General features: G+C 39.2%; 2 protein-coding genes and 1 long non-coding RNA gene across 8 annotated transcripts in view; 2 read left to right on the top strand and 1 right to left on the bottom strand.

The window, feature by feature from the left end:
- The window catches only part of ALDH7A1 (aldehyde dehydrogenase 7 family member A1), a 16,585-nt gene extending 13,206 nt beyond the window's left edge, over positions 1 to 3,379 (top strand). The window contains exons 14-18 of the mRNA XM_064642231.1: positions 253 to 369; positions 752 to 849; positions 1,027 to 1,100; positions 2,065 to 2,140; positions 2,885 to 3,379. Of these exons, the coding sequence (XP_064498301.1) occupies positions 253 to 369; positions 752 to 849; positions 1,027 to 1,100; positions 2,065 to 2,140; positions 2,885 to 2,939 (420 nt within the window). The 3' untranslated portion in view covers positions 2,940 to 3,379. The remainder of the gene's footprint in view (positions 1 to 252; positions 370 to 751; positions 850 to 1,026; positions 1,101 to 2,064; positions 2,141 to 2,884) is intronic.
- A 15,555-nt stretch (positions 3,380 to 18,934) lies between these two features.
- GRAMD2B (GRAM domain containing 2B) lies at positions 18,935 to 62,680 on the bottom strand. 6 transcript variants are annotated; one of them, XM_064642232.1, is made up of 14 exons: positions 62,454 to 62,680; positions 37,488 to 37,610; positions 34,015 to 34,102; positions 33,631 to 33,697; positions 32,567 to 32,670; positions 29,281 to 29,376; positions 28,228 to 28,299; positions 28,018 to 28,098; positions 27,216 to 27,327; positions 26,385 to 26,507; positions 26,083 to 26,170; positions 25,518 to 25,619; positions 23,662 to 23,755; positions 18,935 to 22,785 (listed from the first exon to the last, which is right to left on the bottom strand). In XM_064642232.1, the coding sequence occupies exons 1-14, from the start codon at positions 62,576 to 62,578 to the stop codon at positions 22,696 to 22,698; spliced, it is 1,365 nt and encodes a 454-aa protein (XP_064498302.1). In that variant the 5' UTR covers positions 62,579 to 62,680; the 3' UTR covers positions 18,935 to 22,695. The 6 variants fall into 6 exon arrangements, with proteins under 6 accessions (XP_064498302.1, XP_064498303.1, XP_064498304.1 ...); XM_064642233.1 differs by having other exon boundaries at positions 18,935 to 20,213; positions 62,454 to 62,679; XM_064642234.1 differs by having other exon boundaries at positions 18,935 to 20,207; positions 62,454 to 62,679.
- On the top strand, positions 51,631 to 61,347 carry LOC135407310 (uncharacterized). The gene is made up of 2 exons (XR_010426806.1): positions 51,631 to 54,146; positions 54,194 to 61,347. It is a non-coding gene; the product is annotated as an uncharacterized LOC135407310 (long non-coding RNA).
- Positions 62,681 to 72,089: the final 9,409 nt, after the last annotated feature.

Below are 72,089 nucleotides of genomic sequence, written 5' to 3'. Positions count from 1 at the left end.
GAGAAAAGAAGTGTTTTTAGTCTCAGCTGCTAGAGTTTGCAATTTGGTTACCTCCTTAGTCGACATAAGCTATGCTTCTATATTTTAAATACTTAAGTAAAATTTAAGTTACCTACTCAGATTACCTGAGCTTCTGTTTCTGATTGCTAGACACAACTGTAGTAGTCAGACCATGACGGATTCCTTTCCTACACTAGTGCTAAGCTAGATGCTAATTTAAACTTACTCAGTTGCTTTTTATGTGTTTTGAAGGTTATAAATCGCCCTGGAAACTATGTCGAGCCGACCATTGTGACTGGCCTTCCTCATAATGCGCCCATTGTCCACACTGAGACATTTGCCCCCATACTGTATGTGCTGAAATTTAAGGTAAAATAACAGTAGGGAACTAGTCAGGTGTCAAGGATGCTAACAGAAGAGTCAGGAGAGAGATGTCAGATCCACTATAATAGCTCACCTCACTGCGTAGCTACATTTATGTGAAGAGCACTGGAGTTAAGAGTCTGTACAGGAATAGATTTCTATTGTTTATGTTGTATTGTTGATATTGTTCCTATCTGTTGAAAAGCAGAGAGTGTGTTTTGTGCAGTGGTGGGGGTATTGCTGCCATGGTACGTGTGTGTTTGCCCAGTGGCATTCAGTACATTTTTGTTATGGCTGTGATATGTTGGGTTTTTTTCTCACAGTGCTTCTTTGTAACTGCTTTGCCTTGAATAATCATGGCTTAAATACTTGTACATGTTCCTTCTAGGAGGAAGAGGATGTTTTTGCCTGGAATAATGAAGTAAAACAAGGTCTTTCCAGCAGTATCTTTACCAAGGATTTGGGAAGGATTTTCCGCTGGCTTGGGTATAACTTAAATTATTTTTCTACCTTCCTGAGGCATAAGTTCACAGTCTTCCATGTATTTTGTAAACCTATGCACAATTCTAGCTGAGCATTTTATAGCCCTCATTTTAGGAAAGGAGGGCTTTAGGAAAGGAGTCTTTCCTGATCCTAAGGAGGAATTGTGTCTTATCCTTGTAGGCCAAAGGGTTCTGACTGTGGCATTGTGAATGTTAACATCCCAACCAGTGGAGCTGAGATTGGAGGTGCTTTTGGTATGTTATTTATGCTTTTTTTTTCCTTTTCCTTCAAATGGGAAAGTCCTCTAACATTTGATCTAGAGGCTTGGTATTATTCCTCAGACTTCACTTTTTTTTTAAAAGTGAGAATTTTTTTTTTTTATTTTTGTAACAACTCTGGAAGAGAATAAAACATTACCCCTGTAAAACAGTTATAATTTAGGTCTCCCCTTTTTATTTTTCAAGGTTTTAATCAGTCTATTTAAATGACTAAATGTGAAGAAATCGGTGAAGTTAATTTTGAGTTATACTGCTTTAGCAGTAAAGAGATACTGGCCAGAGGTAGTTGGATTTAAACCCTCAAATACGGATATTTTAAAAATATCTCTATTTAGTTTTTAAAAATTCCATGGGTTATTTCTTCCTTCCCATCAAAGGAATGTAAGTCAGAGGTATGTTCTGAAGGTGTTTAGAGGTATGGCCAGGTGGAAAACTGTTTAAAACAGTTTTTAAACAATCTTGAGCATTTTTGTTGTGAATATTTGAATGTTTATATAAGATCCATAACCTACAGTATTTTCATGAAAAAGTCTTTAAAAAAGCATTTTTGCCTTTATTTCTCTTTTTTTTTTACATATTTAAGGAATTGAGGGAGTAGAAGAAGAAATATTCACCTTATTATTTAAACAGTACAAGAACCAGCACATTCTGGTACTCTCATGTTAAGACAAAATATCTTTAAAACAAGGTTGTTTGGTGCCACGATGATGAGATTTCAACTCCAGGCAGATATTTTTTTGCATCAAGCATGAGGGAGATAGCTAGCTGTGGGTATTTTGTGGGGTGGTGTTCTAGTAATTCAGTTCAGATAGGGAATAAGGGCAAAGGAATAGTTTTTCCCCATGTATTTTTGTAAAATGTCTCACTTCTTGGAGTTAGTCCAGATTCCCATGCTCAAAAAAAAAAAAATCAAATTTAATTTATAACCTTTTTTCCACAGGTGGTGAAAAGCACACTGGTGGGGGAAGGGAATCTGGAAGTGATTCATGGAAACTTTATATGAGACGGTCTACTTGGTAAGACAGACCTTTTAAATTCCAAATAAATGTAAACTGCAGATAAACTTTCAAAACATATAAATCTTTAACTACAAGGAGACTATCTTTACTGAATGTGAGATAACTATATATGAGTGTAATTGCCTTTTCTTCACATTCCTTAGAAGATTATTTGAAGGGGTTTTATGAAGACCTTTTTTTCCTTTCAAAAGGAAAAAAAACTCCTGGTTTTTTTTCCCCTCTTGCTTGATTTTAAACTCATCTAAAAATTAAATTACTGGAACCTGTCAGGAAATACATAAAGTGACAACCACAGTGAGGAAACCACTATTGCCACTGGTGGGTGATTTAGCTATGTTTTGGTTATCTAACCCCAAATCTCCTGTCAGCCCATAGTGGTTGACCGTTCACATTCCCTGCTGGCCTTCACAGCCTTTACCTGTGCTAACTTTGGTTTTATGAGCGTGAGAAATCCCACTTTGCTTTTTCGATCTGGATGTTGTCACAGTAAAAGATTAAATAGATAAAGAGAAATAGATCCTCTATCAAGGAAGAAATAATGGGGAATGTGGTCTTTCCCTGAATATAGTTACTAGGTTGAAAACTGGAGTAAAGTCAATTCATAACTTTAAATAGGCAAACTGCTTACAGAAGCCTTTTGTTTACATGTGACAGAAATCAGAAGCCTTGTACATAAGAAGTGGACTGCATAATCTGTCTCAGTGATTAAGTCTGGTCTCTAAATACTTGTTTCTCTTCCAGTACAATCAACTACAGCAAGGATTTGCCTCTGGCTCAAGGAATCAAGTTTCAGTAACAGCCTTATGAATGGTGGTGCTATGAAGTCTCCTACCATTTCAGAATCAAGCACCTTCTAAGCATTATGGGGATAAAAATTTATTATCTGAAACCAATTCTATCAGAAAATCATCTACTCTAAAATTGCTTCACTTTCTATGTATGAATTTACTACTTCAGTCTTCAAATGAGAGAAGTATATGGTCTTTGGGGAGAAGGGAGAGGGACTGATACTAACAATCTTGTATTCAGGTGGCCTGGATAACCTGTTGCCTTACCGCTGTGTTTCAGTACCAGCACTGTATCCCTTCCCTCCCCACCATTCCCTGATATTTCCAGCTCGAACACAGCTTGTGCTTCAAGCTGTGTGCCGAGTTTCCTGCAGATAACTGGTGTTGTGGGGGTGGGCAGTACAGGGCTATTTTTCAATGCACAAATAAAGGTACATTTTGTGAGATAGCTTGGGCTTGTTGTTTGTTTTGTTCATTGTTTCGGAGCAGGAACATTTGTTTTCACACACTGGGCTGCAAGCTGAGGGAATAGCATTGGGCTAAAAGGACTGCTTTTGCTTTCCTGCTTCTCTTTCAGAAAGGAGACATTCATTGAATGTGTTGGGAGATATAGAGTAAGGCCAAGGACTACTGTAGTCTTTTGGAACCTTCTCTTAATGCTAGGAAGGGTTACAGCCAATTCAGGTTGTCACAGCTCTTGTGACACCCTACAGCCAAACCAGCTGAAGCACTGAAGATGCAGTCAGAAGGGAATACTCCTCCTGAGGGAATTTGCTAGGAAAAGGCAAATTGTTTTTATATGTTTCACCTCAGATGGGAATTTCTCGTGGCCACTGGAGATTACAGCCAACAACAGCTCATTTAGGAGCCTTGCTCAAGACTCAGGATTAGAAAAGGGACAGTGCTACTAGACTGATTTTTAGCTTTCCACAGAGTAACTTCTGAGGTTTTTAATGTACTGGTTTTGGAGATTTCTTTTCCTTATGTACCAAATTTCCACAATCTCTAGATGTGGCAGAACTGTTCATTTTGTCTCAGATTCTAGGAGTCTGATTTGACTTTTGATGTTGTAATAGCAATGCCATGCAAAGTGTATTGCAAGTCCACCATACCACAAGGCTAGTTGGTCTTCTTTCACCTTAGTATCTTTCACCTTAGTTTCAAAATCAGTAGTGTTTAGAATTTTACATCTGTATTATAGAAGGTATTTGGGGTGTTGCTTTCTGTAGATCAACCATTAGGCAGGCAGTGTTTCATCCTACTGAGTCTCTTACATTCAGATGAACTCTCCTCTATTACTTTGTGCTTGGCCATTTAACTAGGAAATGGATTTCATTAAAGAATGTTGTATGTTAGCACAGAGAAGGAACTGTGTGCATACCCTAAGCAGAGAGATAAATCACTAGCAGATAGAGCAAAGAAACAATTCAGTTCCAAAATTTAATCATTCTGAAAATAGCACAGATTTATACAAACTGTATTCTTCAATTCTCTTCTATGGCACTGAATGTTATATGAAACTCTCAGCAATGAAAAATAAGAATTCTTTGCTGCTTATTAATAGTTTTTTGATAGCCTCAGGTCACTTCTGTTGTTCTTGAAAATAAAGACTCTTTTTTACTCTTTTTGGGTAAAATAATTTCACAAGTCCAGTGATTTAATTTACAATAATAAGGTTGATTCTGCCATCTGGCTTTAGATATGTGCACTCAGACCATGAATGAGGCAAAAATGGGATGGCAAGTCTGATGTTTGACTGGTCTTCAAATCATTATCTGAAAATGAATATGAATGGGAAAAGTGTGAGAATGTGGTCAAGAGGGTGATTATAGCAAACCATGCTAAACTGCTTTTGAAGGTAAGCTTGACGTTTCGATACATAACAGTCCCTTCTTTAATACAAAATTTGAGTAGTCCAACAGAGGATTTGGCTTGAAATACTTGTGTAACTACCTTTGTATGTTATGAGTAAGCGCGTTAGATCGAGTTTATGTGCTCTCTACCTAAGTAGATTACAAATTCATCCTGACTTTTGCAAAGATCCTGTTTTCTGCATTGACATTGGACTACTAGTATGGCCTCAGAGCATGTAATCATAATGCTTCATCTGCTTTCCAGACAGCTTTGAATTCCTTACATTATTTTTGCAATTTGCTTCTCCCCACCCTTTTATATATATATAGGTATGTGGTGTTGAATGTTCCTACCTGAATTGACTAGCTGAGTGACTTCCAGTGAAGTAGCTCTGGGAAGAGTGACTTTTAAAGACAGCTGCACATTGCACTATGTTTTGGCAAGAATTTAGGTGCCTGTGAGCAGTTATGATTATGATGAAGTATTAATCTAAGGAGGTTTAAAGACATGATAAGCTCCCAGTTTCTCAGTTTCTGCTTTAATCTGGAAAGTCCACTAAGGAGATTGTAAACTGCATTAGCTGTCAGCGGGTTATCTCACCCAAGCAAAGCAATTTTGAGAATTCATAAAGTGTGTCTTGGAGCTACTGGTATATGCAACATAATGGAACTTGCAGTTTTAATACAAATTCTGTCAGCATCTTCCACAGTTGCATAAACTTAATTACCACTGAGTGTGTAACACCAGTGAATAACAAGTGTTAAATGACACGTGATCAATAATTCATTTGTTAGCACAGTATTGCTTACTGTGAAATGACCTTGATGGAACAGTCTTGCAAGTAGCTTCCTTTCTTTTTGTGATATTATTACCTGAAGAAAAATGAAAATTCTACTGATTTAATTTTTGCTGATAAACAAAGCAGTTGCTTTTTTAATGAATGATGAAAATGTGAGCTGCAGGCTGCTTCTCTTCTATTGTATCCTATCACAGTTTCTAATTGCAAAGCTGGTATGGGGACTGTTTTTGGGAACCAAGAATACTACTTGCCAGTAATAGGTCTCAGCTTGGGATTTGGCAAAAAGTGATCCTGCAGTGCTGAATTTAAAAGAACCAGGAAAGTGCTCACTTATCTTTCAGTACTAACATACCAGCCCATTCATGTTGTTTTCTTGCGGTGTTTCTGTCGTTCTGTTTATGTGTTGTTGCTGAACAAGTTGAAAACCACATGGCTGCCAGATCTCTTAATTTGTGGCAGCTGTCTGTGTTCCTGTACAAGAAACCATATGTATAGCTGCTGCATTCAAGACTCATTAGCCAGTACTAGTCCATTTATATCTCAGCATTAATCTCAGCAGGAACTGTGTGATAAAGTGTAAACTACAGGAGACATCTTTGCCTGGATTTTCGTCTGAATCACTGGCCATGTTGGTGCTGCATTAAGGTGCTGGCCATGTACTGGAGAAGTGTATACTCTTATTTTCCTGACTTAATCACATAAAATCAAATTCTTGAGTAAAAACACTGGCTTAGCAAAGACTTATTTTAGTGTCTTCTGTGTAGTATTCCTTGATCAGTAAAACCTGCTGTCATTTGCACATGCCAGGTGTTAGAAAACGGATGGATTAATTGCATTCTGTCTGCAAACTTCTGCTGCAACTGACGTGTTCCTTGCAGAGAGAAGTGTCTTGCCTTACTTTGCATTTTCAGCATGCTTGCCTGTGGATAGGTGGTACAAAAGTAGATAATTTGTTATCAGTCTTTCATTTCTGCTTAATTATTAGCACTGATTTTCCATACAGCTCACTACTTAACAGGGAAATGCACCTGTATTTTGGGACAGGGACTTACACAGAAGAGTGTAGTGGAGCCTTTTTTAAAATCGTTGTGTTCCTCCTGGTGTCGCTGTTGGTCAGGCTAAAGCCTTTGCATTTGCTAGCCAGCTGTGTAAAACACAGACTTCTTTGTCTGAATGTCTTTTATGTTCCAGTACATCTGGGAATGCTGCTCCTGAGCTAGTAATTAAATACATTGCATTCTGCAAAAGCCTCAGTTGATTAGTGCAATGGCTATATAAAACATTAACTTCAAAACCCAGAGGATATAAATAATAATGTTTCAGCCAGGTACTCCTTTCCAGGGAAGAATAAATGGTTTAATACATACTTTACCCAGTATGTTACTGTTCTCCAGCATTACAGCTCTTTTCCTGAAGCCTGATTTCAAGGTGGGCTGATAGGGAACAAATAGTGCAAGCTAGATCTTTGAACTTCAGGGAAAGGTATATCTTTGCACTACATTAAAGTCTGGAAAGCTGGCAATAGGTGGCAATTGTGTTTTGCACTTCCCTGGCACTATCCTTACAGGTGTTCCAAACCTCCACAGATGTGATAGTGAAGTTAATATCACCTGTTTGCACATTCAGGACTGTTATAGAGGTAATGAAATTACAGCATGAGAGTTTAAAAAGGGGAGATAGAGGAGGAACAGAGGATAAATATAATATCTTTTGCTCCTAAGGATTTTATTTAATTCCTGAACTAAGTGCTTATTGTTTCCTGTCTTTTATGAATTTTAAGAGGCTACTCACTCACTGGCCTGTGACTTAGACTGACCTATAATGACAGAAACATCTCAGTCCAGGGTGACAGCTGCACTTGAAAAGTATCTAAAAAGTGTAGCACTCAACTTTTCTTTGAGCTGTATTTCTTCTCACTACAGTTTGGACCACAATTGCTGGTATTTTTATATGAATACATTTATCTGAAGAAGTTTGCAGAATTCTCATAGAACCCTGGAATACAAACCTCCTTCTAGCTCATATGTGACTGTATTCACTTACACCTGTAGGTGCTCCTGATTATATGTTTGAGAAATAGGGGATATCTGTTTGCCACGTAAAGAGTAAAGACATTCCTCCTCCTCTCTATTTAACTCAGACAGCACTTGATTTATGGTCTTGGTTTAAAGCAGAACAAATAGCAGAATAAGGTTATGGTGATGTTTCATGATACAGTACAAGTCGAACTATTCTCCAAAGATTTGCTACTATATTAAGTCCTTGTAGGTTAAAAAAACAGTGTGAGGACTTGAGTTGAAAGAGAGGGTATTTAGGATCATGGAGTGAAGGCAAAAGAGACAGAAACTCAAGGGCATAGGAAAAGGAATGGAGCACAAGGTAGGAAATCTAAAAATGGTAGGTCAAGCATTGCTGTTCCACAACCAGCTTAACCAACACTGGCTGCTGGCCCCCTGTTTTGCCTGTTCGTTGCCTTCCCATATTTTTTGGTTAGCTGTGTTGCTGGTTTATTTATTTTCCCCCTGCCAATTCAATGTGGAAGTGACTCCCTGCAAAATCTGAAGAAAGACACAGGCAGCATTGTAGAGAGACAGGACCTAGTACCATATTTTTAGATGCTGGATATTACATGGGGGATGCTGGGGGAGGTCTGACTGTTGCAAATGGGAGGTGGAGCAGAGTGTGCAAAATAGGATAAATTGAAAGAGCATGTTTTCAAATATATAAAAGGATAAGAGAATTACTGTGTGAGGAGAGCGGGGAAAGGAGTCAGATGTAGTTTAAGCTAACACATAAGTTTACATTTATGGCATATTTAAGCATAAACAGACATACTCACTACGGTATAATATCATCCCAAACCTCCAAACCTGTTCAGAATTCATTGATTATGGCATGAATCTAATAGCTGTCAAAACTATCTATTGTGATTAACAAAAATACCCACTATCAACACAGGCACCTCAGAACAGAAGAAACATTCTTGTTTTGATGGTTGTGTTTCTCTTAATGTTTTCTTTGCTGTAAAAATTGTCCCAATGTCATTAAACATGTTTTGTGAAAAAAATAAACCAAACCAAACCACCACACCAGTCCCTTTGATCTGTGTTTTTAAAAATCATCTCTGATGTTGCAAACCACGCATTTCAAATCTCTGTGAGATTTATGTCAGCCATTGTTTGTCTAAGTACTCTAGCTTGCATGCTGATCATATCATTTTCTCTTCCGGGTGTTCACTGCCTTCTTCTTTCTGAACAACAAATACTGAAAGTTCACAGAAAGGCTAACCCTTCCTGGTACTGAGCCTGTGTTATTCCGTGTTATGTTGTTCCTACGGGAAATAGTAAATATGAAGAATAGTTCACTCAATTTTTATGAATTCTTCAAATCACAAATTTCCTAATTACTGTAAGTGAGAAGTTTGTCATTCCTCGGAGTGTAAGTTTGTTTCTTTGGGGCTTTTTTGAAACTGGGATAAGACATTAATATTTCGGGGTCCACTGGATTGCAAAAAATAAGTGATTTGCTTGGCTTACAATGGCCTTCAGCTACTCAGAAACTATATTTTGAATTATGTATTTAAGCTGCTAAGAAAACTTCTGCAATGTGGGTTAAAACATGGAAATCATGGTCTTTCATTATTTCTCTACCAGAGATCAAACCAAGTTCTGTAACAGAATTACAGCAGATATAACCCAACTCAAAACAATAATTTTCCCCTTAAATACCTATAGACTAACATAATATGCTCTCTAGCATCTCCATAACTTTGCATTTATTTTAATTATCTGTTTCATCATTCTATAGCTTTTCATTTCTCAGCACTGAGGGATTAGTCAACTTTTGTTATAGTTCAGTAAATGATCAGAGCAGAGCAGAAAATATTTCTGCTCTTTCCTCATTATTGTGACTTAGCATTGTTTCTGTTTGTATAATCCTATGTAATTACTCTAGATTGATATTTGCTGGGGATAGAGAATCTGGATCTACCAGACGCTTAATTAAGACTCAAGGTGTTAATTTTTTCTTTCTTCCATGAAGGCAAGATGAATACAGTGAGTACAACCAATGCACAAAAATCAAGTTCTTCCTGATCTCTGCTCTGATCATTTCCTTCACAGTTCTTCCCCAGGACAGGGCATGTGAGAAGCTGAATTTTTCTGCAATATGCTGTTCTGTAGTTCTACTTGTCCAAGAGATGAGAAAAGCTGTCTGCCCTTTTCTGCTGCCCTTCCTGGCCCACAGTGGAAGCCTGCACCCACGAGATGCCCTCCCAATTTCTCATCAGCAGGGCAGATTGCCAGGGGTCAGAGGTACCAAATAAAGGCCTCCTGCCGTGTCAGCCACAAACGTGACAGCCTGACTGCAAGGTGAGAGCAATGCATGAGCATCTTGGACTGAAACAGGTCTGGTCCTGTCTACAAGATGTCCAGAGGAACTGTTTTTGCTCCACAGTCACATGGTGCAGTGACTGCAAGGTAAAAACAGAGATTTCAATACAAAGACATCTTCCTTCATATAGCTGTGGCCAGAGCACTGTAAAGCAGGATTTTACCTTGTGCACTGAATTAGAGGCTGAACAGGTTCTTGGTTAATCTGTTGCCTCATCCTGTTCTTTCCCACACAGGACATGCTGACAGGACACGTGCTGCTCTCTGAGACAATGCTGTTCCCTCTGTGGCCCACTGCAAAGTCTCTATCAGTAGATGTCAAAAAGCATTTGCCTGCCTAATTCAGTAAGTTTTCTCTGAACAAGGACAGGGCACCTTACAAAACCTAGTTGTAAATGTTTTCTTTTATGTCCAGGGGTGTATATCCAACCTCAGTCTTAAACATAGGCAAGTGCTGCCAAAAGGGAATTAGAAACATAAAGCAGCATCTTCCACATCTACCCATAGGAGATGAATGTGTTATTACCCCAGACACTCATCATTTCCAGTTCCTCATTCCTCTGCCAAACTGATTACTCAGATGCTCTAATCTATTTAGTAAAGCTGATGCAGCAGAGCTGATGCAACATACCTTTGCACTCTGGACTTTTGCACAAAATAATCCCAGCTGATTTTCCTGGAAGCATATTAGGGCTACTGCACTACAGGCCCACTGGTGGGGAGGGGAAGCAGCAGCACATGACCAGGAAGGTGGTGAAGGTAGGGTGACAGCAATGCTGGTCTTTAAGGAGAGCAATGGATGGCAGTTTGGACAACAGCCACAGCTGGCTTCATTTAAGTGCTTAATGGCAGAGGAGATGGAAATATGCAAGGATCTGAAGTGAGTTGGGCAGATGAATGACTAAATCCTTAAGGATCAGGCAATGCTGATTTCTTTACAATAACTTTTAATCTCAGGAAAGATACTAGCCACTCAACCTTATGAGTGGTGAGATAAATAAACATATAATTATTGTTAGTAATGATAATAATGATAATGATGAAGATTATGTAGTTGGTCACAAGTGTTTTGTGAGGGATTGCTCATTGCAAGTGCTAGAGAGGTGGTGGAAACACAGGTAGTGTAGGTTACCAAAGCACTCTGCTCTCCTGTGGCCCATGACACGTGCTTTTGCTAGTAAAATCCCAGGTGAGCAACTCACTCAATCAACCAGCCCTAGGAGAGAAACTGATCAATTGCTCATAACTTAAGAGGAGTAAGAAGAACCACTGAGCCTCAACAGAGTTGTGAGTGGATATTTTTGTTTGTTTGACTAATTCACACTTCCTGAACTGTGCCTCACTATGCCAACTACATACTGGTAAGAAAATTACTGACTTTCCCTTCCTTCATAAACCTATACTGAAAGTAGAAGATTGGCAGACACTTGCACAGTGCAGATTCTCTGTTGTCAATCATTACCATTGCTGCCAAAAGCCTGTCAGTGCCCTCAACCACTGTTTGCTCACACCTCTGAGCCAGTATAGACTCACGCACTGCAGCAATTCACACTGTATAACAAGGCTTAGTATAACACAATTGCATTATCATATGTGTTATGCAATTGTATGGGATGCAGAGCAGTGGGGAAATGCCCTGGAATTCCAAAAAAGACCAACATACAGAGACTTTTGTTCTTTGAGCAACTTCTTATTCATAACATAATTTAGGCTGTTCATACTCTCTCTTTGGTGGAGCAGATTTTCTACTGACTTCCTTAACAAGATTGGCAAAAATTTTTCTAGACTCATGAGATATATGAGGACAAATATATCGGAGGAAACATCAAGACTTCATTCCAGTGCACAGACCATCTATCAGTGTTTCATTTGCTTGCATGGCACATCCCCATTACTCTGCAATGATGACAAACTTTTGCAGCCTTCAAAGTTACAATGTTCATCCCTCCGAGACTGGTAACAGCGCTGCAGTTTCCTGTCATGAGGTTGCAGTTGTTAGCCTGTGTGCAACCTTATTTGCTTATGAAATCCTTGTGTCAAGACCAACATAGGAAGGAATAGTTCTCTCCTCCAGGAGATGAGAGTTGGATGCTGGATGAGAATCCACAGTGTTGGATGAGAATCCACTAGAAGGGCATCCCCTTGTCCAACAGCAGTGACACATACCTCTGAGTGGTGGGTATCACCAGGAGAAGTAACAGCTACCAAAGTGGTGAAATGGCTGGAGATTTAAAATTTTGCCAGTACATTATCGAAGGTCTTTGCCTGGTGGTGACAGAAACAGAACTGCTCTGCACAGGGCACTTCCTCAGGCAGAGCAAGGAATAGATGATTGGGGAAATCCTGTACTGCTTCGAGCTTTCCAAGTCCAAGCTCCCAAGTACCCTTCTAGGATGGCCTGGGACACCATGTTATAATAATTTAGTGGCTCAAATAGCACAGTTGTTACACACTCACTCAACTATGGGGTCAACAACTTGGGGTGATTGTAATAACTTTTTAGTTGATGGAAAAACTGTCAGAGAAAAAAAAAAATCACCTTTTATGATTTAGGCATTAACTTCTCTGTTTTTCCAATGGGATTTGAGTACATCTGTTTTTGCAGTACACTCTTGCACATTGTAAAAGAAAGAATGGATCGATTCAGACCAGAATAAATATTCAAACTCCAGAAATCAAACTAGCTTAAACATCTCTTACTCTGAGAGCTGGAAAAAACCAAAAAAAACCCAACAAAAAATGTAGGTTTCAGAAAGGTAGAAAAGAAAACCCAAAACCTTGAAAAGAACACTATATAATACAATGTACAGTTGTTATTGTATATTTCCAAAACAAAAAGAATGACATTTTTTCAAAAAATGCAGAACTATAAATAGAATTTCTAGTACTTAAGGGCTTATTATAAGCATTAAAACAGACACAGGATATAACAGCTCTGCTTCTTACAGCAGACCAGAACTAATTCATCAAAGAGAGATGAATTGGAAAACTGGTAAGGAGAGAAAGTAAGAGATGCAGGAGATGATTATTTCTGTTTGGTGTTGGTGCCTGGAGACTAATTTCACTATTTAAAAAGAAGAAAAATTCCAACAAAGTATGCCAGCATATAACCTTGCTTTTGCAGGAGAGTAAAGAATATTGCGCATGGCATGAAGTCCATCTTATCCCAAGGCATACTTGCTGTGACAGATGTGCTTCCAACTTTACCACTAAAAGTGTCACAGCTTTAAAAGAAGGTCTGATTTCCTCTAGTTGCAAGTAGTAGTACAGGTTTGATTGCATTAGGTAACTATAACTGCTCCTGGAGGGAATACAAACAAACAAAAAAGAGAGGAGTTTTCTCTGATGCTCACAGTTTGAATAAAACCAGAGCTGTGCAGAAGCCTAACTTACTGCTGCTGACACATTTGGTCCATCTCACTTGTCTGTGCCCATGGCTCCTTGGGGAAGCACAGAGGTAGGTGTACAGGGCAGTTGTACACAGAAATTGCCCCAGAATATTCTTGCAGCTTCCAGTGTTGGAATACAATTACACGGAAAACAACAGAGGGAAAAAAAGTAGTAATGTCAGCAAAACTCCTAAAACATTATTGCAGGCATTGCTCAACAGGCCTGCATTTGATACTGGGCTGTCTTACAGACTCTTATCAACATCTCTGGTGGAAAACTATTTTTGGATGGGTTACTATTTACCAGATCAGCTTCTGGATCCAGCACACATCTGGTAGAACAAGATGGGAAGTAGAAGCAGACTATGGTCTGTAAGCAGAAGAAGGGAGTAACTAAGTACTGGAGCTCTCAATAACCAACTCTAAGCACTCTCATTTCTTTAGTCCTAAACCTAATCCAAATCCTGTACTTTCATTAGTTTGAGTTTTTGTGGTAGGAGTTACTGTGATGGTCAAAGAGTGATTTCAGAACCAGAAATGTATGAAGGGACTTGGAAGAGAAGTGTGTCAGATGTGTTCTTAAAATCAAGAAGTTTGTCTTTCACTCAGCAACATTCTTCCTTACAGCCATTACTGTTGATCAGAGTCTTTAGAAGCATGACCATTTCCAAATCAGCTCAGGTAGATTATATTGGTTTTTTCATGTGTGCTGTTAGTGGCATTGCTTAGAACAGTTTCTGGGAAAAGCACCAAAGGACATCTCTTCACGCTACTATCGTAAGTCAGGGTCAAGGCATTTATTTTTCATGATTCATTTGTGAAAGAAAGTTCATAGTTCACTACATACATCATGGAAACACCTGTTAGTACAAGCTGACTTTCTTCTCACCTTGCCTCTGCTCCAGAAGGTGCCCATGTGTGCACATTGCCATGACAGCAAGCCCTAAGTGTGGGAAGGATTCAGAGCTATATTTGCCCTTTGTGCCAGGTTCAGCATGTAAGGTTTTAATTAAGTTACTCATTACCTTTTCTTCTTGGAGGGAACCCTTATCCATCTATTTGAAGACAGTATGAAGAGCTGGTTTTTAATTTTGTACTTGGCAGCACATTGGAATGATTTTCCTTTAATCTCCTGCTAAGCACAGCTAAAATGCCTAGTCAGTAGAAAATTACCTTATCAATACCATTATGTGAGAACAGCAGTTGAAGAGGCCTTTATTGTACAGTCCAAACTACCTGCATTGCCAAAGATTAATAAATCCTTGTTATGAAGCCTAATGTAGAATGTCACACCTCCATAAAAGGATGCAGCTACTACATCATCATGACATGAGCTTGCTGTTGGTTATGTAAAGCCTGAAAGACACCTTTTCAACTCTAAGAACATAATGAACTTCTAAGCAGTTTCCAAATGAACTCAGTACAGAAATTGGCAAGGTAAGAAGGTCACATAGACAATACAGTACATTGGCACAGGCTCTACACACAACAAATAAAAGGAAAAAAACAGTGGGAGGAAGAGTTATCTAGATTGAATTCACAGAGGCTGGCAGCTAGGGAGCCTAGTCCATATGAAATGCATATGGGCAATAATTTTTCGGACAATTATCTTCAAGAGCTAATTTCCATGCTTTTTGGTACAGTTTATTTAGTGAACAGACATCCAACTCAGGGTGGTTACTCCTTACACCTACAGTTACACTCTTGGCCTTGCAGGAGAGGGAAGATTTTTTTGGCACAAATGCTGCCCATAGTGGTGAAAATAGGTAAAGTGATTCATGCAAAGCATTTGTAACTTAATAGGGGGTATCTGGAATATTCTTATAGTTCTGTATATATACTTCCACAATCTTGGCGAAGGCTTTTCTGGCATACCTTGAATTCGTGCTCAAAGTCTGCTTGGTAAAATGCTGCAGCCTGCCCCCTTGTTTGTAAATTATGATATGAAACCAGGTGTAGAAGAAAGAAAAAAACTCCTGATTATCATACTAACCCTGCTTGTATTCTCTCAGAGCATATTTCTCATCAGTTATTTCTGGGGATCACCCCCTTTGAGGGTCCTACCAATAGAAGGTGTAGTCAAGATTTCCTAAGCACAGGATATAGGCCTCGTCATCAAATAATCTTAGATTTAATCTGAGCAGGCACAGTCTTGATGGGTATTTTGACTAAAAGGAAACTTAAGGTTCAGTAGATGTCACCAGGAAGAAAAACAGAAGGTCTGAAAAAAACCTCTATGTAAGTATCAGTGAAATGCCTGTATTTTGGACAGCAATAGTGACAGGGATCATGACATTGCATGAAGCTCAGGGAATAAACTCTTAAATGCTGTGGAGTTCATGTATATTGTACATTGTTTTATTGCATGGATTTGACTGATTTTTTGTTAAAATATAGGACGGCTACTGACAAACAGGGAGTAGCAACTTAAGGGACAATTAAGTGAAATTTACTGGAATATATTTTGTTATGGCTGTTCAGTGACCAATAGGATATCAAGAGGCTCTACAACCATAAAGTGGTATTACACTGACTTTAAAACCCAAGAAAGCAAAAAAACCCCATCCCTTTTGTAAAGTCTCATTATATGCAACCATGTTTAGTACAAAGCTCCACTGGGTTCAAACTATAAACACAGAAGTGTCAAATGAGATTAGTCAATTTTCCCTCCTGAGCAAATTTGCCTGTCAGACTCAGATAGTCTCACCAGGCAAACTGAAAGCAGGTGCCTGTAAAATGCTTTCAAACGACATTATTCCTCTGCTGTTTATAGAGGCATACAGAGGCACTGAGCGCAAAAGGAACTGTTTGCTCAGTTTAATGTTTGCTCAGTTTTCTGTTTAAATAGCCAGCTTTTCCATGATCATTACTGCATATCACACCTGCGCTGTAAATGCAAAATCTCCTCTGTACTTGGGAATGACACCTCACTAGCAGTTGCAGCTGAACCAGCTGAGCAATAGCCTGCCAAGGCCTGGATAACACCAACACGGAGATTTATTTAGCATTTGTCAGCTGACTATTAGGTGGAAATGTGGAAATGAAAGTGCAGGCGTAGCAGGAAGCAGAAAGCATTACTACACACCTGTTTGAAGGTTCATGTGAAAGCAGTTAATAGTATTAAATAAGCCCACACAAAACCACACACAAAACTGTCTGTCTTTCCTGCAAATGCTAATGGGAATTACTGCCTTTCATGTTCTGCTGAGAGGGGGGCTTTATAATACTTCTTAGAGTGCTAGCTGCATCCTTCACACCAACAGTATCCTATGTCTGGCGCATGATTTGGCAGAAAACTAATTCAACAACCCCTCAACCCAACCAGCCTCTCCAAATGCACATTACTTTTTTTGTCTCCTTTTTGCTACCTGTGAAAAATGCACAAGAAAGTGGCAACCATGAATCTGGAAGAGGGGAGACATGGAAAGGAGGACTCTTTCCATTTACAGCAGCCTGAAGATAAGAGGAATTCCAAAAGATCAAAAGTCATGCCTATAATATACTTCCATGTTCTCTTCTGTCATCCCTTCCCCTCTACCCTGCAACTATCAGCAATTTGGTATATGTTCATACCAGTGAAGTGGAGAAAACCACTTTAAATTACTCTCGGCAGGCCAGGAGTTCCTTTCAAAGTCCACTAGCTGGCAAGTCAGGTGTTGTCTATGGCTCCTGCTGACAAGCACCAAAGTGTCTTTGGAGTTTCCTCAAAATTGTTTTCTAAGAAAGAAAATCAAGCAGTGTTTACTTTGCCTCTTCTCCCTTACAAGATGCATTCTTATGAACTGAAGAAGGTTGGGCTAAGACTGTTTAGAAAAAAATATTGGGTCACCAACCACAACTAGAGAAAACATTAGTGATGTGCCCCTCTTGCCTTTCATCTGCAATTTCAAAGTATCTTCCCAGAACCTGGTACTCTTATTAGGTCCTTCAAGGCTGGTGGAACTCAGCTGTTTTTCTAGCCTCTATGCTGTGAAGGACAACAAACAGATAAAATTGGAAAAACAAACATGGAAGAATTTTTAAAGTTGGCTTTTTAAAGCAGATTTCTATGCAGCCTATGCGGCAAATTATGAATGCTCGTTATTAGGAGTGTGTGCTAAGCATTTTGTGTGGATTTCTGACTTCCCTGAAGTCACACATCTTTCCTATTTCTGCAAACTTGCACTTTTGCCAAAAGGCAAAAGCCCTCCTCGTAGCCTTTGTATGCACTACCACAGATGGTAGGAGAAGTCCCCCTACTCTTTAACAGACTCCCAGCCTCACAGGAAGCAGATTTTCCTTGCTTATCATCGTTGGTACTTTCCTCTCAAACACAACTGGGGCAAAACCCCTCCTCTCTAGGTGTAAGACTGAATCACAGGATTTAAATCACTCCACTTGCTTGCAAACTTTGTCCATGCAGGGTCTTGCACACGCTCTGTTTGAAGTACCTCAGTACTTCTCACTGCCCAGCTGCACACTGACACCTGAAAAGGGTGACATTCCCGAGGACATCCTTCTCCTCCCTCGAGCAAAAGGAGGGTGAGGTAGCAACAGAAGCGGCCACACTGAATTGCATCAGTGAGCTCACATGACCTCCAAGTCACAAGACAATTCTTTCTCTGGAGCTTAGTTTGTTTTCCTCTGTTTGAAGGACACCATTACACCTTTGTCCAGACTCACCTCCCCTGGCACGCTGCAGTAACAGGCTAAAGGGCACACTTCCACCTCTGATTACTCATTCCCTCCAGTAATTATTTTGTTCACTTCTGGCTAATGATAAGGAGTTAGCCTGCCTGATATGCATAGGCACATGCCAAATATTATATCTCTCCTTGTTCTCCTATAGCAAAGCACAGAGTTTCCAACGTAATGGAGTAACTGGCTAACTCAGTTCAGCTGCTGGATATAACCAAGTTTTCTTATAGTTCCTTTGATAAAGGTGACTCGTGGGATCAATTTTTCAACCATAAACAGAGCTACAGACTTCTGTTACTGATATAGAATTCAAGGGAGAGAAGTAGAGAAGGTAGAGAGTGAGGTCAGAGTACAAAACATTACATAAGCTATGTAACTGTAGAAAAGAGCAGGGATAAGGATAGAAAAAGAAGGAAAAAAAATAAACCTACTTATTTCAACACTTTTCTTGTGAAAATGAATTTTCCAATAAAGCCATGATAGTTGAGGAAGCAAAGGCTTCAATAGGGAGAACAGTCAAATATCATAGATTTCTTACATACTGTGCTCTGGTGGAATCTTGTGCCAGGCAGCCATGTTAGAGCACACAGGGCTCTCTAAGCTGCCAATACTCATCCCATATCCTTCAAGGAGGAAGCCTGAGGACCTTGAGAAAGTTATTAAAATTTCCTCAAAACTCTGGGGGCCAAATTTGCTTGTAGTGTTCTTATTGCAGTCTGGGAAGATCTCATGTACAACTGAGCAAGGACAGTAGCAGGATACAGTTCCTAACCCTTTCTGTTGTGTACTGGGTTTTGCACAAACTTTGTACTGTAAGGTATAAGCCTCATAATTATGACCTTTGACTAAAACTCATGGATGGAATTGGGTTCTTTCAAATTACAGTCAAGTCGCTTGCTTTAAAAAAGTTTATTTAAACATAGTAGGTACATTTCACAGAAATGGTTATAAAATGCATAGCATATTACAAACAATACTATTACTTTACAGATAGTAGTTGTTATTATCCTAAATATTGCTTTTAAAAACTAATGAGCCTGCTTGGTGAATCAGAAAGCTAAAAATCCCCATCTTAGGCACTCTGAAAAAAAATAGTATGTGATAAAACAAAGCAGGTGTCCACTTTATCATTCACTCTACTGATTGTTTATATTGCTGCACCATTAATTTGCCAGTCCCTATTATGTGGAAATATCCAGTCCCTGGAGTCACATACCAAGGCTAGATTTCCACTAACTGGAGTATAAATTGCACTTGCTCAGCCAACCAAAACCCCATTCAACTCCAAGGAAAGCTGACCGAGGGTCTTCACACCGACTAACGTAAAGGACAGAGATGACATGAGTGGACAAAAAAAACCAAGTGGCTTTTCTAAATTATGCAGGTGTGTCACACCCATTCTGCCATTCATAAACAACTAGATTGTAAATTGGCAAGTCCATACAGATTTCAAGCTTTACTCCAATAGAAACTGAATGCTCAGTAGAAACAGACCTTACCCTCAGTGGTGATACAATGTCACAGAAGGTGAAATTGAGCCTTTTTACAGCACCTGAGAACTGAGCACGCCTCAAACATTCAGGACTTTGCATACCCAAATGCAGAGGCACCTATTTTCTGATCTTTGGGATGTCAGGGTGCAAAGAGGTAAGTAAAAATGAAGAGCACAGCACCGTTCCATAACCAAAGCTAAAACAGATACCTGCTCATTCACACAGCACTTCAGCACATGAGTCATGACTGAAATTCTTCTCATTTACATTTGTATGACAACAGGCATAAAGCAAATGTTGAGGTAAAAGGATATGGACCAGGTTTGCACTGGTGTAAGCAAGTCTAGAATCAAGCAAGCTATAAAGTCCACTAATTCACACATAAAAGAGAAAGAAAAATCCCCATATTTTTAAAACACATAGATACATGTAGATCAAACCATGTATGTTTTCAAAACATATAGATATATGTTCAAGAATAAACTGACTTTTTGCATTATGACATGAGCTTTACAGTAGTTTAAGCTTGGCTTGGACTGAAAATAAAGAAACTTGAACTCTGGCCAGCAGAGCTCCTTTGGAACTGTTTGTCACGATGGAAGAATGAGGTTTGAAGCAGTCCAAGAACAATGATGTTTCATTCACCATCTTCAAGAAGTTTCTGTAAGTTGTTCTGTATCTTAGAAAAAGAAGGAAACAGGGGGGACACAGGAAGTGTTATGTTGCATTTGAAATAAAAAATAAAATCAAGACATGCTTTTCAATATACTCTCTGTGAATGTTAATTCTGTCACACCTATTCATACCAGTGGTATTCCTGTTAAATGTTTCCTGCACTAGCATCAAAGGAAACACCTATATACGACTGACCACCACAATATCTAGCTTTTATATTATGAGTATCTCCTGCAATTTTCTCCTACAGATTCTCTCCTTCATTAGGTATGAGAAAATAAGATAGAAATAAAATTCCAGCTTGAAGCAATGGGACAAGAAACCCAATTATTTTGAGCTTGATCAAAATCTGATAAAGGCCTCTTCCAAGTCACAGCTCTATGGTTTAAGTGGATAATTCAAACAGTTTTGTAACAGCTTCCTCTATGATGTGTGCACTGCAAAATAAGGTCTTCTAACCATTAGGAGATGTGTCCCATTTGCCAGGTTTAGTCCACTGATTGTGGGTCATCCTCTCTTAGCTACACTGAAGGCAATGCCAGCCAGTGGCATCCTCGAGGATAATTTGTACAGACCTATTTTTACACAGCCTATTTTTCCACTTTTCATCTCCTTGTCCTTAAAAGCAGAGAGGGGGGGAATATAGTGGGTCACATCCCCTGGCACACAAGTACTCGATATGTCAGTATCTTAGTAACTCACAGTCACTGGTTACAGAAGGTTTAGTCCCAGCTACTTTCAGGCTTTTATCTGAGAAGCCATTTTACTTCCTGTTCAAGGATACCACTCTTTAATCCTACTTCATGATTTCTATCCCAGATGCATACCGTTTTCAAGAGTGGTATTCTGGGGAAAGGGAAACAGTAAGAAGTACCTAATTTTTTAAGAGTTACAACACAAACATGAATTTCCTTTTAACAAGATAAGTTAGCATAGGGGAATGAGTAATATTAAGACACATTTTCCCTCCCCCATTTAACACTTTATCCTCTGATACACATGGTGCATTTCAACAACCTGTTAAATAAAATTAAATGCCAAATTAGCAGAATTTTGGTAAGCCATGATAGTTCCTTGGCTCCAGGCATAAAGGAGAGCTTGTAAAAATCACAAGGTCACACTGAAAAAGTCATTGCAACATACTCTTGCACTGCACATCTTTTAACTGCGAAGTAGTTTTTAGTTTTCAATCCAGATAATCTCTGTGCTCCAGTTTACAGTGCTGCACTCATAGAAGAAGCAAGTGGAGAGATGACAAGTTACACTGGAACTTTTTACACCACCTCTGCTGCTGCACCACTATTCACTAAAGCATATGAAACTGTTAAGCAACTGTAGTAACTTTGCTCAGAGAACCAAAAGCTATTAGATTTCTACCACTTTTGCAGTACAAAGAGTAGGGTCAAACATTCTGTTTTAACCACTGCTCATCTAGATTAGAGAGAACCAGCATGTGGCATTATGCAGCTACGGGCAATACTGATTTATCTTGTATGCAGAACACTTCACTGTCTTGAACAGCTGTCAAGTAAGTTTTTAAGGGTCCAATCCTGTAGACACCAAATGAAAAAACCACACGACTTAAAGGGGGTCACTTCTCTGGGAACAGCTGAGTGATCCAACCATCCAGCTGCCTATTACTGTGTCTCCAAGCAGAGACTATATAAGGGAATGGGAAAGTGCCTAGCCCTGCTGCAAAGGGCTGGCTGGCTGGCTTCCCAGTGAAATAAGGCCTCCCATGAACCATCTTGCCAGCCTGTCCCAGACAGCTAGAAAGCAGTAACCTCTTAAATGACCTAATTTGGTTGAAGATTCTATCTGGTAACCATCTGGAAAGCATTTTCCCCTTGTACTCACACTGTTATCATGCAGAGCACAGAGAGGGGTAATGACAGCATTACTCTAGATTTCCACTGACAAGGGGTTGAAGATGTGGGGAAGAAACTCCTTTTTGGCAGTATTTCTAAAATCTGTGCCACAGAGGTGATATTATATAATCGTAGCTTTATGCTATTTGAGAAACTTGGTTTGGGGAAAAAAGGTGTTGAAAGACCTTGGCATAGACTCAGTTTTAGAAACAGAGGCAAAAATATCCCACATGACTTAAGCACATAGGAATTCAAGTAACTTTTGGTTTTGTTCCACCAGTACTTTTGTCATTCTTGGCCTTTGTATGTGTTCCCAACACACAACATTTCATATACCTGTACTGGATGCATTTATCAGCGTTTGGGGGCAGGGTGGGACGAGCTCTGCAGGGGCAGCAGCTGTGGGAAAGAATCAGGGGCTGCCCCATGCTAGACACAGACATTTCAGCAGCCTCTGATGGACCCACTGCATCAACCCAGCCATGATGGTGGTGGAGCATCTGGTAAAGTACTTTAGAAAGGTGAAAAAACACCACACAGAGACAGAAGGAGAGTAAGAGGATGGGAAACAGCAAAAGAAACCCCAAACTCTGAGAAGGAGGTGGGGGAGGAGGTGCTTCATGGCAGAGATGTCCACACCGCAGCCCATGGAGAATCCATGCCAAAGCATGCATTTCCTGAGAACTGGGGCTCTTGGAGGAGCTCGCACTGCAGCAGGGGGAAAATAGGTGAAGAGAAGAAGAGGGAAAATAGTTATGCACTGAATGTAATCCCCCCACTAGCCCCATGCGGGTTAGGAGTCAGCAGCAAAGGAGTCAAGTTAAGCCTGGCACAAGGGAGAGGATAGGTGTTCTATTGGTTGTCCTTGTTTATCAATACTCAAATCTATTTTAACTTAGTACTATTTTAAATTGATTTCCCCAGAGTCGAGTATGTTTTGACTGCAATGGTAAGTTGTAAGCAGTCTCTCTGCCCTTATTTTGACCCACGAGCTTTCTCCTCCTATTTTCTCCCCCTGCCCCACTAAGAAAGGGGGGTAAGAGAGTGGCTGGGTGGGCATCTGATTGCTGGCCAAAGTTAGCACACCACAACACCTGAAATGGAAATAAGGTGTGCACACCCTCTTGTTATGTATAGTTTTCAATTTAAGTCACCAAATTCATTTAGTTTTGCAGTTATATGAAAGTCAGCATTGTTTTTCTTAATCAAAAAAATAAAACTCAAAAAAAAAGCCCCAAACAGGAAAATTCATCAAACAGCCACAAAAGTTAAGTTCAAAATCCTTAGCCCTGATATATTAAAAGAAGAACTGAAATCACCACATGTAATAATCACTCCTGAAGTGTCCACTTCAGGGACAGTATTCCTAGTTATAAGCATCGGGTCAAGGCAAAATTTCTACACATACCAATATTATACTCGGGTTAATTTGTAGTTCAAAAACCAGTCCTTTGTCTAAGAAAATGTGTCAGCTTTTGGTATCAAATCTGGAGGTAACTTGACACTTTTCAAAATAACAGATCACAGAAACATAGCAAGAACCTGATTAGTCTATCAGCATTTGATTATGTCATAGGATGTTACCTTTTCCAATTTCACAAGATTGGCAGTTAACTCATCACAAAGGGCATCAGCATTAATTTGCAGATGAGATCCCAAACCTTGATGCACTGGATTTCTGTCAAATGGAATGAAAAAGTAAGTGTGACAGACTCAAAAAAAAGAGGAAAACAGAACTGGGATTCACCTATAGAAGGCAACACAGTGGCAACACTGTGAACTGTACTTAATACAAAGTACTAAGTCACTTCTTTATGTGGTCTCATTCCCCAGAAGTTTTGATGTAAAACTTTACTGCTATTTCCACTGAAAAGGTGCATAAGTTCCACATCTTGTGACTTGGAGGAAATCAAAAAGCCCACCCCCTTGAGAATGTAGAAGTGCACATTAGATCTTCCTTCCTGTATCTTTTACTCTTTGGGATTAGAACACCAGAAACAGGACTGTCTTGAGTTTCTGAAGAGAGACACAGCGTTCTGTTAATAAAAATATGCCAGAAGTGAGAAAAAGGCTTTTGACGTCACCTACTATGTGAGGCAGGTTTACCCCGCTCCTTGCACTGCTCGTAACGTATAAATACAAACCCCTTTAACATAGAGGACTGTTTCCTTCCTATCCCTTTTTTATGAAGAACTTAGCTCTCTCTTCTCACACATGCACTCAAGTCCTACAGCTTTCCACAGATGACAGCTGAAAGCAGTTGGATCATAAGCAGGCCAGTCATTGTTCAATATGACCGAAAGTGTAATGTCAGAGCGACATGCTTTTTCATGCTTTTTCATCAAAGAAAGCTGAATTAAAAAGCACACTTATTTAGGAGCTTGGTATAGGTTTGAAACACTTTGCAGACAGTTCCACGATGCCTGAGTCAGCTCTGTCTTGAATTTTATTTTCCCTCTCTTTTTTCATAAGGTGCTTCTCCAGCTGTCAGCATTCCCATTCATGCTGCATGTGGCTACAGGTTTTGCACTGACTTTACAAATGACTTTTGAAGCCATGTTTTTCAGAGTAGCTCAGGAAAAAATCTATTAAAAGAAGGAGAGAAGAGCTAATGCAAAGCTCAATAAGCTGATTAGTATTTTCAGCAGTATCCAGTTAACTGCCTTCTGTCCTACGACAGGTGCAAGAAGCCGACACAAGTTCTGGTGGCAAACTGCAGTGGAAAACACACGCCTCTCTACTGCCTCTCCATTTAATGTTTGCATATTTTCTATCTATGAAACATGGAGACAAAACAACAACAAAACAAACAAACAAACTAACCCCAGGGGAAGATGATAGCCAGGATTAGCTACAGGAAGGAACTATTCATGGAATGGTGGTTCCTTTCCCTATTTCCCCTTCAAATACACAAAGAACTGTTGTCCCTTGGTGTGTCTGGATTTTGGTTTGGTTTGGTTTTCTGCTGTAGGTTTTTTTACTTTAGCAAGATAGGATATCAGTTTCTAAAGAGAATATAGGCAGCCCAAAGCTTTAGAAAATGGTACACAAGCGAGATAGATGTACTGGCCCAAAGATTAAGCAGTACGTTCTATTATTTTAGACTAATCAAATGACATCAAGACTGAAGACAGAAGTTACACCATTTTCAAGGATTACTGCTCTGGAAAGGAGCTGCTCACTTCAGCAGTTTACAGTGAAGTTACCCACAGCTATCTGAAATATTCTCAAGACAGCAGTACACCATGATATATCACACTTGTACTAACAGTCTGAAACAAAAAGATGAGATTAGGCTAGATGAAAGAACTACAGAACACTAAAGGATCACATGGGCGCTACACTATTACAGTGGTTTTTGAAGAAAATAGATGAACACGAGAGAGACTTGAAAAAGACTTTAAACCCCCAGAGTGAGTGTTTTAAAGACTGTATCTTACTCCTTAATATGTGAATCAAAGGATGTGATGGACATAAGACGTTCCTCCAGGACACTGATTTTATATCTCATGTAGAAGGTAGAAAATATTAATATACAAACACTGCAAGAGAGAAGAATAAAGTACATCAGTTAAGGAAACTTTAGTAGTACCCGACAAATTTAATGTTAAAAGCCACTTAAATTGTTACATGTACATGTTCAATAATAAAGGTATCATTCTTAGAAACACTTCGGGAACACAATCACTGGCATTCAGACAGTTATGAAAGTCTCAGCCTTGAGTATGGCGTTTTAAGTGACATAAAAAATGAATTTGCAAGTACTTAAATACTGTAAACATTTCCTGAATCAAAAGACCCCCTGCATATAAAAGGCCAGTCCCAGCAGGCTTATATATATATATATATATATATATATATATATATACACTTCTGAAAAGTATAATATAAAGGCCACAATTCCCAATAATTTTCCTTTTTCCAGTGAAGCTTAGATTATATCAATTCTGTAAATGTAAGAAAATCCTAATATTTGGACAATCTTGGTATTAATTGCTAACTTACACAACTGCGTAAAACACAAGTACATGGTTCAGAGATAAGAGCTTCTGGGACTTCACTTTGTGGAAGAACCTGAAGGCTTCAGAATGGCCTGCAAGGAAAAGAACCAAATGTTACTTTGATTGGAGCAGACCACAGCATACAAACAGTGTTTTGAAGCATGCTAATACATGCTAATTAGCTAACAGCTAATACAAACAGAGGGAAAACCAAGACAGAGATCTTCCAAATTATGTGAACTGTCATAACTATGCAAACTTATCTCAGGTAACTCCAGCTGATGGAGTCTGCCCTTGATTCCATACCATTTCGAGGACTGTTTCGGGTTTTTCCATCAGGTCCACGTTTATTATGTGCATCTGAACGAACAGACTTGGTCTCAGTCTTGGAAACTTTCAAGTGAGTCTGTGTTTCCACGACATGATAATCTGTCAAAAGTAAGATTTTTAATAAAGTTGAAATATGAAGTCAAGGGAAATTGCTGGTAGTTTAAGTTAGTCAAGCAGTAGGGGAAGAGGATGATTTTAAAAGGTGCATTTCTGTCATTGGGTACAAAGCAGTTTTTTGTATCCTTGAAATAGTTTACATATGAATTCTGCATCAACACAAAATAAAAACAAGCATCTGGATTGAAAAGGGATAATGTATGTTGCCTATATATTTCCAAATCCTTTGAAAGATGGCCACTCATGAAGTAACATTCAGCATGGGCTACATAAAACAAGTACTGCTGTACTCATTTAACTTATATGTAGTGAGTTTCTACACAGCATTACTGCTAATTAGGTGAACAACTTGAGACAACAGCAGATTGCAAGCACCAGTGTTAAGTATTTTTCTTCTGTGTTTCAAAGCAGGAACAGCTCCTACATTGTATCTGTCCTAGTATGGGTAAGCAACTGGAAGCAGTAATGACAACTGAGATCTGCTGATGACCAAGTCACTGCCTGAATGTGGATTGCAAAGGGTAACGAAATAACAAAAATGCAGGTATTGGGGACTTAAGGAAGACCTCAAAAATCACATAATTCTCCAGGACTGTGGAGAATGTAGATTCCATATCAGAAGGGGATTACAGGAGCATAACTGAGAGCTAAGCCATACTCATTTTCTTGGGGCTCCATGATCCCACTCACCTTGGAAGCATTCCAGCTCTGGTGTCTGTGAGCCTGTGCTGCTGGACTCTTCCATCTCTTGTCTTCGCTGCTGTACTATTCCATCCAGATCAGAATAATCTTCATTGAAATCCTAATCGGGAGAAAAACATCACAAAAAGGCTCAGTCCTGTTCCAAATCTAAGCAATCTAATTTCCTTCAACCTCCCTCTGCAATTAGAACCAAAAACTAAAGCTTTAAAACTGTTTAACCAGGAATAATCTCTGACATCAAGATGCTGACATCAAGTTAGAAAAATAAGATCCATAAGATCACCAGAATTCAAGCCTCATCCCCTGCCTTTGTTTAAGTAAAGAAATTAAGTCTGTGTATAAAAGTCAGACTGCTAAGTTATACAAACTGGAGAGTCCAGGATGGGCATTACTAGACTTAGATTCTGGTCATCACATGAGTCTACACAGCTCTTTCATATGTCTGAACAAGCTTACAGAGGAAGGAGTGCTTGTAGAAACACTTTAGAAACTATTCATGGCAGATGATGAAGTAACTTTGAGTACAGTGAAACCTGACTGCAAAACAGAGATATGAAGAACATACAAACCTTGGGATAAATCCAAAGCACATGCATGTATATATACTGCATGTGATCAGCTCAAATGACACCTATGCTAATTGCTCCAAGTGTTTTCTAATGTTAAAAAATCATGGAGTTTGAGAAGTAGATGTCATGATTTCCATCAGTTTCCTTTCATAAGAGATTATAAATAGTACTTGCAATCAAAGATGCCATGCAATAAAAGAACAAACTTCTAAACCATTTACCAGGGGGAGGGTTGTAGGACGATCAACCCTGAAGCTGTTTTCTGCAGAAGAGGGATTTGGACTGTTGCCTACGCTTGTATCCTGAAAAAAAGCAGCAGTGTTAACAGGAAAACACTCGGAAACTACCTGGTATTTAACAGCAGAAAGGGAGTAATAAAGAACACAAAGCTACACACCCATTAGTACTTCCTCACTCCCACTAGTACTTACCTCAAGATGTCTACAGATAGATTTTAACAGCTTGTAGGTGGTATCTCTGGAGAGTAAGGAGACAAACATGTACTGAAAAACAGAAGTTCAACAATTGTTTGAGAAAAGGTACACACTACAAGCTTCCTTTTATTTAAATAAAACTGACAAGTGGTTTTGCAAATCAAGTACCTACTTTCAAGAACTTTAGTACAGCAGGAAAAACCTGCACTACTTCTAAATCTATGACTTGAGGTTAATCACAACAGGCACATAAAAGTTACCATGTTCTGCTGCAGGAACCAGAGCATAATCCAGATCTGTTCTTTCTTTTAAAAACACTTTCCACGCTGTGTTTTACCTACCCCTTAAAAAACCCCAAACAAATAAAATCCCAAATCCAAAACTTGCTTTTAGTGTACAGTCTCCTGTACCCACAAAATATTTGTGCAACGAAAGTTTGTTGGTTCTAAAGCTGCTTTTAGGCTAATCACACTTCCTACTGACTGATGCAATTATTATTCCTGAATATCACTGTAAGCAACTGGTTTTTGTGTGTCTAAGGTATGGCTGGTTAGGTAAGAGATACAAGTAAATGAAAGAAGACTGTCAGATCTGCCAAGGCAGGTAACCTTTGGTGCATGCACTTCCTGACCCAGCTGTTTCAGTTCCCTCTATGCTATGACAGCAATCTTGGAAAACAGGGAATGAAAGATTACAGAGAACAGGTGGCAAACAGAGATTCCGTGGTTCTTTTTTTATTTTGTCACCAAGTTCTACATAGCTTTGTTTACTGCAGATCCAAAGAAAAAAAGACAGAAAATTAGTAACAGGAAAAAAGTTGTCCTTGCCTGTCAAAAGAGAGGAGGCAGAAGAAGTTAGAATCATTCCCAAACAAACCAGATCCCTCAGGGTTCTGACTCTAAATGCCCACATGTGACCAATTCCCATAGCTGTTTAACTCGGTACTTTCCAGATGCCTTCATATTACTGCTGGTAAGTAAGGAGAAAGAAAAAGTAGAAAAAAAAGAAAGTGGGTAGGGTGCAATACCATTGCCCTCTACCAGTACTTACCCTATCTGTGACTGTCGCTATGATCAGGGCATTTGGCACAAGAAGGGCAGTTTTGGTTTTCTTCAGCAGTGTCACTGACAGCACAGGTATACTAATCTGAAACAAGATCGAAGCAGTGTTCGAATCCCAACATGTGCACACAAATCTGCAGTACAATCTTTCACAAGGGGCAGCCTACCAACTGTGATAAGCCAGGCCCTCTTAGAGATTTCTCCACTACATCCCTGATTACTATTATTTCATATGGAATAGGTGTGGTTCCAGATTATTACTATTTCTTAACTACTTTTGCTATTATGAAATGCTAATCCAGGCTTCTGCTTGTGTCTTCCTTTCCCGATCCCTTCTGGGTCTCACAAGACTATAGGCTTAGTTCACTGTAGATCTGCAGAACAACAAACCAGTCTTAGAGTTAGGCTTCTTTGTTTAGAAACCAAACATTTCAGAACACATCAGACAAAAGAAGCTTGTTGAAGAGTAAACACAAAAGTCTTCTCACCAGTTGCAGATCTCCAACAAGCAGGTGAGTAAACAGCTTGTCCTTCAGCAATATTGAAAGATCCAGTATCCACACACTCTCTGACTTAAACTGATTCCTGCGTGTGCCAACCAGGCTTGACTACATTTACATTGCAAAGTTCTCAATCTTCACTCCTGCTTTGTGTTTACATCCAACCCCATTAGCTTAATTAACATCTGCAATGTTTCAGAGGATTTCACTTTAGATATTCTGCATGGGCTTTTCTTGTAAAGCTCACGTTGCAAAGGAACAAATATCTGGTTTGATGCTCAGCTGAAAAGCTTAGAGACTTAGAGAGTTAGGCAAATATAATAATCCTGGATATACATGATTAAGATACAGATCCTGTTAAAAATTCCTTTGGCACAGACTTTCACAACTACCTGAGAAACTTGGAAACAAGGTTTAAAGTGTCTGTAGATTGTTCAAAGAGCAATCACAGAACTGAATTAAAAAGACATTACTAGAGAAGAATGAAGTTACTCTGTGCACAGCTTCCTGTTAACTTTTGTTCAGAACAGTAACACAAAATCATGAAATGAAAAATTGTTCCGGGTAACAAAAAATATATTATTGTATTAATAGGCTGGTTACGAGACTGCCAAATACTGTTTGAACAGAAATCCTGCTACAAGCTAGAAAAAACCCAGCTTACAAGTTTTCCATGTCAGTTCACAATTTACCTCCAAGAGCTTTGAATCAGAGATGATACTGCACGCTATTTTGATGGATAACATCACTGTAATCAGGACTAAAGTGTACTTCAGTGGGATTAAGCATTTACTTATTGCTTAATGTATTAGACTGAAAGGGTAAAACCACTGCTTTATCGCTACTTTATTCATATCTCAAGTAATAATTATTTCAGAATACAAGGTTAACCTGCAGGCAACTTGGAAAACAATTTAAAAATGTAAGATAATATTTAAATTCAAAAAAGGCTCAAGGCCAACATATAGCCAAATACGAGCTACCCAGAAAGAAAGTGATGTCTGTCAAAGACTATTCAGTCCTGCTGAAGCAATCTCTTATTTTTGAATACGCACAACTGTCTTCACTGTGTATTCAAAATTCCTGATTTGCATAGTTGTTCCCTGCACCAAAGCTTTCAATAAAAAAATTCTGCAGGTAGAATTAATGTAAAAAGTTTTATTAGAACATGTAGATCTGCTATTTCTCACAATAAACATTTTATCATGAGGCTTAAATTGTTTTACAAGTTCTAAGCAACAGAGGGTTTGCATCTTGGAGACTTTGTCAGTGTATCTGACTGCTAAGAATGTTCTTCTTCCTGTCAAGCTTTATTTCCTCCTCTCTCTCCCACTACATTAATTTTCATTGTATTAATGATTTTCCTGTTTTTTTGTCGATGGTATTCCTAAAAACTGGACAAAGCTCTAAGTAAACAATAAGGACTATCCCCTTCACTCTTAATTTTCCCCACACTGTTTTCTGAAAACAAGACCCAGAATTGAATATTTTGGAATCTTACTACAGTCACATTTACAATACTGTCTGTTCTATCTTATCTTGTGAAATGTTTCCACTTTTCATCATATATATATTTATGTATATATTCCTGCATTTGAAACCCTGTTGACAAAGATAATTTCCTAGTAATACATCACTGTTATTCTGCCTCTTTTTTTCTGGGTTTTTCTATTTTTCAGTACACTTCTACCATATTTTGTAAACATTTAGCTTAGCTTGAATTTAGAAAGCTATTCCACAGTTGGAATTAGTCACATTTGTTCATGCTGAATAGAAGGCTGTTAGTAAAGCAGCTTCAATTTTAATGGACAATGTGCTGTTAATAATTTTAAGTGTTCTTTAAAACTATTCCACCTTTTTAAAGCCCTTTCAAAGACAGATGTATTCTATCAAAATGGTTGACAGCAGAGAAATAAGGTAATCTCAACCCCTAAACTGACTTCAGCATCCAGTTCACTGGATCTAACCAGGAACTTTGTTCAGAGATGCACCTGAAAGAAAGAAGCCAAAGAAATCCTTCAAGTGAACTGAGCTGTTTTCCAATAAAAGCCAAAAAAAAGCAGGTTACGTAAACAAAATCACTCCAAAAGCTCCAGAGCCAGAACACAGATCTTTTTGCAAAGATCTGTGTTCTTTATTTTTATCTATATGCACATCATTACCACAGTGGGACCGAACCTTAGGTGGGTCACAAAGACTAAATTCTGATCTTCCGAACTGTTCACATCTCATTTCTGCTCTGCATACTAGGCTCACAGGTAAAAACCTTGCAAACTTGTTTTTCTTTCCCTGCTCTCTATTTATGCAGAATGGGAGTGATAGAAGAATGCTTCAAAGAGCTTTGCCACTCAAGTCAGAAGCCAGTTTTAGTTCTTCCTCTTTAACTGCCTTAAAATATGCTGATTCTTCTCCCCAGTTCCCTAACTATAGTCTTGGAGTCCTTAATACTTTTCAGCCTTCATTATTCCCCCTCCTCCTCTTTTACATACTTACCCCAAGAGAGACATTTTTGCAGTTTGTGCTACACAGGTTTCACAACACCCTCACTGCTGCTTGTCAGATCCTCTCCTTTCATCAGGCTTTTTTTCAGACAGAAAGTCCTAAAGCAAGAGACTCAATCTCTGATAAAGATAATAGTGTTCCAGCTCTAGAGTGAATTTTGGGCATCACTTCTAAATAGTGACTGTATTTAAAAAACTTAGAAATATTAGTATTCTAGTCTTGCATAATTGTTAAGAATAGTATTACTGTTCCATACATAAACATTTTACTAACCTTAGTGTCTTTACCAAAAACTTTGGAATGGAAGCAAATCCAGTTTTCAGAAAGGAATAACTTTCCTTGGTACAGAATTTCTTTCTGCAGAGCACAGGTAAAGCCTGAAACAAATAAATACTCTATAATCTTCAAGGTAATCACAACCCAAGCCAAGCCAATTCCGGTTTTGTTTTGTTCTTTTTTCAAAGCCATAATATATTTAGATTTATACCTTTGATAAACATTGTCAAACTTTGAAATTTTCAATGATTAACTGACACTGACAAGCTGAGAAGATGTCACAGCCCTAAGTTTAGGCTCAAAATATTTGAAGAATAATGACTGAAATGAATAGTAACATGCAACTGGTCTCTACAAGACAAAAATCCTTTCTGAGAGACTACCACCTAGCTTCCTATAAACTTTTTGACTAGCTTTTAGGTAACTATATTACTTAAATGTAAAGGGTTTAACGAAAGTTTTAGCTTTAAACTTCTAGCTCTATAGCAGTTGTCTAAACTAGATCACCAGAGGTAGAATCCACATAAAGTAATAGTGCTTTTACTGCACAGACATGAGCAAACCACTTCTCACTTGTGAACTGCCTTCTTTGTATTACTTTTAAGAAACATTTGTTATAAACGTCTATGTAGAATTCCCTTGTTGTAGGTACCACGGGCAACAGCACAATATTTAAATATTTGATGTCCTTTCTGTATTAGTGTTTTTAAGTATCAAAGCATCATCAACAGCAAAAACTCAAGATAATCACTTGACCAGTGCTGTCTCAGTAGTGCCTTTAGTAAGGAAGATTCAGTACCAAAAAATACTGCACTAGGCTACTCTGCTAAGTATTGCAAAGTGGGCTACTATTCCCAAACAAGCCCAAAATGCAAAGATTTAAGATCTGCAAGATTACATCAAAAAGGCCATTGCAGGTAGATGAAGGCCCTGAAGCTCTAGGCAGCTGGAGTTAAAGGTTTTTAAAATGTAGGTAGTTCCTCTTGTACAGCACCACAGTTGTTGGGTAACTACATTATCTAGGATCCACAGCCAACAATGACACAGGGATTAATACTTACTTTGTTTCAGTGGCTCATCAATGGGAACATCTAGAAACAGCTTATGAAAGTGTGCATTTGCCTTCAGCTAAAAAACAAAAAGCCCCACACCCAAAAGACACATACTTTATTAGACAGTCTGACAATCAAGTGACCTGCTCCACTTCCTGGCCTCCCCATACCTTCTCATTTTGCCCACTTGTTTTGCAATAAATCCTCATTTTTTTTTCTGTGTGGCTATTAACTCTATAATCTGCTTTACCCAGACTTTAACACACTGATGCAAAAGGAACCTATACCATTATACAACCATGAACTATAATATTGCTAAACAAAAGGCCTCTCATTGTAGTTATGTGTTTATTTTTAACATATGTAAACAAACAAGTAAATTCTCTGCCCTACCTGATTTGAGGCACGTTTTTTCCTTTCAATCTTGGAGTCACTCTTGATATCCATTGACAGGACTGGACTATCTGTGCTGCTCTTTGTCCTGAAGATTAAAAAAAGCATCTGGTATAAGCCTGGCCTCAGTTCATTAGTCTTTGTACGTTACCAACAGGATGTACTTTTCCATGAAACATATTAATCCTTTAAATAACTATTATCTAATTCATTAAGAATTACACAGAAATAAAGAGGAGTATATCTTATTCTTAAATTATGCCAGTTCTCCCTGAAAGTGGACTTTTAATTTAGAATAGATATTCTAAATTATTTACTTGTAAGAAAGTAAAAAAATTTCAAGACAATTTACAACTTAGTGAATTAGCTATTACAGTGTTTAGCTTCACATTAATTTGTTTCTTGGCAATATGTGAAATACTAATACTAAGCAGATTCCTTACTAATGCACGATGAAGTAAGATAAAACTTAGTAGTTGAAAGTGAAAGGTAGTGTGCAGAAAGCTATGAATGTGTATCACAGGAAGCGAGTTCATTTGAAAGTGCAACAGAGAAGAAACACATATGTACAAGTCAGAGGATGGCTATGAACTGTGTTGTGTAGCGTAATGACATCATTAAGATAACCAGCAATCCTAGAGGAGATTAAACGAAATTCTGAGTGCCAGTTGTATAGGAAGCTGTACCTGTACAGCTCTAGGCATTTATACTGGAAAACAAAAAAACTCATCATACAACTCTAGAGAAGAACAAGTACAGAGGAAAGCCTCTGTGGATGGCTGGGAAAATAAGTTTTGTCTGTTTTATAAAGGAGGAATTAATGGCCTGGACTGTTCAGAAAAACAGAGAGGTTCAATAATTGTTTCATAAATCAGGAAGAGAACATTACCTCTGAGAGCTATTTAGCACAGAACAAATGCATATCAACACACTATAAAAACCAGGCAGCTCTTTTTCAGATGCCTTCAGTTACAGATTGAAGAGCAGAAGTAAAAGCACATCACAGGATTCTTATACTGAATGACCTGAAGAACATGCTGTGCTAAATGGGGAACACATTACAATGTGGAACACATACAATGGGGAAAGAAAGGTGCTCGTAAAGTTACGGAGAAGATTATTCTGGGAGGTGTTGCAAAACACCTGAAAGACAACGCAGTTTTTCATCAAAGCCAGCACGGCTGCAAGAGAGGAAATTCCTGCTTATCAAACCTGACTTCCTTTTATGACAAGGTAACTCACATAGATGATCAAGGGAAGCCAGCTGACGTAATCTTTTTGGATTTCCATAAAGCTTTCAACACTGTCTCTCACAGGATCCTTCTGGACAAAATGCCCAGCACAGAGCTGGATACACGCATCATGTGGGGGGTGAGCAATTGGCTCACGGGTCAAGCACAGAGGGTAACAGTTAACAGGGTAACATCAGACTGGTGACCTGTCACTGGTGGGGTTCCACAGGGCCCCATCTTGGGCCCTGTGCTATTCAACAACTTCATAAATGACTTGGATGCAGGACTGGAAGGGATACTAAGCAAGTTTGCAGATGAGACAAAACTCAGAGAAGCTGTTGACTCCCTCGAAGGCAGGGAGGCCCTTCAGAGAGACCTCGACAAATCAGAGGACTGGGCCATCACCAACTGTATGAAGGTCAACAAGGGAAAGTGTCAGATTCTGCACCTGAGGTGGGGCAACACTGGGTGTACAGAAAGACTGGGGAATGAGATGCTGGAAGGCAGTGCCATTGAAAGGGATCTGGGGGTCCTGGTCGACGGCAAGTTGAATCTGAGTCAGCAGTGCCCTGGTAGCCAAGAGGGCCAACCCTGTCCTGGGGGGGCATCAGGCAAAGCATCACCAGCCAGTCAAAGGAGAGGATTGTCCCGCTCTGCTCTGCACTGGGGCGGCCTCACCTTGAATATTGTGTGCAGTTTTGGGCACCACAGTATAAGAAAGATATTAAGCTATTAGAGAGTGTCCAAATGACGACAATGAAGATTGTGAAGGGCCTTGAGGGGAAGCCATATGAGAAGTGGCTGCGATCACTTGGTTTGTTCAGTCTGGAGGAGACTGAGGGGAAACCTCACTGCAGTCTTGTAAGGGGAAGAGGATGGGCAGGCACTGATCTCTTCTCTGTCGTGAGCAGTGATAGGACTTGAGAGAATGGCCTAAGTTGTGTCAGGGGAAGTTTAGCTTGGATATTAGAAAAAGATTTTTCACCCAGGTTGGGCACTGGAACAGGCTCCCCCGGGAAGTAGTCACAGCACCAAGCCTGACAGCATTCAAGAAGCATTTGGACAGTGCTCTCTGGTACATGGTGTGATTCTTGGGAACGGTTCTGTGAAGGGCCAGAAGTTGGATTCAGTGATCCTTGTGGGTCCCTTCCAAATCAGCATATTCTGTGACTCTGTGAGAAGTTTCTATTACTGCATCATATCCTGCATAACAAGTCTTCTTTACTTGCCTAAACTTGAGAGGTTCAGAAATAACAATAAAATCTCTAAGGGCGAGAGGAACAGAAACCCTAAGTAGAGAGACGCAGCTGGAGATGCAGCTGGAAAGAGATCGTATAGTAGGACTGACTTAGATAAGAGGGGAAGTGGCTGCATTATCTCAGGTGGTTCCTCAGAGAAGAAAACACTGAAATACATGTGCACATGTATTTCTGTGCTTATCTAAAGCACAAGTTGCAAAAAACTCATGCCTACCCCTCACCAAACACAATCAATTACATTACGAGAGGTAACACTAGAAAGACTTGGGGGAAAAAAAAGTAATGACATATTCCTTCAAATACCTTTTCCTGAAATTAAGTGATGTCTTTTAAATATTTGCCTTGTGATCAAATCCACAGTGTCAGGTTGACCACTGACTTTTGAATTCACCAGTCAGTGAATTTCAAAGTGAAAAGGATGCAAAAGCTGTGTGCAAACCATTCAAGCGGGATTTTAGTATTACTTAGTTTTCTTTTAGAAGAGTTTAAAATGCATTCCAGTTCTCCAACAAAGTAATAATGACTGTTTCTGTGGAGACATTAAAATAATCTATTGCAATATAGAACTGAGAATCTAAAATGAAAACTTATGTCATAGTTTTACCATGGACAATCAATATTCCAGCATGAAAGTGTTCTGGAAACAGGCCAGGACTCAAACTGCAGCTTAGTTTGACTGCCTGTCAAATTGATTGTGAAAGGGATGTAACTAGCAATGGCAACAAACAGTGCAATGTATTTTTTCCTAGAACAGGGAAAATAAGCCAGCTCAAAGATTAAATTCCCACTATTCTGACTGCTTGTGTTGGGTAACAGAGCAACCCTGGAAAGTGGGGCTGACTCCTGTTTATTTGCACAGTGTGCAACCTAACCCACAAGTAGGATGTCTGATAAATATTGCTAGTCAGTCTAGCTTTTTTAATGGGTTGTAACCATTCTAATAATTTGACCAGAGGAAAAGTGACAGTATTTCTGACATTACCTAGCAACATCAACTTTTTTCCGATCATCAAAATACTCCATTTCACTGGAGGGGGTCTGCAGCAACACAGTAGGCAGTTTTCCTGCCTTTCTCTTTTCATCTGTTCCATTTTCTCCATCTGAACTGCAGAGGGAAAAATAAACAAATAATTAGAAATCCAGATAGCGATGTGTATTGCAGGATTCATAGTGATGTCAAATGCCACTGCAACATATTGGCAATACAGCACATAATAAAGAACAAAATTATGACATATCTTTTAGATTAAGGTCCTGAAAAGTCTTCATCTACTGACTTGACTGTATTATGCATCTGAACAGTATTCTTAGCTCCAGTACTAGAATTTCAGCAAGAGTGGAAAACTGAAATACTGCCATGGATATTTCAGTGCTCATAAAATTTGTAGCTCTACTTTCTGTTCCAAAGAGTATGCCTCGTTTAGGAAAAACGCATTCCATGTTCGGTACTTAGACTCAGATGACTAATGGAAATTAACTTGATCGGCAAGCTGGGAGAAAAACATCCTGCATGACAGTATCTAGTGCTTAGCAGATTATTTGTGGTTCAATGTTGCAAGAGGAAGATGGGTCCTATTTTGCCTTTAACTTACCTCTTCTGTGAGAGTGCACATGCAGAATTTTTACAATAAAGGTTCCCCTACAAGTACAAAAAGCACTGGTTTTATTTTACAAAAGCAGCACTGCCACCACAGTGCATTGTCTTTTCACATCACATATCACTGCCTCGGAAATATATGTTAAGGAACTAGAGTCTGAAGGCTGAGAGAGGTGCCATCAGAGACTCTCCCTGGCTTCCCTTTTCATAATTTTCTAATAAACTATTAACTCAGAAAATTTAGATTGAAAAAACTGTCATTAATAACTGGGTCTGAAGAATGACAATACTTTAAAGTGACATGACAAATATATACAAATATCTGCCTGTGGAAACCTGACACCTCAGAAAGACTCAAGCATGCTCTTAGTATGAAAGAACAAAACCAAACTATGTTGCCCACTAATTAAATGCCTGGCTTGAATGACCCCATTTACAGAGGTTTTCCATTAAAATGTTTAATTTCTGTCATTTTACAGCAACACCACAGCCATCACATGACAATGTCTTTACTACAAACAGTTTCTTTTCCTACTAAGACAAAAGTTTTGCTAACAGAGGTTCTCAGACTGATTTAATCTATGCCCCAAATCCTTGGGCTCCAAGGGCAGCCAGAGAATACCAGACGTGAGTGGGATAAGGAACAGGATGAGGCAAAATCATCAGCTTCAGTCACACATGTATTTCAAAAGAGCAGCTCAGCATGGAAACTCCCAAGTGAATAGGACTACATAACACAGCAGTGGTTTTAAGATGTAGTTGCTTGAGCTTGAAGCCTGACTGGTGCCCATCATTGCCTTGGGCAGCCTGCTACTCTTACCTGGCAATGCAACTGATTCAGGTGGCCTGTCTCACACCTCTGTATTAAAAAAAACTTTCAAAAAAACCTATAACACAGGTTTTAGTGTTTACTTACACCTGTCAGCATGGTTAGACACTTTGCTACTCTTAAATACTTTTTTTTACTTATTACTCTTATTCCTTTTCCCTCATCCATAAATGAATCCCTGCTTCACAGGTAAACCTATGAGCCTGTTCTATCCTATCTGTCTTCCCCACTGACTTCTACTATTCCTGAATCTCTACTGTCTGAACTCATTCCATCTAGCTCCTTTCAGATGGCAGAGAGTTTGGGTATCTCAACATGTCAGTCCTACTGACAGCTGTGTTTGGAAATGCTGAGCTAACTCACACCAGTCTGGTCACCTCTCTAAGACTGTCTTCTGCAGCTGAGAACAGTGACAACGTACCCAAACACAGATGTGAGGAGACTCACCCATGTAACATGTGCCAACGGCAGTAGCAGTTGGCTGTATTCTACTATCTGACATGGTTTCACTATGTCTATCCTTCACCCTAACTCCTATATGCTTTCTTCTCATAGTGAAAATCTACCTAAGGATTTGTCCTTACACTTCTGATAACTATAGCTTCACACAGCACTTAGTAGGTGGTTCTTAAGTATCAGAAGAATTTTAGCTGACCTTCCGGAGAAGATAATTTCTTCCTAAATCTTCCTTTCCTTTTCTAAAACCAGTAAAATATTGTTTATCTAGTCACAAGTAATTTAAAGCAATTCTTACATTTTTATGCGTGAGTCAGTATTCATAAATGCTTTGTAAAAAGAGCATAAAGGTCAGGAATCCATAAAAAAAATTAGATAAAGAGCATTTAAGAAACAAGTGACGCTAACTACAACTGTTAGTGGTAGCTGCACCTAAACAAACTGTATTTGCAAATATCAGGGCAAAGAAAAAAGACTTAGAGACATCAGGATTGTTGATACGAAAATAAAAGTTTCTCAAATTGAACATATATTGTACATTTGGTACTACTAGCAAACCCACTCAAAATAACATCTAAAAGAAAAAAAAGAGAAAAGTTGTCTCTAGTTTCTAAATAAAGAACAGTTGTCACAAGGAACATTTTCAAAGCCAAGGCCTATACTTACTACGGGATCATACATTGTATCCAAGCAAGTTATTATAAACATTAGTTGTGTTTAAGGGAAAGTGCTACGAAATCCATAAACCAAGGCAGTGGACTAAGTTTCATTCTAATGAAGTTCAAAAATACATTATTCATCAATATATTTTAAAAGTCAGAGGAAGTTCCTCTCTTCCGATCTGAATAGTTTCTGTGAAACAAAAACTTGCTGGCAGATGTGCATAAAGTTCTTTATACTGCATAAAATTTTCTGAACTTCAAAAGGTTTTCTTGTTTGGCATTAATCTTCTCCTAGACCAGAAAAATTCAAATTCCCTATGAATGTTATAATGTACCATATTAATGGGATTTTTTCCTAGAGAAAAAAAATTAAACACATTAATCTAAAATATAAACTTTTCCCTGTTCCTTTCTAAACCAGTTTGAGTAAAAAGCACTGAACAAAAATAATAGGCCGCAGTTTGGAAAGTGAGCCTTAATAAACAACAGTTGTCTTTGACAACCCAGTACAGAACCAGACACAAACACTTCTCAGGCATACATAAAATACCAAAAATTCCAGAACTGTACGGTGGTTACTGTCTTTAATTCCCTGCAACCACACAAATCCTTCTACAAAGCTTTCTCAGGACACCACTTGGTCTACCTGATAAAAGGTCTAAAAGTTCAGAAGTGACAATAAGTTGTGACAAACCAGACCCCTGGTCCACAAATTACAGATCAGTTTCGCAGGAGGAGAAAGGTCTGTTGAATAACCAGAGAAGTTAGCTACAACTTCAATTTTTTGTAAAACTGGAGCCAAACCGGAATTTCCCTAAGGTTTAAAGCTGACTCAGAGTTGGTGCAACTTTCCTTCTGTGGATGTAGCATACGTATCAATCATCAAGTTACCTTAGAAGCCCTGTTGTTCTGCTTTGTTTCTTTCATACAAAAAGTATTAATTTTGCAACAGCAGTTAGACTGCTATATTACTGCAAATGATCAACCAGCAGTGTGAATTGATTTCTCCCCTACTGCCCACAACCATGCTTGTACACCATGGGTGAAAATATCCATCACAAAGAAATTCTGTATCCCTTAGTTGTGTTGGATTTACTTGGCAGACCAAAAGGATTTGACAAAGGAATCAAAGCAGTGTAAAAGGTCCAAATGCTAAGAGATAGTGTTATTTAAGCTATTCTTACTCCCTGACACTGATCTCTAATCAGAAACTAAAAGCCAAAGGAAGAGACTCCAAATATTTAAGGATCCCAAACCATGGAATCTTCTGAAGGAAGTGTTGCCGTGGAATTTTGGTGCTGCAAAAATCTTCAGAGCAGTTAATTAGGGGTGAGACAAGAAAGGGTTTATTTTGCCAAGGCTAAGATGTTACAAGAGGCACACCGGCAGTGCCCGAGAGGTTACATTTTATAATACCATCCATCCAATCCCAGATGTGTCCACCCTGTGGCCTTTACTCTGGTCCGCCCCGGGTCCACCCCCTGAAAATGGGTCTGGGGTGCATTTCGGGACCCCCTGTTCATCCCACCTTCCTCTTCATCAGAGCACAAAGGGTACATAATTACCTAATTCTTGACCGTATTCTGTGGTTTAGGCCCTGATACGCTGTTCTGCCAACAATCTAGGCCCTGCCTTGACAAAAGACTAAACATTTCTGCTATATTCCGGTGTAGGATTGATATAGGGAGCATGGAATGGGGTAAGAGGGTTAAGGAATGTGTAAACTAAGGGTGCTAGAGAGAAAGGGAAAGGGACAAAGGGGGGGGGGGGTTGCTGCTTTTAAAATATACTTATAAAACTTACAAGTCTTACAAATATTAGAAAAATAAAAAACACTAAGGGCTTAAGGCATCAGAAGGAATCCATAAGGACCATTGAATCCAACCCTTAGCCCTGCACAGGACCATTGACAAGAATCACACCATGTGCCTGAGAGTATCATTCAAATGCTTCCTGAACTCTGTCAGGCTTGGTACTGTGACCACTTCCCTGAGGAGCCTGTTCCAGCGCCCAACCACCCTCTGGGTGAAGAACATTTTTCTAATATCCAACATAAACCCCTCCTGACACAACTTCAGGCCATTCCCTCAGGTCCTGTCACTGGTCACCACACAGAAGAGATCAGTGTCTACTCATCCTCTTCCCCTCACAAGAAAGTTGTAGACTGTGATCAAGATGACAGACTAGGGCAGGCTTTGGAAACAGAGGAGAATGAGCAGGATGAAGAGATCTATCTAAGCAGTAATCCAGGAGACATAACCGAAAACACACTTCAAGCAGAGGAGACTGGAAGAGGGTATGATGAAACGTACCAGTGCTTGAAAGGACACTCTGCTAAGCACACTGCAGGTCAGAGGTCTCCTCCTAGACACTGACTTTCCTATCACATTGTAGAGGAGCAATCATCTCAAATTACCTTGTACTAGGACTAAAGTCTTAAGTCTTCTTTCAGAAGATATCATTCCACTAAACATCTTTTCTACGCCACACCAGTCTGAACAAATTTTTTTTTGCATGTGTAATTAGATTCTGGAGTGCTTTATCTGATGAGCTTGCTTTCATACTATAAACAATTCCATTACTTCACACCTGGACTGAAGAAAATACTTTCCACAGTAAACTCTCCTGCTGTCCTCTTAGAGCATAGTGGTCTCCCTACTGGAAAAACTAACAGAAGTGCACAAGCTGAGGACTTAGGTGTTGTCTGTTTTGTCTGTTTGTACAGTCTGGTCACTCGAAGCAAAATGCCTCCTGTAGCTCTGTAGCCATGGTCCAGTGTTAGGCGGCACACAGCACTGTTTATGTGAGAAAAGACATCTCCTGAAAACAAGCCCTCGAAATAATGTCATGATTTAATCTAAGACCAAGTACCACTTTTACCATGTAAATGGAAAGTCAAACACTGACTATCACTGACACCACTAAACTATCAAAAAAGGCAGAAAATTACCTACAGCTACCCTAATCACACAGGACCAGAGAGCTGCTTAACAGCTGCTATAACAGATGGCCATAATGTATCAATTTGGTATTTATATCATTCCATATACTTAGGACACAGCTTATACTTAAGGCTGAAGTCTGAAGGAAGTTAAACAGCTGATTCTGAAGTACAGTATTTTGTTTGTCTTTTGTATACCAAACAAACAGCCAGCAGATGTATTTATACCAAATACAGAGAGCAGCAAAGCATTAATGTGTGTGGAGATGTAAAACCCTGCATGAAGGGTTTGTTAATATGAATAGGTATGAACCAGACTGAGATTTAACTACCTCAGGTTGTTCAAGAAGCAGGTTAATTCTCTTCTCATGAGATCAGTCAAACACAGCACAATGGAGGCAGAGTTACACAGCTGCACATTAAGTGTATAAAACAGGCATATGAATGGGCAAACATGCATACACACCATGTGTTTCCGTATGCATTTCTAGGATGAAACATGTCTGCAGGCACAGCTGGAATCTTGATTTCAGACGCCACCAAAACAGGAACGAACCCAAATGTTAGGGATGACCTTAAACTCTGAATCTAATTTTATACATGAAGGTAATTAATTTCAGAAATACTTGCTGTGCTTTGTTCCACGCCTCTCTCTTGGAACACAATTACTCACTTGTGAGTAGTTTTGTATATCTGTGTTGCTATATCTTTATTAAAAACATGAATGAAATTTTTGAGTTAATACTGAAGAGAAACCCCTCTAACACTTTTAAAGACAGAGGAAGTCAGGTTTTTCTCCCCAACTGAATAGACATTTCACATAATAACTAGATCAAGTTTCACACTGCCTTACCACTTGGACATCAGCAAGATCACTGTGACACTGCGGACGTCATTAGCAAGTATGTAAATTCTCTGCTCTAAATACCATCTATTATTAACTGTCTGTATTCCCTGTCTAATCAAAACCAGACTGGTATCAAGTTCCATAGAAAAAAAACCAAACACAAACCAGAAGAATTCCCTGTGCTCTGAAACAAGAGACACTATAACAAGATATTTTATTAAGTTAACACTAGAACAGGAACACAAGCCATTTAGCTCTCTTGTCTTTTCATGAGTTTCCGTTTCATATATCCACTCCAAAAAGCAAGAGCCCTCTCATATGTATCTTCACTCAACTCCACACATTCCCACGATGCAGTTTTCATGGGAGTTTCAATAGGTTGGCCAACAACTATTTATACGAACAAAAGCACAGACAAACCTAGCACACAACACAAATTTTCCGGGTGTAGAAAAGAGGGCAAAGGCACTTAAGTGCCTGGTCTACCAATTGTTCTATACCAAATCCAACAAAAAAGACAAATACTATACCTATATACAATTCATATGTTCAATACATCTATCAACCAGAGCTGCTCCTTAAGTCAGGCAGAAACACCACAAATCTCCGTGAAAAAACACAAGCATCTTTGCAAACGAGGCGTGATCATAAGAGCATACGCATAAAGGTTTGGCCTCATTACCTGAAGCTACATCTCTGGTATTTGGAGGAAGAACTCCAGAACAACATGACTCCACATGAGGCATGTTTTTCTGCCAGTTTTCCAGCATTAATTGTGCTTTCAAAAAAAAATTAAGCAGTTACATCAGACTGAAATAGGATTAAGAAAAAAAAAAAGACATCAGCAATTATATTAGCAATTGTTATTAAGAATGCAGAACAGTCAGAAATGAAAGCAGAGTCTGAGAGCAATCTTACCAACACTTTATTTCCATTCTCTGCTTATAAAAAGTGAAGCTGCCATGAATCACTTGACCAGCAATGTCTGTGTTATGGCACTTCGAGAAATAACGACTTACTATGCAGTACATAATGTACACAAGAAAAAATAATTTTGGTTCTTATAATAGGTTATACACAAAGAAAAGGATGCTGACCAGGCAGCAGTTTTGTTGAGAACTGGCATTGATAACAGATAATCCATAATCATTAATAAGATTTCCCTGTTTCAAGTGTAAAGTGTATTAAAGATAGATTCTGCTTCTACATATCTATCTACCTTTTTTGTAAGGTTCCCCAGCAAGAACAGTGCACAACAAGGCCAAATGAAAAACATTAACTGAGATGAAAATGAACATCTGTGTCTATCCACCCTATTTCATCACACCTTCCTTGTTTAAAATGGAACAGTAAATGAGGAGACAAAATTTGAAGTTTCAAGGAATATTCGAGTACATTTTTATGTTTCATCAAGGACAGATGTGAACTAAAGTAAAATCAGTGTTGGAGGCTCACTGTTCACCAAGGATCTGGCAATGCTGAATTTCCCATTATTGTATTTGCAAACTATGATTTTTCTTACAGACCTGCCTAGGTGTTCATGGGAAAGCCCAGGACAATGTAGATAATCTAATACAAAAGCTACTGTTTCACAGTAAGAAATACTAGCTCCCAACAATAAGTCTAACCAACACTAATTGCAACAGTGCCTTTGACAGTGACACTGAACATAACAAACCATTTTCCTTCCAAAGTCTTGGAAAAAGACAGCCTTATTAGAATCAGATGTGACATGTGGTGGCCAGATTGCTGCTAAGGCCAGCTGAACTTTATTTTCTGTGTCACTAGGACAATGAGCCTGGATGCTCTGAAAGCCTCCTTCTTCAATATAAACTTTTCCACTGGCCACACACTGTCCTTCATGGCAAAACACACTCTCTCCTATGCTGGCCATAGCATGCTTACATGTATTTTAAAATTGCATAAAAACAAGTAGGTATATATATAATTACGTTATTTACTGAACTTTTGTATTATAACCTTCCTTCTCGTCCAGAAAAAGGCTGAAAAACCTAAGTGGTTTTTTTTGAACTAGTGCAGCACAGATGGCAGCTACAAAAGCACCATCAAGTCTTTTGTCTAGGTGGTCTATCCCAGAGGGCTAAACTGAGGCACCTGCAGGAATGGGTCTTTGTAGAAGACATGCCTAGGTATGGCTGGTTTTATATCGGATATACAGACCTGCTGTTTTATAGTCAGGTAATGAGAAGGCTTCTCCATTCTATCCACAGAGGATGAAGGCTTCAGTCTGCCTCTACATTCCCTACTCTGCTGAAATTCCCTGCTGCCTATCTGCAGTCTGCATATTATTTCCTGCCACTCTTTCTGGAACTTTATTAACCTCCCTAACCTTAGTGTGCTATTTTTCAAGGACAGAGGCAGAATACAGTCAGTGCCAGGTAGAAGTTTAGTTAAAGGAAGTGAATACTTCAGTACAGCACTGAAGCTCAGTTACCAGAGAACTAAGAAAAGGCAACTTTGTTCTCCTTGTACATACCCCTACAACCCCTTTTATTCAACTGTCCCACCTCCCAGTACTTGATTCTATTGCTGTAATGATCATCCCAGATGTTATGCCATTTTACAAAGCTGAGACAAGGACCCTACACAGTGGGTGGGCCAGAAGCAGTTGCCCAGGTCCTCTTGGAATCTTCTACTCCCCCCCGCACTACCTGGAAGGAAAAACAAGTGTTCTAAATACTTGTACATAATTATAGCCTTCTGGAAAGAAAATATAATCTCTAATTTTGGGGTAGTTCAGAGATCCTCTAGATAAAGCAAGAAGTTTCTCCTCAAGGAAAAAGTGAAGAATCAGGGAAACACTTGTCCTACCATACTCCTATTATCTGTAGTGAAATTAATTCCATGATGACAACATTTGAAGAGGCTTTTGCTAGCCGGAATTCAGAATGGCACCTACGAATTTCAGTTAAAATAATTACTGAAAAAGAGGTCTGTAAAGAACATTAGAACAAACGCAAGATCTCTATGGTATAAGAGTAATACAAGTCTAAAAAGATTAATTTACAAGGATATATATGGACTTGACAACAGCTATGTACAGAGCAAGAAGATCATTAACCCCAGCAGTGGTATCGTTAGATAAGCACATATTTTCTAACCACATGACTGCAACATTTATGGAGATAGTGGTATGAAGACAATACTCTGATACTATGTTTATGCATCACCTGTCAAATACCAGCAATAAATCCTGCTGCCCGAAGCTTATCTGTAGTTGCCTAACAAGCATTTCTCACAGACTGCATATAACCAGTAAATGCAGCACATTTGGGAATATTTCAGGTTAGCCACATGAGACAACTGGGTAGAAAGAAAACATTGTTCAGATGCATATCATGCATTTACACATGGAACAATTATTTTTAAAAAGCTGCTTTTATAACTTAAGCATGCACATAAAGTGAAAAAAGTAAGAACGACAGGGGGAAGAAAGGAAAAAATAGAAGGCATTAAAAAACATCATCATGAACAAATGGAGGTTACCTAGGTTGAAAACCTTTCCTGTGACACCTCAAGTTTAAATGTTTCATCTGCAAGCCTATCCTTCTTTTCAGATCATATGCTACAATTTTTGCTATAAAAATAAGAACCACCGGGGAAAAATTAAAAAATATGATACTTAATAGACATTAATATCTTCATCCACTGAAAGTACACACCTACACCTTTTGCCCTTTGCAAAAAAAACAGTAGAAGTTTGGCTGCTGGAAAGAAGTTCACCTGGATCAAAGCTGAAATAAAACTTTGAATCAGTAATAAATAATCTCCCCTTTCTGCTCTGCATTTTGTATTTCGCTGAAGTAAGAGACTTCAAGAAAAAAAATAATTCGTGAATAGCAATTATGCACAGGTCAGCCAATTTTCTTTTAACTTATCAACTGATAAACAGTTATTAGGAAACATCTGTTACAGCAGAATAATATTTCATACAAACAAACCATAAAAATCACATTCGCTCTTTGTCCAGAAGCACACAATTTGCTTGCAAGCATTTTCCACTGCTTTCAGTAGCATATTTTCCCCAGTATATGCAAAGTATTTTTGCTCCAAAAGGAAAAAAAAAAAATCTAAAACCTTCCATACCTTTCAGACTGTCAAGGCCCAGCCTTTTAATTTCTTTAAGTTACACTCAGTAACTGGACATTATGCTGTAACCGTAAGGGGATAGAATGTGCCACAATATTAGCTGTATTTTACCATGCAGGAACTCATCACATCACATCAATACAGAGAGACTGAACTGTACCACAACAAATACCATCTGTGGCACCGGAAAGTGCTATAGTGACTTCAGAAGAAGCAAGTATGGGTGAAAGCACAGTGATGCTGACATGGAATATGAATTGCTTGCTACTACACTTCTGCCATTTCTCCTTCATGTGCCACACTCTTGTTTTCAATGCTAAAATATCTGTTCCACCAGCTGTCTCTGCAGCAGGGCTGACAGCTCCTAAGGCATGTCCAGTGCCACCACAAATACAACACATCCCACTTGCAGGTCAGAAAACTGAATCTCCTCTAAATACAAGGGTTAACTCCTTTTTGGTCTGAGGCCACAGCAGGATGTAATGGTCAAGAATCACCACTCGGAAGGTTTTTTCTGTCCAGAAATTTTTTATTTGCTTGGGAGGAACTCCATGTAATGAGAAACTTTTGGAACATCACTGCTTTGGGTCTGCATAACAACAGTGCCCACCTTACACACAGTGTTACCTCTGTGGTCATAAAACTCACATAGATCTACTGCAAACTTTGTAAATATATAATTATCACTAAACATGTCAGAGAAGCCCATTTTCTAAATCAGTATGAACGTACTTAACTCTTTTTGTATAATGTCCCTGAATCACTGCCAGATAAACAGAAACTTCACAGTTTCTAAGCCTGAAATAATTAAGAACAACTAATTGAACAACAAAAAAAACCAACCCAAAATACTTCTACAGCTTCAATCTTTCAGAAGCACCTATCCTCCAGTGACATCTTTATGATAGCAGCAGAAGCATATCAAGCTTCAAGTCCATCTCTAAACTGAACAACATTTTAAGTGTATCTCCAGGAAGTATGGTTATTGTACACACACACTCTACACACATATCTCTGTCTCCTGAGCTTTGGAAAACACAAAAAGATTCCATAACCCTCTATAACTGTGCTAGCGCTTTTTTTTCAAATAGAGGTCAGCATGAGCTCTGTTGGTTGTATATTTTTCCCTGGAAGTACATGAAGGGAATGAAACTCCACCATATCCACACACACTTATGCACAACATTTCTAAAAACAAATCTTCAATGATTCAACTTCTGGAAAGCTCACTTCTTGCTGAATCAAAACTATGATTCTCCTCTTCTTCAGCTGAACAATCCCCCGTACAACTTCTCATTAGTCAAATCAAAGTTACTTGGCTTGTGAGCTAACTCACAGTTACATGAATACAACAGGTTCTCAGAAGGATCCAGATACCAGTTAAATAGGACTGGCAAACAAATTTCAACTCTGTTTCCAGCCAGCAAACGCTTCAACAGTTTTCCAGTCTAAGACAAAGCATTTCAAGTTTTTTTGCCTACCCCTGGTCTTTTCAGCCTCCTGACGCCCAGGCTAGTATTGCTGAAGATTGTAGCCTACAGCGTAACAGACCTCCCAGCTTTCCCCTGCATCACACCTACTGAACAGCAAGAATTGACAGCTAAAAAAATGTCATAATGTCATAGCAAGTGAGACTTCTCCATTTATCACACTGGTTAAGACTGACCTTGCTTCTAAAACTGTAGCTGATTCAGGACTGAAAGATTAAACTTCTGGGGTCAAAACAGACAGTCAGTTCGTCAGCTGGTGAACATGCACTGTCTCTGAGATCAAGCTTTCTATGCCCTGTCTTGGGCTCCTAGTTCTGTTCTCAAAAGAAAACTCATACAGATCTTGCATACCTGAAGAACTTGATTAGGTTCATTGGCATAATTCTGCGTGGGGGATCAGGATCCAAGTCTTGAAGTCAGAAGGCTCTAGAGAAGGTCTGGGAATTATGCCTCACTTGAAATGTGAAGTCACTGATGTGATTACACCATTCAGGATAAAGGACACTTAGAAGACACTTTGATTCCCAGTGCTCTCTAACAAGCAAGTTATTTCTGGCAACAGATTTCACTCTGATACATACTTTGGGAATACACCTGCTTAGAGATCAGGGATAGAACAGCTGAGGAAAAAAAAAAAAAACAAACCAAAAAAACCTCCAAAACCCACAGACCTTCTCAGTGTTTCTTTCCAGAGAAAGAGCTAGCTGCTGGTAACTTGTTCGCCTTTTTCCTGGAGGCTAAGATTAAATTTTTCTGAAAAATAGTTCTTTGGGAAGAGGAATCATCTCAGATTAGGAGAAAGTTAACTTTTTAAATTTCTTTTGAGGAGAAAGCCCCACTGTTTTTAGATTCTTGTTTTGCAGATGCTTAACTTCTCAAACACTATCCTTGGGACTGCCAAGACCCATGTGAATTGGGAGGCTGGTATGGAAACAGACAGCTGTTTGAGTCCAGTAACATTTTCACGTGATGGTCATTGCCATGGCACACAAGAAATTAAACAACCGAGATCTCCACAGGAAGCCAAAGACCAATGCAGAAGATGAACCTTTAACCCTCTATGCCCCCAGTCACCATCAGAGGCTGGGAAGGTCAGCAGCTCTGGGGGAGTGCAGAGAGTCCTCCAGCCCATGGGAAGCCCTCTGACTTCCCTACCTTCCACCAGGCCGACAGCCTTTGCCACCCAGCAAGGCCTCCTCTTCCTCATGGAGAACATTAAGTACTTTCAATATGTACACCTGCTCAATTTTTACAGTACCTCCTAGGTTAAAAAGCAGAAGTTTCAGTATGGGCATTGCCACAATGGCCAAGGACCATGGTGGGGAACCATGCCAAGGCAGGTGACCGACCACCGCCTTGCCTTGTCCCATCTCTGTGTGGGACAGAAGTCACCCTGAACTCCCATTTTACTGCCTCGTGCCTGTATCAGACTTTGTGAACTTCTGGAAAAGCTCTGGGTTTTCTTGGCACCCAGAGGAGAGGAACACAGCTTCCCACTGGAGCCCATGCACATTGCCGTAAGCGATAAAACACAGCTGCTGTACTTCAGAAAGATTTCCAGGCTGCTGCGTGAAATCACTAGAAGCAGTATTGATACGCGTTGCTCCTAAAGTATAACTTCGGAGTTCAACGCAGTGCTCGGGTGCGGACCTCGGCTGAGCGGGGGTGTTCGCGCTCCATTTCAGCCTGGCCGCGGAGCCCCTCTGGCGACTCTTCCCGGGGCACTTCGAGGCCCGCGCCCCCCAGAGCGCGGCGCCACCGCGCCGAGGGCTCGCCCCGCCGCCCCCGGGCCGCGGTTCCGCCGAGCGACTCCCGGGGGCCGCCGCCGCTCCCCCCGGGCGGAGCCGCGCCCTGGCGGGTCCCCCCCGTCCCGGCGCGGGCAGTACTCACAGCCGCGGACCGCCCCTGCTCTCCCGCCTGCCGGCGGCCCGCACAGCCCTCGGCTCCTCCGCATCGCACCGCGGCTCAGTCATGAGCACCATCGGCACGGCAGCACCCTGCCGCCCCACAGCGCTCCGCCGGCGGCGGGACGGGCCTCCCCGCTCCGCTCCGCCCTCGTCGCCCCGCCCCCGCGCTCGGCCGGCTGGGGCCGGAGCCCGAGCCGCCAAAAACCGGTCGATCCACCCGGCCGGGGGCTGTGTGCCGGCCCGGGCCGCGGCCGAGAGCTCAGGGAGCGCTGCCGCCCCGCGCTCCCCTCACAGCCTCTCCTTTACGAGCCTTAAATTATTCAGTCGGGATGCTGTGTCGCGTGAGACGCCGCCTCCCGCCGCTCCAACAAAAGCCGTCCTTAATGTTTTATACGGGGGGACAGGAGATACGCGCTTTCACACAGGCGCGGTCCCGGGGGAGAAGGCGGCGGTGAGCGGGGCCCCGGTTTCTGTCAGCGTATTTCCCCGGTGACTCCTGGAAGCAGGCAGTAACCCAAATATCGATGCTGGCCTCTGGACGGCTTGTACTAACGTGAACTTCTGAGGTGACTAGCTGATATTTCCATTTGTGGCAGCCTCAAGTGGTTTTGGTTCCTTTGTCATGAGCAGCACCCCAGGCTGGTTCGTCTGCCCAGAAAATCACAGAATCACGGAATAGATCAAGTTGGAAGGGACCACAGTGGGTCATCTGGCCCGACCTCCGTGCTTAAGTAGGGTCATCCTAGAGCACACAGCACTGGATTGTGTCCAGACGATTCTCGTATTTTTCCAGGGAGACTCCACAGCCTCCCTGGGCAATCCTTTCTAGTGTGTGGTCACCCCCACAGTAAAGAAGTTCTTCCTCATAGTTGGGTGGAACTTCCTGTGCATCAGTTTCTGTCTGTTGCCTCTTGTCCTATTGCTTGGCACCACTCAACTTGTCTATGAAGATGTTGTGAGGGACAATGTTGAAAGCTTTGCTGAAGTTGAGGTAGACACTATCCACTACTCTCCTCTCATCCATCCAGGTAGTTGTTTCATTGTAGAAGGCAACCAAGTTGGTTAAGGATGATTTCCCTTCAGTGAATACATGCTGACTACTCCTGATCACCATCTTGTCATCCATGTAAGTAGACATGGCTTCCAGGATGTGATGTCCAATCACCTTTCCAGGACTGAGGTGAGGCTGACTGGCCAGTGGTTCCCTGGGTCCTCCTTCTTGTTCTGTTTGAACACTGTGGTGACATTTGCATTCTTCCAGTCCTCAGGCACCTTTCCTGATCTCCATGGCCTTTCAAAGATGATGATGGTCAGCAGTCTAGTTATATTATCTGCCAGCTTTTTCAGCACTCATGGATGTGTCCTCTCGGGGTCTGTGGACTTGTGGATGTCAAATTTCCCTAGGTGTTCTCTAAGTAGTTCCTCCTTGACCAAGGGAAAATCTTCCTTCCAGCATTCTTTTACCCAGGTCCACTCAGAGATCCCCGATGGCTGGTCTTGCCAGTGAAGACCAGTGCAAAGAAGGTGCACAGGAGCTCTACCTTCTTTGCATCCTCTGTTACCAGGGTCCCTTTTTCATTAACAGGCCCATATTATCCTTAGTTTTCCTTTTGTTATTGATGTATTTGTAGACACCCTTCTTGTTGTCCTTGACATCCTTGGACAGATTTAATTCTAACAGCCTTCCTTGTCTCATTTCTAGTAACTCTGAAAAAATGACCGAATATTGTGCAAAAAAGATCAAGTATGACCTACCCTGGCCTTCCCTTGGCTTGTGCTGGTGGAGGTGTGGGGCAAGTTTGTGCCCTCAGGAAGGTTAAATTTAAGGAAGCATTTGGCACAAGTTGTCTTGCATGGCAGGCACAAACTGTGAACATGCATATGAAAAATGTTTTCACTGCCTGCTTAATACCCAAGTCAGGTTTTAGTTTGGTGAACTAATATTTTCATAAAGTTAAGATGGAGTTTGTGGTTGTAAGGATACAGTCTAAAGAGTGCTAATCTTGGGAATGAAAGTTCATGGTATCAGCTCTATAAAAAGGTCTATTTTCGTGTTTAATGTGTTAGAATATGTTAATAGAATTAATAATAGACTATATTGGTTTCTTCCTAACAGCCAACTGTTCACATGAGGTAACGGGAGAATATGTACACGATAATGGCTTCTGTTAGTGAATATCTGTGTAGGAGATAGATACTAACATACATATTAGATTAAAAAATGTAAGAAGCAAATTAATCACGTCTGAGTGGCATTGTTAGGATTACTTGAATACTTAGTCTTTTGGAGGTGCAAGAAATGAATTTTAGGTATTGCAATACATTCAGGAAATCAGTGAAAAGAAAGAGGTGTTAATGGTGAAGATGTTCAGGACTGCCATAGTTTCTTGGGCACACAGCAAATGTGAGATTGCTGTATGATATTATCTAGGCTGTCGGTTTAATTAGCTCCAGTTCAAGAAAATGCGAAGACTGTAAACCAAGCTGGATAGAAAGGAAGACATTTAAAATGGCTGTATTTCTGGGAAACACCATTAGCTAATATTTATGTATTGTTTAACATAAAAGTCAAGGCATATGTGGAAAAAAATGAGGTGTAATTTACAAGAAAGATTATTCAGACTTGTTAGGTCCTGCACCTGTGAAACATTGATTGCTTCATTATGCTTCCCTGTGGAGCACTTGAGCAAACTTGGCACTGCTTTACAGAGCCTCTCCCACTCTCTTATGCCAGACAGAACCTGTGGCTGTATACCAGCATCTCATTTATCTAAAGATAACAGAATAGGAGCCATTTTATCTGTCTGGACTGTGAGTAGAATTGGAACTGAAAGGATTAGGCAAGGCAGGGATTCACTGTGAGTAGAATTGGAACTGAAAGGATTAGGCAAGGCAGGGTTGGAATCCCGTGTCTGTTCAGGCTCAGAACCCTTTTCTGCAGTGCAGCAACCCGTGTGAGGTTTTGTGTTCCCCTCGGATTTTTCTTATATAAGGGTGTACTAGACATGCATGGGATAATTAGAATCAGCAGGAAAAGTGACTGCCTACCCCTCATCTTGTTTTTGGAGGCTTCTCACTGCACTAAAAATGTATCTGCTGCTAATTTAGTCCTAATTATGAGGCAGACTTGTGGTTGAATGACTCCTGTGTAAGGAGGATATGCACTTCAGCAGAACAGTTGTGGTTTCTGTAAGTGAGAATCTGACTTTTAGATATTTGAATAAATAAAATCTGCTGTCTTTTGAATGCTTAGATTTTCAGTCTGGCAGATTTAGCTACAGGAGATAAATGCTGTTTTGTTCACTCATCTCCAGAGGTTCCTATCTCTGCCTCAGTGGTGCAAGAACTGGAAAGGAGTTGCTTGATCCCCTGGAGCTCAGTCTCTGTTTTGGTTTTGTCTGATTCTATTCTCAAGGTGTGCAGAGCTCTCTGATTTAAATAAATCAGTCAAGTTATTTAGTGTAGAAGAAACTTACTCTCAAATAAATTGATACCTGGACCCTAAACGCTAAAAAATTAATCCTGGCTTAATACTTTCTTCCATATCATGATATGTTAACTCTTGTCAGAGAGTTGGTTCTGGCAAATTGCCAATGCATGCCTCCTTAGAGCAGTTTGCTATCATTTGATAATGACAGTGGAAGTAATGAGCAATGACCATAGCTTGTGATTGTTTTGGAGGATTTGAAAAAGAAACTGTGGCCAAGCTCTGTCAAACTGTACGTGACACAGAAACTCCAGAGTAAGAGGACACACTCCTGAGTGATAAAAGTTCTGAATGCCAGGATTCCCAGTAATATGCAGTGAGGAGTGCTCTATATGAAACAATCAAATCTGCAGCTGCTCATATTGGTGGAATATACTTGAAAACTATATGCTTTTATTTTGATCAAGTCTTACAAACACACACAAAAAGTACAGAGAAGCTTTTGCTGTGATAATTGTTCATTTATATAGATATGGTAAAGCAAGTATTTGAAGACCAACCTGTCACTAACAGAGACCCATTGTTGTGCGAAAATGTGGGCTAGGTTTTTCTTTGGTTGATGAAATGCAGACTGGGGAGAGAAAGAGAAAGCAGTGTACTGTAAAATTACTGATTCCTGTTTAGTACTCGCAGTACTAGTGATGCCATGTAGGCAAAAACTGACATGGTCCTGCTCTGAAGAGTACATAAAATCTCAGAGAAGGTTGGGCGTTTTCAGTAGTTGGGACCTTCAACATTATGTGTAATATAGCAAAGGATGAAAAATTAGAGGTGAAACAATGTCACTATAGAAGATTTCAGATACATATTAAATCACAGAAAAGCAGAATGGGGAGAGACTCACAGAGTCATCGAGTTCATTCCCTGTCCCAAAGTAAGACCTGCTATTCTTGTGTTACTCCTGACAAGACTCTTGTCTAAGTTGTTCTTAAAAGTTAACAATGCATCCAGGCAATCGATTCCAATATTTGCTATCATCTGGGAGACATCCTCAAACCCTAACGTGGTCCTGAATCCTTGCTGAAATTTAAAACCATTACTTCTTAATTTATTCAACATGAAGAATGGTGAAAAACTGTCTCCAGTTTGCCTTCATTTTCATCTTATCTTTAGTCTCAGGTAAAACGTACAAATTGTTTTCCTATGAACTGCGTCTGATAGGTTCAGATCTTTTCTGAAGTGCCTTGCCCCAAGATGGACACCAGTAGCCTTACAAAGGCTGCATAGAGAGGAGATTAAGAGATTACTCATCTGTCGTATACACAGTACCATTGGTCATATTTCGTAGTAAAATGTTTATGTGTTTCACAACAGGGTGAGGCTGGCTAAGGTTTAGTGTTCAACCACTGTGGCCCAGTGAAGCTTGCATAAAGGACAGCTGAGATGTTGTTCTCTTCTAGTATATTAACATCAATTTTCTAGATTTGACTAAGTATGACTGTCTATGTATCCTTTGTGTATTTTGCTCTGTTTTTTTTTTTCCAGTCTGTTTCTTCAATTTATCAGAATAATTATGAATCCTATCTTGAATAATATGAAGAAAGAAAGAATAAAAGAGCCTAATGGGGCACACTGGAAAGGTCTGTATAAAAAGCAGTAGAACTCCTACCCAGGCCTAGAGATTCTTGGATGGGATATTGCTGTTGAACAATAAAAAAGGCAATCTAGCTGGAAATAAAGAGGGTTAGAGATTGTCTTAATCAACAAGGTTTATTTCAGTACAGTCAAGGCTATTCACACAGTATATCTCAGTTTATTGACAAGTATCAGTGTGCCTGAGTGTGAGGAAACTTACTTGGAAGGAAACAAAGCAGAAAATGAGTACAGTGATTGCAGACGTTCTGTATACTTCGAGCACATTTCTCCTCTGTAGCGAATTTTTCTGTATCTCATTGTAGGTGGAAAAATGTATTAAGAGATACAACCTTAATAGTACCTGAATGCAGGTACTTTTGGCTCATAAGTCATTATGTATGTCTTGTCTTCAGTTTTTTATGTGACATTCTGCATTGGTAGGATTCTGTGAAAGCTACAGAAATTCTTGGAAGCCATTGAGTGTTGAAAGACCTGCTAAGTGAGTCCTCCCAGTTGAAATGTGATAGGAAAGCAGTCTTTTGGTAAATACTATAGAAATAGGAGCTGTGATAATATGAGACACAAACTAATAGACAATTGGAAAGGTGTTGAAACAGTGAAAAAAAATCTGATTTCTAGAATATATACAAGTGAAACACAAGTCAGAGTGAAACCAGGCTTACAGCTTGGGAGATGCACAGTAGAAAAGACAAAATAGCTGCACTTGAAGAGTGGTGCAGCACTAGAAGAAGTTGCCCCGAGAGGCTATGGACTCTGGAGGTTACAAGACCCAGCTAGACAAGGCAATACCTGATCTAATCTGGTGTTGATGCACTCGAGCAGGAGTATTCAAAAACAGTGTTCAAGTCACTCAGCACACTTGAAGTATTCTCAAAACAGATGGAATAAGCCAGTGCCTAAAATAGCCCGTGGAAAATAACTAGGGCCAGAACACAGAGAGTGGTGCAATTCTGTAAGAAATGAAAAGCAGTTTTGGCCAGTTGACTCTCACTCCTTGCCTGGGTTAAGAGTTTAGTAATTTGTTTCTAAAAGTGTGAGATTACTTTTTAGAGACCCATATCAGGTCACTGTTTTCTTCTGAGCAGATTACTGGAAGTCTTATCTGCCTATCCATTCCTGTTTTTTTGTTTAAGGTAGCCTGGATTACTGTATTGATTGAACTCTGCTTTGGATAGGGCAGTATATAGGGCAAATGGAGTAAGATGGGCTGAAAGGTAGAGTATTTCTCATCACAAATGTTGAGGCACACCGAGGCTGTTTGTTGTGGCTCCACACTGACGCAGTTGGATGAACTAGACTACGCTACAATCATGGACTGTAACACCCAGCAGGAAGAAAGAGACAAACCGTCTCACAGAACTTCTGGCTTGCTAGTAATGTGGTGTCAGCCCGCCTCATAGTGAATGTGTAACACATTGTACTTGTGCTCCATCAACACATTTACAGCCGTATTTATACCAATGACCTTCACAAGGACCCGTGTATGGTCACGGAGGACACGCTGCATACTGTGAGCCTTACTGCTGTGTCTTGCTGGGCTATACTGACCAAAAGAACAGTATGGGAAGGAGGGTGAGTGGAAAAACACAATGTTGAAATAAAGTAACATTCATCTCTCTCCAAATTGTTCCGACAAGTTTTTATATTGTGACAAAAGCAACCTTGTGACATGTAATAGTTCAGTCCTGCTACCTGTGAGAAGGCACTCAGACAGTTGGCACTCAGAGTGTCTTCTCTTAGTTCACAAGGAAAAAAAGTTAAGGCATGTTTTTCATGCAATATATTGCCCTGGATGCCTCATGAGTGGCAATACTAGCACATTAGAATACTGTAATGCCTAGATCTTGTAATTTAAAAGGATAGGATCAAATCCCATGGCAGCAAAATGCATTTTTCTGGATTTATAATACAAATATATATATATATATCCCCTTATAATAAAAGAAATATGTTATAATTTAATATATTGTCTAGCTGTGCTGGAAAAAATAAATGCAAATATTACTTGTTCTACTCTGGTGGATCAGATTAGCTTGATTTGTCATCCTCTAATTATAAATGTCCAAGGAAATGCTGGGTGACATCCAAGTATGACATCTCTGTATACAGATACCTGGGACAAAAATTTCAGTCCAGGTACAGCTGTATGTTTAGGACATCAAACAGATTATGTGCATCAAATGAATAAGGTACATGCATGTGTATAGCTATTGAATCTGTGTGTCATAGAGGAATGCAGTGGATCCTTTTTGGAACCAGATATGCATGCATGCAAGCAAACATTCATGATATGTCTAAATATAGTGATCATTTTGTTGAGAGAAACCTTTGGTCATCTAGTAGTCTCTAAAGAGTAGCAGTATGGTATGTTAAATATGTAAGAAAATGAAAGTTAGCTTATTTGAGAATAAATTGAATCTTCCATAAGAAAATATAGTACCCAGACATTCCAGAAGCTTAGGAAAAATTTTTTCTCACCCTTAGAAGAGGAAGGTTAAAGTGAGGAACACAAGATAATGGGAAAGAGTGGGTCATTCTATCAGTTTTCTCACAGTTGTTAACATCAGATGGGGTTGTGAATAATAAGCTGTTTGACTGAGCTGATATGCTATTCTATCTCGTTTAGAACTAAGAGCTGTATTACTCTGGAGGAAGAAAAAAACTCCAAATGTAAATATGTCTTCATATTCAGGCCACAAAGTGTGAATGCCAAATCCTGGATGCAAGCCATTGAACATTAAAGTGGTTGCCAATGTTCCAGGTGCTCATAATTGAGCTATAAAGGCAACACACCTTTTAGGAAGGTGGTAAGTATATGTCTGTCTTTTTAACATGACTGCTTGAATTAATCTGAACTAAGCCTCAGCTTTACAGCAGTACGTTGGAAGATTCTGAGGGGTATAATTTCAATGCAGAATTTACTTTAAAAAAGTTTATTTTTCTACCAAAAAATTTTCAGAGAGAAAACCTAATGTGGGGATAATTTCTTATGTCCAACCAAAAAACCATCTGTAACAAAACCATCTTTAAAGTTTATGTTACTAGTTGTTACATGGTTTTTCTTTATTGTGCTGTATGCAAAAGATAGGTAAATATTAATGCAGATAACAGATGGAAAACATGGGTTTTGTGTTTAATTTATTTATGTGTCGTAATGCACCAAATGAGCTGCCAAGCCGGGATTAGAGTCAAGGGACTTTTTTGACTCCCATTGCCATGAATTTACATTTAGAAAACAAATCTCTCAATGCTGTACATTTTTCTGTATTTAAAAAAAATTGTTTATAATCTTTGCCTAATATCAATGTTACTGACAAATACAAAATCTTCTCTCTTTTTTCTTTTTTTTCCCCCAAGCATTTAATGTCCAACCTGCAATGTGATTACTGCTAGGATTGGTGTAAACATACATAGCAGTATGACATTCACAGACCTAGTGATTAGTAGTCCTGATCTAAATTGCTGAAAAAACACATTTTCTTGTGTTTAATATGTTTTGGGGTTTTTTTTCCAGAGTCACTCTCAAGATTGGTAAAAACCAAAAGGCTTGAGATTTTTCTAAAGTTTAGGAGATCTGGGTACAGAGTATTGACTCAGATTATAGGGATGGGCTCCAAATGAGAGGTTGAGATCTCTATTGTTTTAGCATGTGTTTTGATCTGGACTGTGGAAAATGTTTTTTTTTTTTCTAATTTCCAAACAACTCTATACATTCCTGCTGATAAAATGCTGCATACACATGTGGTGAATACTTTTATCAATACAAATTTCCCATCTATAATGCATATAAAGCTGACATCTCAGCTATAGCTCCAGAGACTTAATTTGCTTCTGAAATCAGCTCTGCTCTATGTCAGGAATAACATACTGCCATGGTAATAAACTGTAAGCTCCCCTTTATGAAATGTTAATAACCCCCTGGATTCTGGCAAATTCCTGCTCTTCCACATGGTGCCAATTATAGTGAGACGAAAACAGAGGTATATAAAAACTTAGGCATATAGTCAGTTTTTGTCCTCAGGCATGAATAATTAGGATGAACAAGAACAATCATTAATATAGTAAATTTTCTCCGTGGGTGCATCTTCATATATATGAAAAATGGGACTGTATTGAAAATAGAGTCTGAATGCAGAGTCTGCATTTATTTTTCCTGAAAGCATTTTACCTGATTTTTTGTGTGGCTCATTTTTGCATAAATGTATCATGACTGTGACAAACACATGAAAAGCAAGTTTGATGAGAGCTCAGTCCAACTACTAGCTCATTGTGTGCTGTCATGTATTCTTCTTATTAAATTGACTAGTATTCACAGCCTGGTATTCCATCTTTGCTATTGATAGAGGTATCATTTCACATCAGGGCCTTATGGTCATATTATCCTTACTAAAACAGCAATTGAGTAAACTGTATTTCTACAAGGCCTGCCCCTACCACTCAATACATTTGGCAGGCAGGTTGATTATTGAGAAATCTGAGGTAAAGGGCTCTGTTCTTTGTAAGGCCCAATCATGTTGCTGTCAGAGCGTATATGGCAGCTTTTTGTGTACTGTTATCTAGTGGTAAATAAAAAAGCAAGTAAGTCTGTCTGCCCAGTGTTCTGGACAGGACAGAGAAAAGAGGACAAACTTTGTATTTCCCAAATTAGAAGTGATTAAATGTCCTCTTCTTGTGTTGCACCCTCCTTATGCCACTGTATGTACTTATGTGCCATGCCTGATTGGAAAATGAGATCAAGAGGTATACAGAAACAGATGTGGATTTTTTGTTTGAAAAACAAGCTCTAAGTGATTAATTCTAGATAAGAGTCTCTGAAAGTTCTAATTAAAACTTAAAATTTCTGTTTCTGTATTATCTGTCCAAACTCATGGACATTATCTCTCTGACATTTGAGTTGGAAGAAAGGACGGTATGCAGATATGATATTAAAAAGTCCTAATAACATTTAAAAAGAGAAAAAATGAGACCAACAGACTCATTTATCGTAGTGACCCAATTACTGATATGTATTGTTACTCCATATAAAATATTTGTGCACAGCCACAAAGAAATGTAACTCAGCCACACAAATACTATGTAGAGGTGACCGTTTCAAATCACTCTTGATGGTTGTTGCACTGAGCAGATATTAAGGACAAGGGCTTGGTAAAGAATTTTCAAGTGGGTTAAGAACCAATAAATGTCTAAAGATATCTTTGAATAGCTTTTAAAGCTATTTTATTCATGATGGGCTGACCTAAATACTATGGATGTTTACTTGTCTTGCTCCTGCAGTAGATGGGGAAAGATAAGTTGAAAGTGCCAGAAGCTCTCCGACATTGCCTTCCCTCATTTTTCTGTGCTGTTTGAAGTGTGCATGATTTATCCAGAACTCTTCATTGCAATGAAATTCCACCTCAGTGGTGGTCTGCTATCCAAAAAGCCCACTCTTCTGAAGTAAGGAAAAAAATTTCCCCTTAAAACTTTTTTTACTATTGTTCTATCAGCAAACACTTTAGCAGTATTCATGCATCCAAGTGTTCAACTTCCATGAATATTCCTTGTGGTTAAGGTACCTTTTCTCTTGAAACATAATTTTTTAAACATTGTGAAGTTCATATAGGCCAAAACACACATGAAAATGTTTTGTTAAGCTGCCTGATATAACAAAGCTTACATTTGTTATGTGCAGAGATCCACTCAGATATCATAGATATCTGGATGACCTGATAGAGGTCACTTAAAGGCTTGAGTTTATTTGTATATAGTGTTATACAAATTCAAAGCCCTATTTCAGTGTCATAGGTAATGAAGGAAAGAACAACACCCTTCTGTCCATGGTTACAAATTTCTCCTTTACAGTAGTGCTCCCCTTCCCAGTGCAATCAGTAATATGAATTATCATCTCTGCATGCATTGCCTTCTCATATTAAGCTTTGTCATCTGGATATCGTCATTGCTGTATTTGTCCCAATGCCCTCTCTGTTGCTGCCCTGTTCCCCCTGTCATCAAGTACATACAGAAACCCCAGACATACTGGTATTTACCTTATAAATACTGATCCAACACTCTCTGTAGGACTGACTGGGGTGTCAATACTTGAGTTTCGGAAGCTGTTCCAACTTTCAGAATGAAAAACGGAGTCCTCTGAAGGGTTTCCTTTTCTCAACATTTTAATGGAGTTAACTGCAGGCTTAGGTAAATTCAGTTCTACAGTGATTCTTGAAACTTACAGCCTTTCACTGCTGTAGGAAGTGCTGTCTTGGTGTGAGTCCAGCTCAAGCCAGATTTAAAAATCAGTTAATGAGTAACATATTGATGCGACGTCATAAGGGAGTTTACTTTTTTATCCACAGCACTTCATAGGTTCACTTGAAAGCAGAAATCATCTAAATCTAAGTGCACTGTGTCTTTGAAATGTCATTATTAATAGCAATATCTTGTTTCAATGAATTAAGAAGGAATGTAAAACAAAAACTTATTTCAAATGATATTTTGCTGACATTTTACCAAAAACTGTAATGTGGTCTGTTATAAATTCCACTTTGTGAATTGTCTATCTGTCTCTAAGTACCCAAGTTTGAATAACATATGTATATATTTCAGACACGACTACGTCCACCCGTCCTGACATGTCAGATTATTATATTGCACTTCTCTGGTGATAAATTTGCGCACATGTGTGCATGTACCCGCTATAAAGTCAAATCATTGCAGATCAGTTTAAAAATAGATAGTATTAATTCTCAATGCACCGAAAGCCAGTAGGACAAAACCAGTTTGCCTAACCAGTTTTTCCGTAGGAATTGGCAAACATTAACTACTAACACAGTTTTCTGTTTGTTGAAGATCACTATAATGATTAGGTTGGTCAAGGAAATGATCAGCGATGTTTCTTTAGATTGCAAATCCTCACACTCGAGGCATCCAGAAGTTCTGTTAGACTTCATTTAGGACCTGCACGGTAATGAGGGTTTCTCTATGAGACTGAACAAAGATGTTGAATGTAGTGCTCTCTTTCTATTCTTAGCATCTATAAACAGATTGTGAAACAATACAAATGCATTTGGACTGTCTTTGGACTGTTCACAGGTTTTATTTGTAAACTCAGAGACATCTAGTTATACTATGATGCGTTTTTGTTGGTGTGTTATTTTTTTTGTCTCTGGTTTTTTTGCATAACTAAATACTTGGTCTTTTTAAATAGAAAATTTGTTTTGTGGTCAGTATTAAACTGTAATGAAATCTATAAATGTGTGAAACAGTAACTACTGAAATATAGGATTAGCATAATAGCTAAGAAGCGAAAGTAAAGATGAAACAGCTATTTCCTTGGAAGTGAAAATTCCAAATAAATGTGAGAAGTCTTGAGAGAGAAAAGGCAGAAAAGGAATGAAATACATGCTCTTCATCATCTTGGGTATTCCCTGCGAAACTTGTACTTAAGAAGCTGTATTTAAGCTACTTGGAATCTGACTTAATGCCTCCTTGAGTAGCTACTCTGTACATCTTTGGTTTCCTGCTACTTAGGCCTTTTTGTTAGTCTGCATTTGATACTACGTGATCATAGGCCAGAAACAAGGCTAGCCAGCTAGGCAAAGTCTCTGTACTTTATTCCTCCTCCATAAAACAAGTGCTATAACCTTCAACAAATATTGTAAAGAAAAGCTTTTACCTTCTCTGGTCACAAGGAGAATTGGCCTTGACTGTTGTTTATTTCACATCTACTCACTTAGGATAGGAAGTCTTTATTCTTCTCAAAGAAACATAGATTCTTAAAACTGATTAGAAAACTTAAGTGACATACTGAGCTTGTAAATTATTAATATGAAGTATTTATCTTTGAAAACAGTCTTTGTACAGTAAAATGTAATGAAAACCCTTCATTAAAAGTCAGAATGGCAACTGTGTTCACTCTGTATGTTAAAGAACAAATACAGAGAGAAGGCAATTGTTTTTTTTCCCCAAATGGATAATTTCAGGAACATTTTAGCAAGGAACAGTTACGACATGGTTCCTTTCTTCAATGTTATGCATCTTTGCTGTGGTTTGCAAAATAGTCACGTTCTCTCACAGAGTACTGTGTCTGCCTCTGAGCAACTATTTTCTATCCTATGCTACCAGCAGGGTAAGTCTATATTTTCCAGCCTGCAATTATGTCACTACTTGCACATGTCTGTACTGAGTGGCCTCTAGGTTTGCCCATGCTAGTGCAGTACTAACCAGGTCAGGTGCTAGGCTAGGGAGTTCAATGCTTTTGTGTCTACACAGCTGGTATTATTGAGCTAGTCTAAGTTTAGCTCAGGCCTGACTACATAGAATCATAGTGTCATTTAGGATCAAAAAGACGTTTAAAATCAAGTCTAACTGTAAACCTAGCACTGCCAAGTCCACCTTATGAACTTTACTGCAGTGGGACTTGGTGTTATGTAAGGTCATGTACAGCAAAACAGGCTTGGGTGACTGTGCCCTGAGACTCTTACTGCTGCTGCTTATTAAGAGATCTTACCTTTCTTGAATGTTGCAACAGTTACTGCCTCGATTAATGGAAAGAAGAGGAGCAGGCCTTTAAGATGCATTTCTGGTGGGAGCAGAGATGTATAGTGGTGGTAGTACTGTCATTATATGCCCAAGAGATGGAGATTTCCTCTCCTTCTTATCAGGTTCATATGAACTGAGTTTGCTATTGATTTCTAGTCTCTCTGCACAACTGTGATCTTGAGATGTTTTGGAGATGTTTTAGGGCTGGAAAATAGTAGATAGTTATTTGCCATTAGGAGCCCGAAAAGGCTGATTTGATAATGCCTGTATAAAAGATAAGACTTGAATTCATGCCATTTTTATTTCAAGAGCATCTAAACTGTATGATCAATTTCGGGATCACCATATTTGGATGCAAGGATATGCAAATCTTGTAGTTTATAATCACTAGGGAGATTTTTAAAGCAGTCGATCACTGTCTGTCTTTCTGATTCCTGGTATCCATAATTTTTTTGGGGGTGTAGGTTTAGATAGCTACAGAAATGTCACATAAGAGGTGTGGGGCAGATACAGTACCTTATTTTCTTATCTGCTTGCTTCAGACCTCTTAGACAGATACTAGTATCTTTTCTCTTTCTGATGTGGTGGATCAGGTGTGGGAAGAAGTTGATACTCCTGATGGTGTGGCTATCTGCTGTACACGGACTTCTCCCCAGAGAATTGTTCTTCATCTTCTGAAGAAATTGGTAGCTGAGTGACTTGTAAGCTTGAATACTTTTTTTATTTGGTCTCTTGCTGTCTCATACAATGAGAACAGCTTTCCCCCTTTATTTGTGTTCCTCTTTCTTTAGTTTATTTTTCAAATCCATATGTGTATTTGGCCCAGTGTGTCCTTATTTTTCTCAATTATCAAACTATGCCCTTTAATTCTGACCTTTGTCACTGACACTCTGATATCGCTTACCAGCTAGACTAGATCTTGTGGAGTCTAGCACTTTGCAATCGTTTCTGATAGGCAGGCAGAAGGGAAAAAAATGTGGTTGGTGTCCTTGAACCTCATACAGTTTTATTCTCAGTCTGCAGCAGTCATCACTAAAAGGTTAGAATTTGTCCTGAAAAATGTACAAATATATTTTATTTTTTTAATGCTCGTGACTACCATGATTTATTTTTTTTAATTTACAATAAAGTTAATTACTCCAGGAAAAGAAATGGTAGATCATTATTGCTTTCTTGATCCCTGGAGTATTTCTTCTGAGGACAGTGATACTGGGAAATATATTAGTAATGCCAATTGTGTTGCACTCATTTTAGGTCCTTATGCCTTTACTAAAATGTCCTCATGTTATTGGATAGGAAGCAAAAAGTGATGAAATCTGGGTATTCAAAGAAAGAGGTTTCATTTATGCTGGAAAAGCCTTTGTGCCATGTGATAGGTAACTGCTAAGAAACTACATAAAGTTCTCAAGTTGATGTGATGATAAAGGGAGATGTTGTTAACAAAATATGTAAAGGGATGTTGGGAAATATATTCTGAACAAAACATTCTGTTTTATTATCATCCAAGAATGAATCAAATCAACAATAAACAGCTGCTGTACTTGTGGCAGAATGTCATACTATTGATTTGGGATGGTAGTGAATGCTATTATGTAGAATCGTATAAGAGTTTACATCTTGGCTGGAGTGCAGCTACAAAACGTTATAGATTTTTTTATAAAGGGCAGGGGAATTGATGAGTGAGCATTTTATCAGTTTGCTCTGAGTCTCAGAATTTACAGCCCTGTAAATTGGAATAAGAGTGTGCATTATTCCATTATGATCCCTACAATTACCAGGCGGAGGATAGAGGGAGCAACATTTAACTAGTGGCCTGAAGAACTGAGTTCTTGCTTTATGGGTTTAACATGCATAATTTTTGTTTTCTGTCATATATACAGAAGCAGCTGCCCTGATTCAGAAGTGACATTGTCTTTCATGATTAGGATTGCCTTCAGTTCTTGTTTTCCTTTTCGCTGCACAAGTCTGCGCAAAAATTAGTATTTTTCCTCCAAACTGTACATTTGAAAAGTGCACCTTTCCACAGATAATTCCAGAAGGAAAATCGGTTTGGACATTTTAAGATAGGTTTTATGGCTAGTGTTTGATATTCCTTTTTCTAATCTTAGATTTCTTGGTTTTCCTTTTGAACTGGGGTTTGATCTGTTCTACCCTATACTTAATTTGCAACAGTGAGATACACTTAGTTTGTGTGTCGGTTGTGCCTATTTCTGCTTAAACTTAAACAAGTACTGTGTTATGTGGGATGCTATGGGATCTGGGTGCTACGATACTGAGGATTGCTGTGCCTCCTTCTGTCCTGCTCTGAATGCTGCAGAAGACCAGAACTCATAGAGTCACAAACACATTCACAGAGCAAGGAGACAGAAAACTGCTTCAACTGGTTAGGTGCAGTGAGAGAGGTAGATGAATATGTAGAATGTGGCATAGAAGAATTCATAGAAGAATGACACCTAGAGGTACATAGGAATGAACTGAATGGTGTGGTTTGTGGAATCCAATGACTGTTTTCCTCTCTAGTAATCTTGCAGTTGGAACATGCACTTAAAACTATGTCTTTTCTGCTCCCTGGTGTGGTGGTCACCTCAGGAGATGCTGTTTCCTTACTCCAGTGCATGAATGATCCCCTTTCTCCTCCTGGAACTCCCATGTGCTTAACGTCTGGAACACATAGCTGAGACTAACCCACTTGAAATACTTGGGCATGTCTGTATTTGGATGCTTCTACTTCCAAGCAGGAAAACCTTTTTTAAGAAATAAACCCTCATCCAATGAACTTGGAAGAAAGTCACTGCGGTGGAGAACTGGGTCTGATGTGGGGTTATGAAAGGCAACTTTAACTTAGAAGATGGGGCTTTGTGAAATTTTCTTTTAAAAGAGGGAAATGCCAAATTCTAAAAATAAAAACTTTAATGCTTGAGAAACTGAGGCTGATAAGGAAATATAAGACAAAAAGTCTCTGAGTTTGTTGCCCTGTGTGAGTGAGAGACTTGGGTTTGTTATTAGCAAGAAAAAAACACGTTGTCTGGTTGAGTGAAAGACTATTGCTGTTAATAAAGCCTGGATGTTTGCAGGATATGCTTTAAAAAGTTAAAGTGTGTCCAGGTCACACTTTCAAACTTTTTGTAGTAATGATGAAGATTACAGACAAGCATGGAGTAAAATGTTGCTCAGAATGAGAAGTGACAATATTTTGCCAAGCTGGTGGCTGCTGACATGAAAGGAAGAAATAAATTCAGTAAACAGCATTGTGATATGTTGAAAATTTCTCCTTATCCATAGTACTTTCATCTTTGAGGTGAGTTTATAATAGCTGCCTTCTGGCTAGACCTCTGCTTTATTAAATAATTTACTTGGTAAATGAAGTATTGGTATGTACAGTGTAAAATACCATTGCTGACTGTATAGTGACACCTCCTCTCAAGCACTGCATGGCCAAAGGCATTAGTGAATAAAACAGAAAATTTTAGCAATGTTTACCTACTGTAGCAGCACCAAGAAGATGCATGAGACAGTAGTAACATCCATGAGATAGCAGCTGGTAACACAGTTGTCAATAAAACAACAAAAAGGTGGTAATAGGAATTAAACTCCAACAAGGCCAGCTTTAGTATGTCAGTGTAAATTGTTAAAGCAGGAATGGCATTTGAGGCATTACACAAAACCCCACCTAGGTGAACAGAAGCTTCACCAGACTTCTGATCCAACCAGTGTCAGACAACTCTGTGCTGCAATAGTGAATTTAATTTGTAGACAGGAGGTATAGGAAAACCTCACTTGACAGAAAATTGCTTACAGTAATCAATAAAGATGATCTGAACAAGTCATGTATTTGGTTGCTTTGATTTTCTCAGGGAGTAATTAGACTAGTCCATGAGGAAACCAAACAAATTCAGGAAATTTAAGCACTTCAAACCTGTTTTTCTGTTCTTTATAAGAAAATTGGCAGTTTGCTGCTCTTATGTAGTCCTGATCAGAATATGGGCTCAGCTGTTAGTATATTCCCTTTCTACCTCTTACCATATATTTTTATTTAACACAAACAATAGGAGGAAGTGTTGGAGAGACAAGATTAATCTTCGGTGATTACACAGTAGAGTGCTTCCTGAAAGTAAAATAAAAGTACATATTTTGTTAGAAAGAAACTTTTTCCTTTTGAGTGCCTTTTCAGAGGTGAAATTCTATCCCTGCACAGCCAGACATCTCTTTTTATGTGCTGTCTTTCTCGGTGCAACTGTGTTAAAAGCAAAATAGTTTTTGCCCAGGCATGACCATTAGAAGGAGCCTTGTCAGTGCAAAAGGGGAACTAAGGTTTAGTGCATTTCTTTTCCATTGAAGCTCTTATATTTAGCTCGATTTCTGTTTACATAGGCCTCACGTCTTTTCTGTATGAGGGACAAAGAAGAGCACAGAAATTACATTGTTCAGAAACAAAAATCCTGTTTGCAACCGGGATATTCCTTTGTTTGGTTTCACTCTTGTTTTTCCCTTAATTTGCTTAACTTATTTCATCCCAAGTGAGTTGCTGTATATACTTATCCTTTGTAGAGCATTATTTGAGGCATTTGCCAAGTTGAATGATTCCATCTGTCCCTCTTGCCACTGCTTGTTGGAATACCACAGTTTAGCCCTTCTGCCTGTGCACTGGTGAGACAAGGCTGCCTATCCAGATCTCTGGGGCTGTTTCTCCTCTCAGCGTAAGGGAGGCAGTGAATTACCTAAACTGAGGGTGTCAATGAAGGCTGCTGCTGGAAAGCACAGGCTGGGTGAGGTGAACTCTGTCATCCCTGTAGGTATTTAAAAGACCCATAGATGTGGCACTTGAGGGCATGGTTTAGCCGTGGACTTGGCAGTGTTGGGCTCAGTGATCTTAGAGGCCTTTTCCAGCCTAAATGATTCCATGCTTCTAACTCAGCTGTATCTGCTGCTGCTGTGTGTCTGGTTGTGTAGCAGGGCTGCAAAGAAGGAAGGAGTCTGCAGAACTTTTCTGCAAATGGGTGAGGTGTTGGACACATGTATTTTTCTTTTTTCTTTTAAAAGTCTTTTTTTTTTTTTTTGTCTGAAGCTTGTAGGCATACAACCTGCATGTCCCTAATGGGAAGATTTATTTTAAAGTACACATCAGTTAAGACTGATTGTTGGGCCAGTATTTACTATTTAAGAGAGTTTGTACCACATCAACTACTTATAAAGAAATTGCAATTAGGGAGGGATACGTTATAACAATAGAGCCTCATTAGTCTAAAATACCTCTGTGTATGTTCTAATGAGGAGCTTAACATATTGTACAAACAACACCTAATGAAGTTGATGCCACCCTTGAGAGCTGAATAACAGACCTGTTTTTATAATCACATTAAGTGAAACTTGAAGATGTGAAGGTATTTGGGGAAGGTTAAAAGAGCTCGACTGATTTTGATCTAGTCTCTGTTACCAATTAATGCTGAGTGTTTGAAAATACTATTCAAGCAGCCCATGTCACTCAAATAAGTGAGACAGGGAGTCTTCAAAAATTCAACCCTTCAGTGTGATCAACAATACAGAACTGTCCTTGAAGTACCTAATACTTCAGATGAGTCACCTAAAGCTATTGTTTGGCTCAATTTGCAGTAGTTAGTATTGCTTAAAGCAGCTGAATCGTGATAATTTTAGTCTGTTAATCTCTGCATGCATTCCTCAGTAACTGGAGTTAGGTTTTTAGCAACCTTCTTTACATGCCTGTTTTAATATTCATATGGCAACTTTTCCTATCCCTAGAATGAAGGTGAACAAATTTAAAACAGCAGCAAAGTTGACAACTTGCAGGAAAAGCTTTTGTATTAGTAGAATATATAGAAACGTCTGAAAATATAAGGAAGCATTTTTAAATTCTGTACTAGATATGACAAGCCTCTTTTCCTTTCCAGTGATTACATAGTTTGTTATTAAAAATTAAAGGGATTGGAATTTCCATCCAGATCATTACTCTGCATTATGCTATATTGAAAAATATCTTCTACACTGAACAAAAAAAATGTAATAAGGTACCTGGTAAACTAATAGCATAAAAAGCCCAAATAAGTTGTTGATGCATGCAGAACAATCTTTTATGTTGAAAACTAAGTATAGATTTGTAGGTGAGTTTGTTATGCCAAGCTATTAATTTGTTATTGATAATATAGTAGTACCCTAAGTGAACAAAATCTGTTTAGACAGAAGACATAGCCCAGTGTTCCAGTAAAATTGGAAATAATACTTTAAGGCTTTTTAACATCTAGCTATAAATTCCTAATATTATTTTTCATTACTAGCAATTTAAAATTATAATAATATTGCCTATTAATTTTCTGAATTATTTAATGTGTTAGTAAATTGTTTGTGTTAAGGAAAGACAAAATATCAGAAACACTTATTTCTCACTTGATAGTTTTCCTGGTAACCTGTAACATTTTTGTCGGTTTTATATCTAAAAGGTTAAATTAAACCTCTACAGTGATACTTTGAATAAATTTTGGTTCATAATCAGAATGGTTGCATAGTTTAAGAGGTTTGATTTTACGGCCACCATTCTAATGTTGTATTAATCCTATGTCATAGAATCATAGATTTACTGAGGTTAGAAAAGACCTTCAGCATCAGTGGGTCCAACCTTTGACTGAACACCACTATGACAAATAAATCTTAGCACTGAGTGCTATGCCCAGTTGTTTCTTGAACACCTCCAGGAGTGGTGACTCCACTACCTCCCTAGGCAGTCCATTCCAATGCTTAACCACCCTGTCAGTGAAAAACTTCTTCCTGATATTCAACACAAACATTCCCTGGCACAGCTTGAGGCTATGTCCTGTCTCTAAAAAAGCATCCTTAAAAACTCACTGCTTTATACTAGGTTCTTGAGGTGTGATGATAACTTTCCATGTACAGCAGCAGTTTTCATCAGCAGATTTCTTTCTGTGTATTGTTATTTAGGCAAGCACTCTATTTTTTCTTTGCCTAACGTGTTGAAGCTAACTTTTGGGTTCAGGCTTGTTTCTGAGCTTTCCCTGAGAAGCTAGGAAAGGTAGATTGTAATATGATTCTTCACTGACAGTCTGTAATTATTGTCTTGAATTCTTCTCCTTGAACTTTAATTAAGCCTCCAGCAGTAAGACACCTAATTTATA

The sequence above is a fragment of the Pseudopipra pipra genome, chromosome Z, assembly GCF_036250125.1.
Source record: "Pseudopipra pipra isolate bDixPip1 chromosome Z, bDixPip1.hap1, whole genome shotgun sequence".
Taxonomy (NCBI): domain Eukaryota; kingdom Metazoa; phylum Chordata; class Aves; order Passeriformes; family Pipridae; genus Pseudopipra; species Pseudopipra pipra.
The sequence above is the reverse complement of the archived record's forward strand: the minus strand, read 5'-3'. Positions and strand labels throughout refer to the sequence as shown.

Coding starts and splice junctions, on each gene's coding strand:
- GRAMD2B (XM_064642232.1), bottom strand. CDS start 62,578: ATGTTGAGAAAAGGAAACCCTTCAGAGGACTCCGTTTTTCATTCTGAA. Junction 29,377..32,566: donor TTTTTGGTAAAGACACTAAG/GTTAGTAAAATG, acceptor ATCTTGTTTCAG/ATTAGTATACCTGTGCTGTC. Junction 22,786..23,661: donor ATCTTGTGAAATTGGAAAAG/GTAACATCCTAT, acceptor CCCCTGCTGCAG/TGCGAGCTCCTCCAAGAGCC.